Source organism: Haliotis rufescens, unplaced genomic scaffold, assembly GCF_023055435.1.
Source record: "Haliotis rufescens isolate VD_foot unplaced genomic scaffold, xgHalRufe1.0.p SCAF_8, whole genome shotgun sequence".
NCBI classification, from domain to species: Eukaryota; Metazoa; Mollusca; class Gastropoda; order Lepetellida; family Haliotidae; genus Haliotis; species Haliotis rufescens.
Window position 1 is genome coordinate 35,181,578 of NW_025964372.1, and position 72,089 is coordinate 35,253,666.

The window sequence follows — 72,089 nt, forward strand, 5'->3', positions numbered from 1 at the left end:
CCCACGGGGACGCCTCTGATGACCAGAATAGATTGCTGGGGACCTATTCTAACCTGGAATCCCCACAGAGGAGTGATCATGTACTTTTGTTAATAATAAATCCCCGAATGAGTGAGTGAGTTTCATGCTGTATTGAACAGTATTTCAGTTATATATTTCAGCTTGTGGGAGGAAAGCCCTAATTCATGCATGTCTTTGACATTTATCACTTTGCTGCAGGGGTCCGGAAACCATCATATGCGCCGGACATGTCCGATTGGGAATCTCAAATGTCCGTTTTAAAATCTTGCTTACCGGACATTTTAAAAAGTATTGTCCGGACATTCTTAAATTTTGACCGGACATGATCAACAGTTAGGACTGAGCAGTTTCTGTCTGCAGTTGCAACACAATGAAGATTAACTACACTGACAAGCTTTGTTTGTTTTGATTGCTGTAAATACATCGTACCTACATGATAGTCCAATCGGTCAATCACTGTAATAGGCAATAAACTGAGTTGACACTGATTAATCGAGGATTAATTACTGAGAACATCTTGTTAATTTGAGTGAAAGGTGTTTACAACTGTACATTAATACCTTGCATCATCGATGTACCTCATTATCCTCACAATGCTACGATACGTAACCTCAGACAAGAAGCGAAAGCGTGACGACAGCCAGTCGACCGATGCAGATCAGTCGAGCGGATCTGCCAAACCCTCAAAGTCTGGACGATCATTTTGTAAGTCGTGGCTAACAACTTTCACTTGGTTGACATACAATGAGGATTTGCAGATTTTATTGTTTTCAGTAGCTAGTCGTATATTGAATCTTGATTGACCGCCATTTTGCTTTCTCGGACGATCGATATCCAATTTTTTTATGGTCAATAAATAAGTACAGATGAAAAAAGTATTCAATAACTATTGCTATCAACGATATTTTTGTATTTGTGATTAAATTATCTGTCTTGTTTTTAAAAAAATCTTTAGTTTAAAAAAAAAAAATTCCCGTGAGGTCACGTGATAACCAAATATGGGATAATAGTCTTGATCCAAATGTTACAACGCGTACACTTGAGCAGACTCATGAATATAACTCATGAATATTAATTAGACCGTTCACTACGTTAACAGATCGTTATTATAAAAGAAACAAACGTATGTTTTCCATGTAAATCTAAAATGATATTATTTGTTATTAATTGTCCGGTGAATTAAACAATTTAAATTGAAACAATTCATAATTCATCATATTATGAATACGTAAACTTGTAATGTGTGTGAAAAGTCGTACTAAAATACGCTATTTGAAGGGGGCGTGGCCTAAATGCAAATGTCCGATTGGGATTTTAAATTTTCCGGACCCCTGCTTTGCTGAAACATTCAAGCATGGGTATGGTGCTGACAACCAGAAACATAATCAGGGCGACCCTGGATTTGAACCCATGATCATGCCTAAGGAAGGCTACTCTGCATAGTGAATTTCAGCCACCGATGACACCTATCTCCAAATTAGTGAGTTACAATGTTGTAAAATGTTTACTTATGGTAACAGAGCTTCAGATAACTTTCTGAGCAATTGAGTTTTTACTCTGGGTTATTACATTTTTCATTGGGTAACCAATATTTTTTCACTCATCAATCTATTGGGTTTTTCCCAAAATTAGTGAACATTTTAGGATTTAAAAAAAAAGTAAAATAATGTTTTAGATATATATAACTGTTCTAAATAAATAGGCTTTACACGGAAAGTAAATTAGCTCGTCATTGTGTTTCAGAAATTAGCTCCTTTGTACGCATGCTGAAAAAGCTTCATTGTGAATTTTCATGAGCTTTTTATTACATATTTGAGTTTTTCATTTAATGCATGCGTTTCTGTACGCAAGTTTATTGAAAGGTTTTGAATATTTTTGGGGGCTACGCAGATGTGCTGCTTATCTGTAGTTCTGGGAAAACAAAGTTGGTTGATGCATGTCATCATATCCCATTTGCATTGATTGATGCTCATGATGTCAATCACTGGATTGTCTGGTCCAGATTTGATTATTTACAGACCGCTGCCATATAGCTGGAATATTGCTGAGTGCAACGTTTAACAAACAAACAAACAAACAAACAAAACTCTCTACTGTGGATGTACGGGTAATAAAACATTCAATGTTTGTATATGAGACATTTTTTTGTTATTCAGGTGAGCTTCAGTATTTTTCTTGAAAGGCTATCTCGGCGAACTTCAGATCTCTTGATTCCTTTAATGAATTAAACTTCAGCCCTCTTTGTATAAATATGCATCGTTTGTACATTGGATTTGTTGATGTCTAGAACCCTTTATGAAATTAGATTTCCACATTATTGAAATTATATTAACTGTAGCATAACATGTCTGTTTGAGATTGAATTAAGACCAAGGCATCTTTTATTTGCTGGAGATAACAGCTGTAAACACGACATAATCTTTTCTGATGATGTTGTGTTTGTGATATTTCGGGCATCTTTTGATGTTAAGGGGGTCTCACATACATTCAGGCTACCAAAATAAAAAATGCCCTGTTTCAATTTTGATATGGATCTTCTAATCCTCATTCTAAACCCCAACGCCAATGACCTCACACATATTCCAAATTTGGTATCCTTTGAGAAATAGCTTGTTTGTGTTTAGTTAGCTTGGTGTTCTATCTTAAGACTTTGGTAGACGACTTGTCACGCCTTTTAGCTGTTCCGCAAACATCGATGTGACTCAGTGTCACATGACCACAGCACTAATGACGTGTGTATTTAGACAGAGGATGTCGGAATATCGGGTTCTCCATGCACTGGCCATGTGAGCTGCACTCTTAAAAGAATATCAAGAACTCTTTCCTGTTCCAGTTTTTCACAGATTTCATCAAAGTAGTGGTGTTCACATTGTTTGCATTTTCCCGGTTTCTAAACATGGATTGTGTCAGTGTTGCATGCACAATAACAGGCTTGATCTATTATGCCCTTGACACCAACTGATATATCATTCCAGACAGCATCAATGAGATTTAATTTTCTAAAAGAAAATAGAAGTTTGAGTAGCACAATGGACAGGGTGTTCACTCATCATGCACAAGTACTATGTTCATGTCCATTTGAAGCCTCAGAATGTGTACCAGATTGATTGCATATTTTGCTTAAAATTTTAAAAATGGCAACCATGTTCTTTTCACTCGCCACTTGGCTCCTTAGAAATATAATCAAGTTGTTAAATGTTGAACAAAGATCTTGTTGGAAGATAAGATGCACTGATGCCAGGTTATGTGGTGAAAATAGTCTTCAGCAGAGATTTCTTATAAATAAGGAAAGGGTTTTTGTTTCTTTTATTGCTTTTGTTTAAAAAAGCCATTCATTTTACAGATGCTGAAGTGTTACATAGATTACACAATGCCTCTTAGAAAGTTGTCGAATGTTTTGTTTGTTGTTGATTAACGCTGCACTTGCCAATATTCCAGTTATATGACGGTGGTCTCTGATAGACAAGTCTTGACCAGACAATCCAGTGATGGACATCATGAGCATCGATCCACGTAATTGGGATACGATGACATGCATCAACCATGTCAGCGAGTCTGACCACCCGATCCTGTTAGTCGCCTCTTATCACAAGCATAGTCACCTTTTACGGCAAGCATTGGTTGCTGAAGACCTATTCTACACTGGATCTCTTCATGGGTCTGTCTGATGTAACAAATTTCATATTTGGGATAACACTTTCTCAGTGAAGTACAAAGTCTAGTACTTTTTAGGCTTGATTCCCATCCAGGATTTGAACCCACACTCTCAGAGTGAGGCACCTAATCACCCGCACTCAAAGTCAGCGACCTTATAAACCTGCTCAGCCACTGAGGCTTCCACAAAATGGAGTGAGTGAGTGAGTGAGTGAGGTTTTACGCCGCTTTTAGCAATATTCCAGCAATATCACGGCGGGGGACACCAGAAATGGGCTTCACACATTGTACCCATGTCGGGAATCGAACCCGGGTCTTCAGGGTGACGAGCTAACGCTTTAACCACTAGGCTACCTGACCGCCCCTCCACAAAATGGAGGTCTGACAAATGTTGCTCTAAATCACATACTTTGTGTACCCCTCTGAGTGGTACCGGTAATTGGCACGACTCCCATTTGTGCTTTACTAAGGAAGTGTTATCCCCCAAATAATATTTGTTATATCACATAAGGCTTCTGAAAATTTCCAAACATGAGTCTGTTTATTTCCAGGCAAACTTTGATGGCATTATTCCTGCAATATCATGAGGGGGACCCCAGAAATAGGGATAACCGCATATCGCCGTCTATAAACTGACCCCACGTATAAGGAAACCACCCTGAACAAACCTTTAAAATCGATGCTAATTTATATACCCCATCTATAAAGCGAATTGGAATGGAGCATGTGACCAGTGCATACACAATCCCTACATTTGCATTAAAAATGTGTTTGTCTTCCGCAGAAAAGAATTACATCGTATCCCTTCAGCGAATTCAGGTAAACGAACAGTTCATAACAATTAAACTTGGTCAATACAAATGATGATTTACCATTTAAATTGTATTTCCTGTTCTGATAGGCATTGTTTTATATGCAGAGATTAAGATTACCATGTGTATTTTCTCGTAATCTAAACCAGATTCAGCAATCAGCTGTACACACGTTTCTTGGAATCTCCCGGTGATTCAATTAATAATTAACCAATAAATATCTTTAAAGTATGTTATGTTCCACTCTGCATGCTTGAAACAGGTTCTTTGGTGTGATAAGCTATGCCAGTGAGCTGTACCACCCTCCTTAAAGGGGAAGTGTACACGCAAAAGTTACTTTCTTTCTTTTTCTAAACAAAATGCAATTTTAGAATTAGTTAGTATCTGTGTTTGAAAATATACACTCATTTTTTCACAGTGAAAGTAGGAAGCTCACAATAGTGTGAAAATGATATGCCGTTATGAGGCCTTCGTTATTCGAGCTAAACAGGCCTGAGTTATCCCCCTTAGATTATGACGTAATTGGTGCCAATTCAACTGGGTCCCTGTCTATTCTCAACGCAAAAGATATCAAGTACCAGTTTGCGGTAAAACAACATGGCCTACGACACACTCCGGCGCAGTGGTGACTCAGCATAACACTATGCTAGCTGGCATCTGAGAAGCAAGAATCACACAACTGTACCTACACCACGTGAAGCGGCTCTAACAAAGCATGATGACGTCATAATGTTTATCAATTGGCACCAATGACGTCATATTGCAAGGGGCATAAGCCATGGTGTTTTTGTTATGGAAATAGAACACTTGGTAAATGTGAAAAATATAAATAGCTTTAATGCGAAAACTATGTTGATTAATTGTGATATTTTTATATTTTTGTCTATGACACTTCTAGGTTAACACTTTTAATGTGGAAAAAGTACAAGAAATATAGGTTCATTTCCGTGTGAACTTGCCCTTTAAGGAATAGGAAGAGGGCACAACTGGCATGGTCATCTGAGTTGCACCCCTTAGTCATGCCAGGATCTGATAATGGTGTGTTTGAATCCTACCACTGGACTAGTACAAGCAGATATTGCACAATCACACATGCACGCACGTACGCACACACACACATCAGCTCTTGTTGGTGTATACCCCTTTGTCATATGGTGGGAAGATTCCCTAAAGCAGCTTAAAAAATCCTACTCACTAACTCTGATACTATATTCACCAATCAGTCCTGAAATCAGCTATGCAAGAATGTTTAAAAGCATGTAGGTCTTAATGTGCGAGAAGTGTCATATTGAAGTAGTGTGAGTAAATATGTGGGCTTCCCATATCAAAGATTCATGATATCCCAAGATCCCCTAATAGCTAAAGAAACTGAAACCATTTAAAAGATCTAAAAAAGCAAATCCCATATAAAAATCAAGACTGGGATGATAGCACCAAATTAAGACACAGTTGAAGTTAACATTCTAAGGGAGATAACTTGTGTTGGTGGAAAAAGTTATAAGTGACAAGTCCACAAACAGTATTGGGAGAAAATTTTGAATTTAAAATCTATCATTGGAGAAAATAGTGATTAATCAAAATGAATTAGTAGAAATGAGATGAGATGTCGTGTGATTCGGAACATGTGTCCCCTGTGATGGATGCAGCCCTCAGCTGAGTAAATACTTTCATTTCCACCTTGAATTTAAACTGAAAAATCAATTATCTCCCTTTTTGTTTTTTGGTGCCCTTAACATGTTGCATTTTGTTCCAGCTGACGAGCTGAAGTCCAGTTTTTTTCTTCAGTCATGGCGCCAGTTCTGTGGATGGTTCTTCAAAATTGGTTTAATCACCTTTCAAAATTTTAAAGATCCTTTTGATGTGTGTCAAAAGATTAGTGAAGAAATTATTTCATTCTGGCTAATTGATCAAGTTCTTTTGGGGTTTGATGTGCAAGATATATTATGTAAATTGCCTTTTGTGAATTAACTGAGATATTCAAACAGACTTAGCTCCTTTGTGAGTGAGTGAGTGAGTTTGATTTTACGCCGCTTTTAGCAATATTCCAGCAATATCATGGCGGGGTCACCAGAAATGGGCTTCACACATTGTACCCATGTCGGGAATCGAACCCGGGTCTTCGGCGTGACGAGCGAACGGTTTAACCACTGGGCTACCCGACCGCTTCTAGCTCCTCTGTGGAAACCACTTCAACCTGTGATCGAAACTAAACTGTCGGCAGCAGAAAGCATACACCCATGTTTGATGGTGATATGGGTATCATAGACATCAATGAGCATCTCACAACGGGTTGTGATTTGACATTAAATTGCAGTGTTTCGGCAACTGTTTTCAGCCTAGTAACATTTTGACAATGTTTGTAAATTTTTGGTCAAATCCAATTTTCAATTGTACGCTTCCTTTAGCCCAGCAGTTTATGTCCTCAACTAATGATTATGAACCCACTGAACATTTGAATCCATAGAGGATATTATATGAGTTTTCATGTCATACTATGTTTATGATACGATGTCTAAATTCCGGTATTTCCCTTGAGAGAGCGATTCTGGAATTTATGGACGGGTATCGTAAATAACAGTGAGTGAGTGAGTGAGTATGGTTTTACGCCGCTTTTAGCAATGTTCCAGCAATATCATGGCGGGGGACACCAGAAATGGGCTTCACACATTGTACCCATATCGGGATTCAAACCCGGGTCTTCGGCGTGACCACTAGGCTACCCGACCGCCCCCGAAAATAACATAGTATGACATGAGCATGAATATAATGTTCTATTTAATATCGAAGAAGATGTCTACATACAGAGACGAATTATAGTGTTTACCTATAAGGACAGCAAGTCGCAACAGCAGCAAAACCACAATTTGTCGAAAATCTTCAGCTATGACCATGTTTCTAGTGTGACGTCATTCCGATCTCAAGTTACAAAAACATTTGAATGATGTCAACAATGCCGTCTGGATGACGGAAACAATACACTGTTGTCTCGTGACGTGATATGACCCGAGGGCACATATGATTTTTATGAACACCGATATGTTTGCCCTCGTAGGTAATAAATTGGGTTATTGAAGCCTAGAATATGAATATATGATCCTACCAGGGGTGTCATTAATAAAGGCACATTGATTTCTTGGAACTCAAAACTGCCATCACATCTTCCATTCTGGTAGTGTCATTTCAGACAGACTGTTTTATTCAGTAATTAAATTCATGCGAAAGCACGATCATGCATGTGCATTTTATATCGGATTTACAATTGGGTGTTTCTTATATAGTTACATGATATAGAAATAGACAGACATTTCTGATAATGTCAGTGATCTTCCTGACTTTTCATCAATAATCTCAGGACCCGTGAATATTTGGGGTAGAATAGGTCTTCAGCAATGCTTGCCGTAAAAGGCGACTGTGCTTGTCGTAAGAGGCGACTAACGGGATCGGGTGGTCAGGCTCGCTGACTTGGTTGATGCATGTCATTGTATCCCAATTGGATTGATGTTCATTATGTCAATCACTGGATTGCCGGTCCAAACTCGATTATTAACAGACCGCCGTCATGTAGCTGGAATATTGCTGAGTGTGGCATTAAACAGCAAATAACCTCAGGTGAGCTATGGATCCTAATGGGCCTGCCTTTTGAAGATATAAATTGAAGTTCTCAAGAATAGCAACAATATATTTATTTGAGCCAGACAATTTGACGATGATAAAATACTGATGAATCAATCTCATGACTCCACAAAAGCATTTGATGAGAGATAAAATTTAAAGACATTGACATATTTCTTAAAAGTATCTTTGGTAAATGCAAAACTGTTAAATTATCTAATAATATTTGATTTACCTTTGATAATACTTTAATCGGAAGTGATGAGTGGGATACAGTCTTTTCCTCGACACGTACAAGTTTTACATAATCATATGAGAATTATTCTTTCAGATTATTGAATGCAGTCTTCTGGTTACAGGTTCTAGTTAAATACTGTAAATCATTTATTTTCATTTTGCAGATTTTCTAAAAAAAACTCTATGTAATTACCACTATCATTTTAAATTTCAGTATCTTTGAATGTCCTATGTAATATGGTTTCAGATGACTACATTTTGACCAAAGAAAATTCAAATTTCCCTGTTGAATAAAAAGCTCACCCTGCTTCTACACTGTAACTATGGTAACATAAGCATGTCATAGTCACAAATGAATAGCACCCAAGTCAGTGTGTGACGACTAATGCATTATCTTAAAGTTCTCCTGTTTAATAAAATGTAACATTATATGATTAGACAAATCTGTATGAAAATGAAAGCTAACAATTACGTTGTAATATCATTGCTAATGTTATGCATGAGATATGCAAATAATTTTTTAGTAACTAAACCGGTAATTGTACTATGGAAATGGCCAAATTTGTGGATGGGGCCCTCTGTCATGTTCCGTGATGTGTATTAATTTTCGGTGGAAATTACAAAATATTCTGGCGAATAACAGGCTTGTTGAGTCATTAGGCAGACAATGAGTGACATTACGCTACCATAGAAACCCAAATTGCCTCCCTCTAACCCCCCTCAGCTGTCCTGACAGATGCTGAGGGGAGGGACTGGCAAATAACAGTGGGCAAGATTATTTGTTTTAATTATGCTTTGAGGGAAATTGGGTCACTTATTTTTGTTGAAATACTGACATATCAGAGAAAAAATTAGGAGCAATATGTGTGTGATTTTTTAAAATCCTTGTTAAAAACAAAGGATTGTTTATGTCAAAGTATTGTGTCATTATGTTTATGTCATGATTTTGCTTCATTGTTTATGTCGAGGTATAGCGTCATTGTTTTTTTCATGGTATTATTGCCATTGTTTATATCACGGTATTGTGTCATTGTTTATGTCATGATTTTGTGTCATTGTTTATGCCGAGATATAGCGTCATTGTTTTTTTCATGGTATTGTGTAATTGTTTATATCATGCTATTGTGTCATTGTTTATGCTATTGTGTCATTGTTTATGTTACGGTGTTGTGTCATTGTTTATGTCAAGGTATGGTTATCATTGTTTATGTCATAGTATTGTTATCACTGTTGATGTCATGCTATTGTACGTGTCATTGTTTAAGTCTTTCATTCTTTCATTCTTTATGTCCTAGCTGGTAATGTTATTGGCATTATCTGTTGTTTATCATTATTGCTTTTATCATTGTTATTCTTATCCCTGTTAGTGTTCCTTCATAGAGATTAATGAATTTGTGAATGTGCTCCTTCCGTGAAAAGTGTAAAATTGTATTGGTTTAAAAAGCTCATCAAATTTGAACAAACACAAATAAAACCAAAATTAGTTTGCTTTAAACATTTATGGGAATTTTTTTATCTCTCAATGAAAAGAAAAAAGGAAAATGTTACGAGACAAACTTTTAAGCAAATTTAATTTCCAAACATGAAACAGGTCAGCAAGTTCGTCAACGCCTCTGATAATTAGAGGATGTCATTAAGATGACATGAACTTCTTTATTTTTGTTGGAATGGCCCTGTCAGAGGCTGATGTGACAGAGAGAGGAAACTAGCCTGTCTTTTAACATAACAATACCAGCTTGAAAAATCTAAAAGATCTCTTAATTATAGGGGTGGTGAGTGGGTCTCGAGATCTAGGCTAATCAGGTCTGTGTTATTGGGTTAGAAAACATGGCTGCGAGGCAGCTGAGAAATTGGGTTTAGCAAGATGGTCACTTGGGGAGGTGGGTCGTTTGAAGATGGAAGTTGTAGATAAAGTCTGACTGCAAGGATGGGATGGATTGTTTGTGGTAATTGTACCTTGTGGGGGGACTTAGTGTCATGAGTATCAGAGTCTCAGTAATTACCAGTTGTACGTCCTCTTAGATGATTGTTAAGTTTGATTAAAGGGAGATAATTTGATTAGTTATCTTTACTGACTGCAATGTAATTCTTTTGACTTATTTTTTTTAAATTTTTATTTGCAAAAATATTTTTGTTTTTCATTTAAATATATAAATCTATTTATCATAGTTGATTGTACATGAATATGCTTGAAGAGGAGATTTTTTGTTTTACAATAAAAGTATTCTTTAGTGAACGTAAAAACAATTAAATAATTAGATATCTCCTTCAATCCAGATATATTTTTTTAATTTTAAGATAATTTTTAAAGATAATATTGGTTGATAATGTAGACGTTTGGACTTATGTAGGTAGTTCTGCCCTGAAGTGTAAATGTCTTAAAAATTTCTAAATTTAATTTTATGTTTTGTGTTGATTTTTTAATTTTGTAACTAAGATGCCTTGTGGCTTTTAGAACACACTTGTGGACACATGAATATGTCAGCATGAAATGTTATTATGGGAAGGTTTGAAGGGAAAAGAAAAATTAGTTAAAGGATTTAAGTGATAAGGCATAAGTGAATCTCTATCACTCTTGTTGTTGAAGGAGACAAGAAAATCCTCTTTGGAATATGAATGTTTGCAGTGTGACACAGTCAAAACGCTTCATTGCAACTCTGCCACAAGAGTTACAAATGTTTGTCTGACCATCAATTTAAAATTCAGACCATTTCACCCCTCTTAGGGGGTGAAAAATTTATGACAAGACTGACACAACTTTTTAATCAAATTCTCATCTAGGCAGCATAATTTACGATTTTAAAATGCAGAATCTGTCATGTACTCTTGCAGCCATCTTAACGGCAAGCCACCTGAGCCTTGAAAGATTGTGTGCGCCATGGTTGAAGGAAGTCCTTTTTTTCTACAAAGTCATGAGAATGCGCCTAATAAGCAAAATTATCTTCAACGATCCTCCCAATTTGTGATTGATGTTTTTAATCTTAAAGAATTGGGAAATTTTGTCATATTATTACAGAATCTCATAAAAACTCATTTTAAGGGTCACTTGAGTTGACATCATATCATCCTCACGACTGGGCACATTTCCCCATTTTGCGATAAACCTAAAACACACAAAGAATTTGAAAAATAACACAATAGTCTTGTCATGCAGAGGTTTATCAATTTTGAAATGTTTAATTATTTGACATTTTATGATTCTGTTTTGTCAAATTTAATCAGTTGAAAGATTTGAAAGAATCTGGAGACATTGTTCCACTCTTTGTTGTGAATGAAGAGAAGTGTAAGAAGACGACCGCCTTATGAATCAACATGAAGTCTGGATATGTTTATGCCTCTTGCTTGTTTCTAGTGTTTGTCACATTTGCCTCATATCGGATGAGATATGCATGATCGGCCTGACCAAATAATGTTAATACCTGTTTTAAAAAAAATATGTAATTCACTGTCAAAGAATTGAATCCTTCATAACAACAGTGAGTTGCGTTACATGCTGCTTATAACAGTGTTTCTGTAGTCCAGTGGTGCCATGAGGTGGCCTAGTGGTAAAAGTGCCTCACTCAACAGACCTTCAGGTCTGGGTTTGATTCCTAACATTCTATAATTTATAAACCATTCTCATGATGCCCTGTCCTTTGACAAAGTTGTTAGGCATATAATCACTCTCTTATGCAAAAGATCAAATTATCTTTTACCAAAAACCAGTTATATTCTTAATAAAGGCCAAAATGGCCATGATAGCTTTAGATAGATATTGCTGGGTAAATCAAAAGTATTAATGATTATTTTTTGCAAACTTTGATGTGGCTGTTAAATTTTCTCAAATTATGAAACTTTTGCTGCGTACGGGAGAGCTAATATTCAAGATGATGGTTCCTTGTAATGATACCGATGTCGAGCATTATCATCCAGCTCCATATAAAAGACCAAATTGTATTCACTTTACTTTTATACCAGTCCTTAATTACTTATTTTAGATGCGAACATTTATACTACTCAAAAGAAGTTAAAGAACATCTGATTTTTTTCTTACGACTATAGTTCATCTGTCATGACAGATCAACTATAGTCATGTGAAAAAAATCAGGTGTTCCTTCACTTCTTTTGTGTAGTATATGTATCCAAAATACTTCTGGCGAATGAAAGAAAATGAATCAATCACAGCTTTGTGAAATGTCTGCTTATTTCACGTATTGTCCCTGAACTTTGTACCAACGACAGCTTTTCGAAGTTGTTCTTTTCGCTTTCCGTGTTTGATAAGATTTGAGTAGAAGACTGAGGAATCGTTTGCAGGAACCGATTACTGGTATTGTATGCCCTCCCCAGCCAATTAGGATTAAAAGTTAATCTGAGAATGATGTTAGTGGTGCCAAAGTCGTTTGTTGAAAACATTTAATCCTTAGAAATTAATTCTGATCTCATTATGATTGACCAATTTTGTGGTGACAGGCAATCGCGAGATAACAAGGTACTTCTAGTAGACAAAAACAAGCTTCCTTAGTTAAGACATGAAGCGTGTTTGAGCATGCGATGTAGAGATTTTCTTCATCACAATAGACATGATGGCCGCTGCTGATCACAGCACTGTAATCTTTATAAATTGTCATTGTTATCAGCTCCGCCTGCCCGAGGTGTTTCTTGGAGACAGTCATGTGACCTTTTGCAGACAGACGTGTTTTCTGTGGAAGATGAACGTGTTTTAACAGCGGGGCTTCCTTTTGTGGCCCAGGGAGCCTTGCCTTGTCTTTGTTGTACTTAGAGTTACGTGAGACTGTGACTGCTAGCCTTGAGGTGATTCTTGTCAAGAGGCAGGAAACTGGGGCTGGGTGCCGTCTGCTCACAGCTTGCTAATGACTGAGTTGTACAGTGTATCTTTAAGTCTTTATTTCAACACATGTATCAATACAAGCAGTGAATGATTTCATGCATGGACAATTTTTGTTTCAGCTATAACACTGTTTAGCACCATTTGTGTGGCATGGATCACATCCGAAGTTTGTCAGTTAGTCATAGCCCCTTTATATAACTTCATAGGGTGACACTGGGAGCAGGACAGGGGGGTCTTGGGGAGGAAGGGTTAAGCTTCACGTAGCAGACGGTACAGAACTTAAGATAGAACTTAGAAGGTTAATTAACTGTTGTTATTTTTTGTTATATCAATATTTTGAAGAGGTTGTAAAATCATTGTTTTCTTTTAAAGTTTTTCATTCAGAACACATTATTGTAAATTTGGTGAGAGATGAGAGACATTTAGGTTTTTTTAGAAAGGAAACTGTGAACATAAATTCAATTTACTAAGCATTCATTGATTCTTGGGGATGTGTGGGGGTAGTAACCTATCTGATGATATGACACCAAACCGTCATATAGAATAGATTGATTGATTGATTGAGTTCGGTTTTACGCCGCTTTTAGCAATATTTCAGCAATATCACGGCAGGGGACACCAGAAATGGGCTTCACACATTGTACCCATGTCAGGAATCGAACCCGGGCCTTCGGCGCGACGAGCTAACGCTTTAACCACTAGGCTACCCGACCGCCCCCATATAGAATAGAGCTTTGATATTCAGATGGGGCAGTGGGATCTGTTTGTCTGGTTTGTTTCCATGGTGGTGTTGCTTGGCAGCAGTGCAGTGTCAGGCAACAAACACATAATTTCTTATGCAAATTATGTGAATTGCTGTGCTACTGGTAGGGCAGGACATGCTTACCCTTTTCGTGAGCACCTGGTGTCGTCACTGATTGTAAGTGATCCATTTGATAATTCTCACCACTTTTTTTCCTTTTACACCCAATGGATTTGTTTCGTCGGATAATCAAGACTGGATTCTCTGGCATCAACATTTTATATTCAACTTTGTTCCTGTAAATATTGGGAACATAATTTGTCCTTAAGTTTTACTCTCAAAATACTTGTGGCTGCCCAAATCTTTCTTGGTCTCAATAACTACTTGTTTCCTTTTCTCTCTATATAGGGTTGCATGTGGAAGAAATGGTAACATAAACCTTTTAGTAGCACTTCCATATTTATAATTGAGCCGTTACAGAAATAAGCTCAAACACATGTGTTCCGAAGATGAACAGACCGCCTCCGTGGTCTAGTGGTAGAGCGTCCGGGGTTCGATCCCCGACCTCGTCATACCCAAAGACGTTAAAAGATGGTACTTGTTGTTACCCTGTCTGGCGCTCGGCATTCAGGGGCTAAAGCAAGGACTTGTCGGCTGGGAGTCAGTATACTGTGTCTGAGTGGGGTATTCATGTTAAACTGCGGCATGGTATCTCAGTGTGCTAGCACTATAAATCGGCATCAGTCCAGACTAGTATAAGCAGCCACATACACACACACACACACATACACGTGCATGCACGTCGCTATATAAGTGCAATAATCTTGGACGCGACGTTAAACCCCATTTCACCTCACCTCACCCAAAGATGAACATACACGTAAGCAGAGTCACAATGGGGAAACTTATTGATAAGTTAGGTGCTAGACCACCAAGTCAGGTCATGTTTTTTATTCCATAGGGTGTAAATAACCAGCTACTGTTGGTTAAATGATCGGAAAGTTTCCTGTGTTACATATGAAAACAAAACAGATGTCCTTACTCATATGAAACATAGTAAAGAAACGTGTAAAAAGTTGCGGGTGATAATTGTTTCTGCAGAGCGACATGGCTTCCCACTGTTACCTGAGGCAGGTAACGAGGAAAGTTGCACAGACTCTTTACAGATAATGGTGCTGTTTCCCCTACAACTCCTCAGCAGGCATGGAGATGTTTTCTCTGTAAACCTGTACAGCGTAATGGGTGGCCTCTTCATGCCATCCTGTCCCATGTCAAAACCACAGTGTAGGATGGGACAAATGTGAAATCCTCAACTCTGCCAAAAGAACCAAACTGTTACATACAGAATGCCTCTGACTAAACAAGTGGTGCCATTTTTGAAGGCAAGTTTACATCTTGCTCTGTGGGTTCACAGTGGGCTTCTGGCATCCAAGTTTGATAATATATTCCAGATGGATGGCTTGGATATGTAATATCATCATCATAAAATATAACAAGATCTATAGCTTTTTTACTGACAGATTCATGGTGTGGGACAAAGAAGGAATTCTAAAAATGTATCCCTGTGATAAAGTTGTTACCCTATTCCTGTATTCATGCTGTGACATGAGGGAGTGCTTAATAGTTGTCCTACAAGTAGCATCTGGGAAATTCAACACACAAGGCAACTTTTAGTCAAAAAGTTGTAAAAAACATGCTTTATACAGTGTTATGATATGCTCCCTTTTAAATATGTAAATAAAAGCAACAAAACCATTTGAATAATCTTAAGAAATCTCTGTTAATGGCAAGAGTTCATTGTATAACTATATCATAAGCATGTGATTATGAATCACTATAAATTAGTGATGATAGCAGGTCTTTGTGAAGAGGTGAGCTTATCCTGCCCCATAGGCAGCACCTGTCACAAACACATGCAAAGGCAAGTCAACTGTTCACTTGAAAAACAACGGGACCATGTAGTTCAAGTCAAAATATGCAAATGCATCAGACCTTTCACTCTCCAGGCAGGACCATTATCCACTTGACCACAAAGGTGGTCTCATACTTCATGGGGGGCACGGGTGGCCCAGTCGTCTAAGGCGCCGCGATTCGCTGTGCAGAGTTGCGTCCCTTGGGCACGCCAGAAACCTATGATTGTGGGTTCGAATCCCGGTTCGCCCCGATTATGTTTGTAGGTTTGTCAGCGACATACCCGTGCTCGTGGGTTTCACCGAAGTGGTAAACGTCCGAGACCTGCATCACTTGGGGCTTTCCTCCCACATGAAGCTGACACGCCGCAATATAACTTGAATATTGTTAAAAGCGGTGTTAAACCCAACTCACTCACTCACTCACTCATACTTCATGTGAATCACATTCAGCAACCGTTATATTGTATGGACAGCCTTGAACAGTTTGTTTAAGAAATTATGCCTAAAAAATATAATTCATCTTGCTTCACATTTAAAAAAAAAAGTGGATGAAATGATTAATTTATCGTTGCCCTAGATATATATCACTTGAAGTAATTGCAAATAATTGTTGTAGAAAGTTACTATGTATTAAACCGTAACCATGATCAATAGGCCTGTGGCCAATATGTCCCAAAAATAAAAGATTGATTGGCAACTAAAGCAGGATCACCAGCCAAAGTATTTGATGAATATTGATAGTACCTAGATGTGCCGGCATCGCAAGTGAAGCCCACCATCATCTGTGACTGCTGATTGGGTGTCATTTCGATAGTTTTTTGGCTTCTCTATTGACCACAGGTTTGTCTGGTGTGGTCAAATTACACCTGTGGCTGCCATGACGCAGCTATAAAACTAATGACTACAGAGTAAAAGTCAATTCACTCAACCGCTATTATTCAGTACAGACTAATAGGATCGAAAACATCGGTTTTACGGCGTCAGACCACGCTTCAAAATAGCTGCCTGCACGTTACCTATGTTAAGTTACGTGGACCCAAATCCCATCTGTCTAGTAGCTTTCTTTAGATAGTTTTTCACATATCTGTGAACTTTGACATTTGAGGGACTGTACCAGAAGGCGAGGACAGGTTAGAATTGTAAAGTTGTGAATGTTTTCTGAAAACTCATGTTCCTGCAGGTAATAATCTGAAATGGCCACCTGTTCTTGCACCATCCAGACTTCACAGGATTCAAAATTCCATTATGGAGTGCCAGTGATACGGTTAAAATCATAATTGCATGGTTAAAATGAGTTCCCAATGCAGAGCTCCAGATAAGTTTTTGGTGTTGTGGGTATTTTACCCATGCATTTTAAAATCATTGAGTATCAGTAATTCTATCTGGGTATTCAAATTTCTGTAACCCACTAGTTTTTACACATGTGGGTATTTAAGTTAAATATTTAACAACACTATTCATTTAGTCCCTGCAAACTGGTGTCATGTGGGTTAGAGAGCTTTATAGGACTCGCAAATACCACGATACTTCCACAAGAAAGTGTGATGGCAAATGATCTTGATGTAACTGTCATCGTGGAGTTTGGCAAGGTTGACGGAATGACCGTTTATAATTTCAAAATAAGTTGCTGATTCGCTGTTGGAATACGCAGGGTTACTTCATAATATTTTGATGATACGCACAAGTTTTATTTTTGTAGCGTATCTGTAATGTTTAATAACCATTTTTTTTATTGACTGGACCATGGAGGAAGCGGGCATTTATCGACTGGACCCTGGAAATGCAGGCAGACAGTTTATTGACTGGACCATGGAGGAAGTGGGCAGACATTTTATCAACTGGACCCTGGAGGAAGTGGGCAGACATTTTATCGACTGGACCAATGAGGAAGCGGGCAGACATTTTATCGACTGGACCATGGAGGAAGCAGGCAGACATTTTATCGACTGGACCCTGGAAATGCAGGCAGACAGTTTATTGACTGGACCATGGAGGAAGTGGGCAGACATTTTATCAACTGGACCCTTGAAGAAGTGGGCAGACATTTTATCGACTGGACCAATGAGGAAGCGGGCAGACATTTTATCGATTGGACCAATGAGGAGGCGGGCAGACATTTTATCGACTGGACCAATGAGGAAGCGGGCAGACATTTTATCGACTGGACCAATGAGGAAGCGGGCAGACATTTTATCGACTGGACCATGGAGGAAGCGGGCTGACATTTTATCGACTGGACCAATGAGGAAGCGGGCAGACATTTTATCGACTGGACCAATGAGGAAGCGGGCAGACATTTTATCGACTGGACCAATGAGGAAGCGGGCAGACATTTTATCGACTGGACCAATGAGGAAGCGGGCAGACAAATTTATCGACTGGACCAATGAGGAAGCGGGCAGACATTTTATCGACTGGACCAATGAGGAAGCGGGCAGACATTTTATCGACTGGACCAATGAGGAAGCGGGCAGACATTTTATCGACTGGACCATGGAGGATGGGGCTGACATTTTATCGACTGGACCATGGAGGAAGCGGGCTGACATTTTATCGACTGGACCATGGAGGAAGTGGGCAGACATTTTATCGACTGGACCCTGGAGGAAGCAGGCAGACATTTTACTGACTGGACCCTGGAGGAAGCAGGAAGACATTTTATCAACTGGACCAATGAGGAAGCGGGCAGACATTTTACTGACTGGACCAATGAGGAAGCGGGCAGACATTTTATCGACTGGACCATGGAGGAAGTGGGCAGACATTTTATCGACTGGACCCTGGAGGAAGTGGGCAGACATTTTATCGACTGGACCCTGGAGGAAGTGGGCAGACATTTTACCGACTGGACCAATGAGGAAGCGGGCAGACATTTTATCGACTGGACCATGGAGGAAGTGGGCAGACATTTTATCGACTGGACCCTGGAGGAAGTGGGCAGACATTTTATCGACTGGACCCTGGAGGAAGTGGGCAGACATTTTATCAACTGGACCAATGAGGAAGCGGGCAGACATTTTACTGACTGGACCAATGAGGAAGCGGGCAGACATTTTATCGACTGGACCAATGAGGAAGCGGGCAGACATTTTATCGACTGGACCAATGAGGAAGCGGCATACATTTTATCGACTGGACCAATGAGGAAGCGGGCAGACATTTTATCGACTGGACCAATGAGGAAGCGGGCAGACATTTTATCGACTGGACCATCGAGGATGGGGCTGACATTTTATCGACTGGACCATGGAGGAAGCGGGCTGACATTTTATCGACTGGACCATGGAGGAAGTGGGCAGACATTTTATCGACTGGACCCTGGAGGAAGCAGGCAGACATTTTACTGACTGGACCCTGGAGGAAGCAGGAAGACATTTTATCAACTGGACCAATGAGGAAGCGGACAGACATTTTACTGATTGGACCAATGAGGAAGCGGGCAGACATTTTATCGACTGGACCATGGAGGAAGTGGGCAGACATTTTATCGACTGGACCCTGGAGGAAGTGGGCAGACATTTTATCGACTGGACCCTGGAGGAAGTGGGCAGACATTTTACCGACTGGACCAATGAGGAAGCGGGCAGACATTTTATCGACTGGACCATGGAGGAAGTGGGCAGACATTTTATCGACTGGACCCTGGAGGAAGTGGGCAGACATTTTATCAACTGGACCAATGAGGAAGTGGGCAGACATTTTACTGACTGGACCAATGAGGAAGCGGGCAGACATTTTATGGACTGGACCATGGAGGAAGTGGGCAGACATTTTATGGACTCGACCCTGGAGGAAGCAGGCAGACATTTTATCGACTGGACCCTGGAGGAAGCAGGCAGACATTTTATCGACTGGACCATGGAGGAAGTGGGCAGACATTTTATGGACTCGACCCTGGAGGAAGCGGGCTGACATTTTATCGACTGGACCAATGAGGAAGCGGGCAGACATTTTATTGACTGGACCAATGAGGAAGCGGACAGACATTTTATCGACTGGACCAATGAGGAAGCGGGCAGACATTTTATCGACTGGACCAATGAGGAAGCGGGCAGACATTTTATCGACTGGACCAATGAGGAAGCGGGCAGACATTTTATCGACTGGACCAATGAGGAAGCGGGCAGACATTTTATCGACTGGACCAATGAGGAAGCGGGCAGACATTTTATCGACTGGACCATGGAGGATGGGGCTGACATTTTATCGACTGGACCATGGAGGAAGCGGGCTGACATTTTATCGACTGGACCATGGAGGAAGTGGGCAGACATTTTATCGACTGGACCCTGGAGGAAGCAGGCAGACATTTTACTGACTGGACCCTGGAGGAAGCAGGAAGACATTTTATCAACTGGACCAATGAGGAAGCGGGCAGACATTTTACTGACTGGACCAATGAGGAAGCGGGCAGACATTTTATCGACTGGACCATGGAGGAAGTGGGCAGACATTTTATCGACTGGACCCTGGAGGAAGTGGGCAGACATTTTATCGACTGGACCCTGGAGGAAGTGGGCAGACATTTTATCAACTGGACCAATGAGGAAGCGGGCAGACATTTTACTGACTGGACCAATGAGGAAGCGGGCAGACATTTTATCGACTGGACCAATGAGGAAGTGGGCAGACATTTTATCGACTGGACCAATGAGGAAGCGGCATACATTTTATCGACTGGACCAATGAGGAAGCGGGCAGACATTTTATCGACTGGACCAATGAGGAAGCGGGCAGACATTTTATCGACTGGACCATCGAGGATGGGGCTGACATTTTATCGACTGGACCATGGAGGAAGCGGGCTGACATTTTATCGACTGGACCATGGAGGAAGTGGGCAGACATTTTATCGACTGGACCCTGGAGGAAGCAGGCAGACATTTTACTGACTGGACCCTGGAGGAAGCAGGAAGACATTTTATCAACTGGACCAATGAGGAAGCGGGCAGACATTTTACTGACTGGACCAATGAGGAAGCGGGCAGACATTTTATCGACTGGACCATGGAGGAAGTGGGCAGACATTTTATCGACTGGACCCTGGAGGAAGTGGGCAGACATTTTATCGACTGGACCCTGGAGGAAGTGGGCAGACATTTTACCGACTGGACCAATGAGGAAGCGGGCAGACATTTTATCGACTGGACCATCGAGAATGGGGCTGACATTTTATCGACTGGACCATGGAGGAAGCGGGCTGACATTTTATCGACTGGACCATGGAGGAAGTGGGCAGACATTTTATCGACTGGACCCTGGAGGAAGCGGGCAGACATTTTACTGACTGGACCCTGGAGGAAGCAGGAAGACATTTTATCAACTGGACCAATGAGGAAGCGGGCAGACATTTTACTGACTGGACCAATGAGGAAGCGGGCAGACATTTTATCGACTGGACCATGGAGGAAGTGGGCAGACATTTTATCGACTGGACCCTGGAGGAAGTGGGCAGACATTTTATCGACTGGACCCTGGAGGAAGTGGGCAGACATTTTACCGACTGGACCAATGAGGAAGCGGGCAGACATTTTATCGACTGGACCATGGAGGAAGTGGGCAGACATTTTATCGACTGGACCCTTGAGGAAGTGGGCAGACATTTTATCGACTGGACCCTGGAGGAAGTGGGCAGACATTTTATCAACTGGACCAATGAGGAAGTGGGCAGACATTTTACTGACTGGACCAATGAGGAAGCGGGCAGACATTTTATCGACTGGACCATGGAGGAAGTGGGCAGACATTTTATGGACTCGACCCTGGAGGAAGCAGGCAGACATTTTATCGACTGGACCCTGGAGGAAGCAGGCAGACATTTTATCGACTGGACCATGGAGGAAGTGGGCAGACATTTTATGGACTCGACCCTGGAGGAAGTGGGCAGACATTTTATTAATTGGACCCTGGAGGAAGTGGGCAGATATTTTATCGAATGGACCCTGGAGGAAGCGGGCAGACATTTTATCGACTGGACCATGGAGGAAGCGGGCAGACATTTTATCGACTGGACCATGGCGGAAGCAGGCTGACATTTTATGGACTGGACCCTGGAGGAAGAGACAGACATTTTAATTAATTGGACCCTGGAGGAAGCGGGCAGACATTTTATCGAATGGACCCTGGAGGAAGCGGGCAAACATTTTATCGAATGGACCCTGGAGGAAGCGGGCAGACATTTTATCAACTGGACCCTGGAGGAAGCGGGCAGACATTTTATCAACTGAACCACTGAGGAAGCGGGCAGACATTTTATCGACTTGACTCTGGCAGAAGTGCAATAGAATGAAGGTCATGCTTCATCCACTTTGGTGAAAGGATTATGATCGTTGATTGTTTCCAATGCTCATTTCTAGTCAGGCTTACCTATTATTTGTTATCAAGACATGGTCAGACGGAGCACCTTTAGAATACAGTACCACAACTATTTGTGAGGACAATCTCTGCTGTAGATCACATGTCTGTTTTTGTGAGAATCCGTTGGACATGCAACTTGCAGATTGTTAGCCTGACAGCTAACTGACAGAGCTATGTCCACACTGTGAAACTAAGTGCAAATTTACCTAGCCATGCCTATGACGTTATGGAACTGAAGGATAAGGGCTGAATAGGTGACACACTTATGAAGGTCAAGGGTTGGCATGGTGTCTCGTGACTTTAGTCTTCGGACGCTTATGAGTGATTCTGATGCCATTTGGCACACTCGTCCCATTCCATAATCTATAAGATACCGAGTGGTGAGGAATGAGCCGATATGGTGCGAAAAGAAAACAGTCCCAGGCATCAGGCACCAGATGTCGACTTGTGGGTAAGCATGAATGACCCTGATTATCGTAAAGCTAGGTTTGATTGATCATAAAGGGGATCCAAGGGCTAAGAATAGTGAGTGAGTGAGTATGGTTTTATGCCGCTTTTAGCAATATTCCAGCAATATCACCGCAGGGGACAGCAGAAATGGGCTTCACACATTGTACCCATGACAAGCGAACACTTTAACAGCTAGGCTACCCCACTAAGGTTAGAGTTCAGTGTAACCTACCAAAACGCCGGCGACATTTGGATGTGTTCAGCGCCAATATAATATACCTTCTAAACTGCATTCCTGTACATAATAATGAAAATTAATGAATCGAAAAAATAATATACGTATATTAGTTCCCATTTATAATCATTTTAGCAATTTGAAATAGAAAAAAATGAAATAAAAAACATATTAAAAATATTAGTATTTTCATAAACTAGGGCTTGCTATTAATTGTTCTGCCACAGGCAATATTTAGTAAACAAATATTAAAAACTGTCAACATCGCTGGGCTAATTCAACGACATTGCGTGTGGAGATGATGGATCACTTAGAGGAGCTTATCCACACTCAATGATTCCTGATGTCACAGGGCATTGTTTCTCTGGTGTGACTGGCAACAAAATGCTACAAATTAAGTCATAGGGTATTGTGACCTGTGTGAAAAGTTTGTGGTACTGTATTCTAAAGATAGGCCGGTCAGACATTCCATGTCATGGTGTCAGAACACCATGGTTTAATATTTTCTGTAGGAGGAATCTGTGCAAGGAAATGATAGATATTGACCATTCACTTCTGATATGTTACTACCTCCGTGGTGTAGTGGATACAGCATCTGACCAGACGGCTATGTCGGTGGTTCGTTCCCCGGCCACATCATGCCAAAAGACATTGAAATATGGTACTTGTTCTTTCTCTGCCTGGCACTTGACATTAAGGGGATAAAACAAGATTTAAGTGTCGATGTACAAACGATCTTTGCGAGGAGATGATCGAAACTCTCATACCTTAACAAAAACTTACGACCTCTTTGGGACCCCCGTGAAGATCCGGGGTAGAATAGGTCTTCAGCAACCCATGCTTGCCGTAAAAGGTGACTACGCTTGTCGTAAGAGGTGACTAACAGGATTGGGTGGTCAGGCTCGCTGACTTGGTTGATAAATGTCATCGATCCCAATTGCGTGGATCGATGCTCATGATATCAATCACTGGATTATCTGGTCCAGACTCGATGACCGCTGTCATATAGCTTCAATATTGCTGAGTGTGGCGTTAAACAACAAACCAACCAACCAACCAACCAACGACCTCTTTGGTCATGTGGACAAGGCATCTGACCTCTGATCAGAAGGTCTGTGGTTCGAATCTCATCACGGGAATTGGAAATGTTATGGCTGCTACAGTAGCACTGTTTTGTACAACGGCACCCTGATCTACAGAAAGTAAACTGTGTCTCAGTGGGGTATCTATGTTAAACTGCAGCTCGCACGTGCGCACCCACGCACACACTGACTCTTGATTTCCACACATTTCTGATTTGTACATTTTGAATGACAATCCGTTGTCATACTCAGACAAGAAAATCCCTTTTGCTTATGTGCAGCACATAGCAAGCTTCTCTTGTATTAGTACAGTCAATAGTGTCAGCTCTTGAGAGTTGCTGATCTACTGTATCTGGACATGCCATGAAGTTTGTTAACCAGGATAAGGCTCCAGAGGGGCTGATGGCTCCTTGCGGTCTGAGGCTGCTGGAAGATGCCAGAAATGAAGACTTCTGTCAATGTATATTCGGTTTTATCCTCTATAATTCTCAGTATCTCGGGACACTGGAAAAGAATGGGTTTGATTGAAGAGGGCGTAAGTTGGCTGGAATCATGGATGTGTTATAACCAAATGAAAATTTGAGGGTATATTAAGGATGTTGAGATGGTAATCAAATATAACGAATGGGTTCTCAGTGGTGGAAGCTCCCTCTGGTCATGTGGTTGCGTGTTATCCTAACATGTTTAGATTTACACAAATACTAAATTAAAATCTGGATTGATATGTTGATCTTGAAATGTTTAGACACGACTAACCACCTCACATCAAATAAAGTGAAAGTTATTTTTCCAAGTTCCATGTTCTCTTGCCTATTATCGACAATGAGTGCAGTGTCAAGTGAAGATGGGAATGAATCCTTAGACATGAGACAACTATGTGGACTTACAAATACTTTTGTCATTGTTAGCCCTAGTTCAGTTAAACATGATGCTTCGTGCAGAACATGTGATCATACACACACAGGGTTTATCTAGGATTCCAGGCCTTTTTGAGAGGCATTTAGAAGTTGGTATACTAAGTAAGGATTAGTTTATGGATGAATAACATTTTTATTACATTGAGGAACAATGTGTCGGTGTAGGTTCTAACACAGATCACTTGCTTGATAACGGTGTTAGAACCTACACCGAAACATCACTCCTAATTGTAATAAAGAAGTTGTTCATCCATCTAATCCTTACTTAAACCGGTAAAGACCTTCGAATTTTGTAAAAGTGTTTTTTCTCTCAAATTAGGAGGTACTTTAACATTGCTTTCAACTTCTTTTAAGTGATATATATAGAATGAGTTATTGGGTTTGTTGTAGCAGTGTTCCAGTTATATCACAGTATGTCAGCTTGATGTAGGTGGAAAGCCCGAAGTGATGCAGGTCTTAGACATGTACCACTTTGGTGAAACATACGGTGCTGGCAAGTTTAGATTTCAGAACCCCTCCCCAGTCCCACATACGTAGTAGGAGCTGACAGACATGGGGATCAGCTGGTCACAATGGGGGACGGAGCTGATGTGTCATCCTACCCCGACATCATGGATAAATTGCTCGTGCTGTTAAAGAAATAAACAATGAGTGGGAGTTGTTTATAAACCATGAGGGGTGCGATAAAACACTGCAGGGAGAATAAACCATGAGGGGTGCAATAAAACACTGCAGGGATAATAAACCATGAGGGGTGCAATAAAACACTGCAGGGAGAATAAACTATGAGGGGTGCAGCCCTTTATGGTTTATTCTCCTTGCAGTGTTTTATTGCGAAATAAACAACGACCACTTGTTTTTTATGTGCGATATCAACAATTTGTACAGCCTCTTTAAGGATGACGATAAAATGTACAAGCTAAAAACATTTACCTGTATTTTAATGATGATGACTCCCTCAATCGAATCCAACCCAGTCTCATTTTTTCACAGACCACTGTGACATACCTGGAATATTGTTGAATGCTGCTTAATACAACTTGCACTTAAACCTACTTCTCCAAAACCTGTGTCTTCATATAATGCTAGTCATGTAAATATTTTGGGAGAGGGATACAAAAGGTGTGAAAACTAGGGCCCTTTCCTTTTCCTAGTGAATGAAATGGGTATAAATCAAACCTGGGGCATGGGTGGCCCAGTTGCTGCAAGTTGCATGTTTTGGGCATGCAAGAAACTATGAGTTCGAATCCTGTTTTGCTGTGGTTATGTTCCTTGATTTGTCATCACTACAATCGTGCTTAAAGGTTCACGTCTGAGATCTGCATCACTTCAGGTTTTCCTCCTACAAGCTGACATGCAGTGATATAACTGGAATAATGTTCAAAGCGACGTCAAAACCAAACTCACTCACTCTAAAACCTACTTCCAATGTATGACATTGTACTTTGGGGCAGATTGGCAGTTCCTAATTCTCACAAACAGTCATCTATATAATTATCTTGAAATAACTTCCTCAATTTGATATTGGGGAGCGAAATACTTTTGTCAGCTGTCAAGATATTTTTAGATTTAAAAATATTTCATTTGCTTGCAATAAACGCTGACATCAGCAGTCTGAATGACTGCTGTGTATGAACTTAAAAAATAGCAGCATGAAGACATGTTTATTCATTTCACAGATAAAACACTCTGAATGACTTCATGAAAAATGAATTTTGATAATATTTATATTTTTCAAAATAATGTCATTTGTTTGGAATGATGTCTATATATTAATGTGTCGTCCAAGTCCCCACAGGCAGAAGTGCCGGGGGGATTGCCAAGGAGCACGTCGAGGTAAGAAACTGATTATTGGACTCCCGTCACCAGAACGTGACATGCATTATTCAGATAATCGTATCTTCTTTTATCTATTAGCCATTACCCTGTAGTTCACAACTTCTTTTAATGATAAATAGATTTTAAATAGATTTTAAATTTAGAGATTTAAAATAAATGAGAATCTAATTTACATGTGAACTCGTGAGAAGTTTAAATTCAGTTGTGTCATAGGGTAATCAATGGACAACAGGATCGGGGGGGAAATGGTGACATTTTTGCTGAGCATTCGAAAAATGGTGATTCATCTTAAACATGTTGAATGGACAATTTTCACTGATCACTGGTTTTTCATGATCACATCAAAGCTACTCACAGGGTGATGATAAAATAACAAGTAGAATTAAGGAAAAATATTTTGTTTTTCTTTCCTAACTCTTAATTATAATCAATGCATTTGTGAAGAGTTGGGGGCTTGTTTTGATAAATAACAGTAGAGCTAATGATTTCTTGATAAGGCTGTACTTCTGAAGCCTTCAGTGTTCTCTTTCATCAAGCTTTGATCGCAACTTTCAAGATGCCTTCATTGGATTAAATTTCTAAATACCAACAATTCAAAGATCTCATCCTGACAGAATTACCTCCAGAACCATTTCTTGTTCACAGAATGGTGGCAGATTAACTCGTAAAGTGGCCTTGTGAAATTAAAAATCATGCTTCAATCTCAACCTTGGCTGTTTGCATAATGCATTGAGGGACAGATGCTTGGCAACTGGACTTCGGTTATGAATGAATCCGATTTGTCAGGTTTTTTACAATGGCAAATACAGGGACATGGTGCAGGTCAGAATGACCCTGGGAGATGTCAGTCAGAACAACCCAACCGAAGTCATTCCAGTGAGTGAAGTGGTTGCTTGGAATGGGAGGCAAATGGGCATGAAAAGAACAGGTTCTCTTTCCAATCATTAACAGGCCGTTCTTGACTCTAGTTTCACCGTGTTAATTTGAAGACTGAATACAGATGATTCAGGATACCAAGTCAGTCTGTAATTACGATGTTTTTTTTAGTTCAAGTGACCTGCCGTGGGCTTATTTAATACTGATGCAGGCGTTACGTTGTGGACTTTGATGTAACCATTTACACATGCTATGGGGCTGTTGTTTAGAAAATTCAACAGGGTCTTCAGTGAAGCTTTTTCAGACAGTCATATTGCCTAATTTTACCCTTAGGTTAGAAACTTTCTGATATTTTGACATGTTAGCGATTCTCAACGATACATTATGACATGATCCACATTATATGCCGGGGGGGATATAGTCATCATCTGGTCTGTCTGCTCGTCCGCCTGTCCATCGGTATTTCATTTCCAGAACATAACTTGAAATCCTTGAAAGATTTTTCATCCAAACTTTGTACATGTATTAAACAGTGCTGCCTTTTGCTATGTAGGATTTTTTAAAGTTTAATTTTTTGGGTTTGAATCTGTTCATATTGGTGTGTACCTGACATTGGAATACAAAATGACGAATCCCAATTTCCCTGGTATTGTTTTGATAGCTCTATAAGTTCTTTTGTATTTAGATAGTATTCAGGCTATTTAGATAGAAATTCTCTCATCAAGTTGGACTTCAAGTAACAGTCAAATGTTTTGTTCTTTCGAATTTGTGGGGGCTGGAGGGATTTGTCATCTTCTGATGATTCTTGTTCATAAGGAGCCGTGTGGGGATTCTGTATTAGAATTGGTCCCAGAAACCTATGCTTGACGTAAGAGGGGACTTAATGGATCATGTGGCTCAACTTGGTTTTGTTTGTTTGTTGTTTAACGCCGCACTAAGCAATACTCCAGCTATATGACGGCGGTCTGTAAATAATGGATTCTTGACCAGACAATCCAGTGATTGACATCATGAGCATCGATCCACACAATTGGGATACGATGACATGCATCAACTAAGTCAGCGAACCTGACCACCCAATCCTATTAGTCACCTCTTACGACAAGCATAGTCGCCTTTTACGGCAAGCATGGGTTGCTGAAGACCTATTCTACCCTGGATTTCATAGGTCTGTCCAGCTTTGTTGATAGCATGTCACCATACCCTGACAGTGTGGATTGTTACTCGTTGTATCAATCATTAGATTGCTTGGTCCAGACTTCATTAATTACAGGTCACCACCATATGATTCGGATTTTGCTGAGTGCATGTTGAACAACAAACAAACACTTATACTCTTCAGAAGGGTGATTTGATGTTTTTCTTCATGTTATTTCTGGGACAATGGAAAATGTACCATAGCAGATTCTGATGACTGATGGAAACAGTTTTGTTTGATGTATCCCCAAGATACTGTAGTTATCTCCCCTTGCATCCATAAGTTTTCTTTTCTTTTAAAGTTAAAAGACTGGACAACTCAAAGCAGTTGCAGTTACCTTCATGAATCATGGCACACCATTTCACTTGAGGATAAAGTACCTCTTGGCATTTAGAATTTCATATGTTATATGTTATAGATTATGGATAATATGACAATGACATTCTTTAAGAACTTGTTTGATACAATATCAATGACATTTTTAACATTTTGACTGGTGTGGTGCTAGGGGATGTTAGATGACATTCTCTGATGCATGGAGGGGAAACTTCTTCCCATCAGATAAGGTGATGGATGAACCGATTATCCACGAACATTTCACAAACGGACTGGTGATGCAGCAAAGCGATGACTCTCTAACCTTGTGATAACCTTTTCACTAACTCTATAACACCCAGGTTTTGTCAGCACCAGGAATAATGGCGGTAACTCCCAGGTTTTGTCTGCACCAAGAATAATGTCGGTAACACCCAGGGTTTGTCTGCACCAAGAATAATGGCGGTAACACCCAGGTTTTGTCGGCACCAGGAATAATGGCGGTAACACCCAGTGTTTGACTGCACCAGGTATAATGGCGGTAAAACCCAGGGTTTGTCTGCACCAAGAATAATGTCTATAACACCCAGGGTTTGTCTGCACCAAGAATAATGTCTATACCACTCCGGTTTTGTCTGCACCAGGAATAATGGTGGTAACACCCAGCGTTTGACTGCACCAGGAATAATGTCAGTAACACCCAGGGTTTGACTGCACCATGAATAATGTCGGTAACACCCAGGGTTTGTCTGCACCAAGAATAATGTCTATAACACCCAGGTTTTGTCTGCACCAGGAATAATATCGGTAACACCCAGGTTTTGACTGCAACAGGAATAATGTTGGTAACACCCAGGGTTTGTCTGCACCAAGAATAATGTCTTTAACACCCAGGTTTTGTCTGCACCAGGAATAATGGCGGTAACACCCAGGGTTTGTCTGCACCAAGAATAATGTCTTTAACACCCAGGTTTTGTCTGCACCAAGAATAATGTCTATAACACCCAGGTTTTGTCTGCACCAAGAATAATGTCTATAACACCCAGGTTTTGTCTGCACCAGGAGTAATGTCTATACCACTCAGGTTTTGTCTGCAACAGTAATAATATAAAATTAAATCCAGGTTTGTCTCAACAAGAATAATGTCTATAACACCCAGGTTTTGTCTGCACCAGGAGTAATATTTATACCACTCAGGTTTTGTCTGCAACAGTAATAATATAAAATTAAATCCAGGTTTGTCTGCACCAGGAATAATGTCAATGACACCTAGGGTGTGTCTGCAGCAAGAATAATGTCTATAAAACACTGGTGTGTCTGCACCAGGAATAATGTCTATACCACCCAGGTTTGTCTGCACCAGGAATAATATCCATTAAATCCAGGTTTGTCTGCACCAGGAATAATGTCTATAAAACACAGGTGGACCTGCACCAGGAATAATGTCTATAAACACCCAGGGTTTGTCTGCACCAGGAATAATGTCTATGACACACAGTGTTTGTCTGCAGCAAGAATAATGTCTATAAAACACAAGTGTTGTCTGTCATATAGCTGTGTGATGAAGGACGATATAACTGAGTGGCTGATATATTGGGATATTGGTTTTATGCTTAATAATCCAAGTGGATGTGTAAATTGCAATTACAATGATTTTTTCCTGAGATTGTCACAGGATTAGTGTCATGTTTTGTGCAAATGCTTCCATTTATGGTGCTTCAAGTATTTCCTCCCCCATTCTACCACTCCTTATTAATGGCTGTATGACTAAATCTTGATCAGGAAACATCACAACTTGGAAACCAAGCTGATGTTTAAACAAATGAACCTGATGCTCCAGGGTAATAGCCATCAGTTGCAGCCTCACTGTGTCCAAAAAATGGTAGTAAATAAAAATTGAGATGCAGTGATTTATATGTCATTAACAAGCCTGTCTTGGTTTTATTTCACTCTGCTTTCACTGGCAACACGAGCTGAAAATTCTTTACTGTTAAATTGATATTTGAATTGAAATTCAATCTCAAATCTTCATGTCAAATCACACTGGGTTGAGCAACGGAAAACGCATCTCACTATAAATTGTCTCCTGTATCGACAAAAACAAGGACAATCCAAGCCAGCCCTCTTTTGTTTATTTTTTTTGCTTTTCTAAGCTTGTTTTTCTAACAATTGCAATCCTGAAAAACAGCATTTTGAATCAACATTTCATTAACGGGGATTGACTAGCGATCACCTTAATGACCTGCCAAGACCTGGCTTTTCCATCGTAAATGATGCTCTTCGATGCATGGAGGGGCAAAAGTCTCCCAGCGCCAGATCGGAGCCTCTGTCTGGTGTGCTCAGCGGATAAACAAGACTTTGTAAGTGCTAAATGGAAAATGCAGATTCATGCCTGATATATACAGAATTTAATCACTTTCTTCCTTCAAGAAAAACACAGTATTCTGTATCTTTCTATGACTCCCTGTGTTGCCAAGAAGACCATTGCCGCCATTACTTCTGGCTTTTGCCATTTCGATCTACTTACTGTGTACAACTTGTCAAAGGGGCTTCAATGGGAATGTTTTGACGGCCATGGTGGAAGGGGGATTAATTAACCCTTGAACTTTCATGTTGTGTATATCAGCCAATTATTTCAATACTTTTTCCGTTCTATGAGCTTTAAAGAGTTAATTCCATATGTTCACTCCATAATGTCCTCTTGTGGCCAACATCATAAAGAAAATATTTAAATTTGGAATTCTTTTTATGATTATATTTTTGGCTAAAATATTTTAAAGAGATCAACATGATTTCATTTAGAGACAGCATTGTGTTCATCTTGGCCACAAAGTTCTGCCATTTACTGTGACATGTTCAAGAAAACACTAATAACCTATGCTTCTCATAAGAGTGAGTGAGTGGGTTTAACTACGCTTTTAAGAGTATTCCCGTTGTATTGTGATGTGTCAGCTTAATGTGGGAGGAATAAGAGGTCTAAATGGTTGTCTTTTTTTTGGTGTCACATTCACTTATCATGAACAATGAGGTGTGAGTGTGTGTGTGGGTTAAGCCTCTCCCTCAAGAGTGGAAGGTTGGGGGTTTGATCCCCGGCTGTGTCATACCAAAAGACGTTAAAAGATGGTACTTGTTGTTACCCTGCCTGGCACTCAGAATTAAGGGGTTAAACAAGGACTGGTCAGCTCAGTCCATATACTGTGTCTGAGTGGTGTATTCATGTTAACCTGCGGCATGGTACCTCAGTGGGCTAGCACTTTAAAATCAGCATTAGTTTGAACTAGTACAAGCAGCCACACACACACCCATGCACGTCACTATAATCTTGGACACGACATTAAGCTACATTTCACCGATGTGTGTGTGTTTGTGTGAGTGTTTGTGTGTGTACTCAGTAAACTGACTCCAAGGCGACCAGACCTTGTTTTTATCCCAGGCAGGGTAACAACTAGTAAAGTCTTTTAGTACGATCTGCCTGAGGATTGAACAACCAATCTTCACTCTTCAGGTGGTCCATTTACAATGAAGTCCACTGTCCCATAGATATATTTGAGTAATTGTTGAGTCAGCAATAATCCAACTACATCATAGGCAAATCAGTGGTTGATAGCAAGAGCTGTGATTCATACCCCAACCCCAACCCCAACCCCAACCCCACCCACACCCATCCCACATCCCCTTAAATCAGTGCAACAAAATCATCCAGGTCACTAACTATTAGTTGACAACTCTTGGTCATGCTTGTGCAATTCATTAAAAACACGACCCGTGAAGATCCAGGATAGAATAGGTCTTCAGCAACCCATGCTTGCCGTAAAAGGCGACTATGCTTGTCGTAAGAGGCGACCAACAGGATCGGGTGGTCAGGCTCGCTGACTTGGTTCATGCATGTCATCGAACTCAATTGTGTAGATCAATGCTCATGATGTCAATCACTGGATTGTCTGGTCAAGACTCGATTATTTACAGACCGCTGTCATATAGCTGGAATATTGCTGTGTGCGGGGTTAAACAACAAACAAACATTAAAAACACGTGTTGCAACCTTTGTCACTCTGAGACTTCCTCCTACATGAAGTAAACACTCACTCACTCACTCTAGTGGATAGAGCGTTTGCCTGGAGAAAAGAAGGTCAGTGGTTCAATCCCAACAAAAAGACATTAAAAGAAACATGTTATGACCCTGACTGGCATAAGGGGATGAAACAAGGACTCGTCAGCTCCATATACACTGAGTGAGTGAGTGAGTGAGTTGGCTTTAACGCCACATTTAACCGTATTCCAGTTATATCACGGCATGTCAGCTCAATGTGGGAGGAAAGCCCCAAGTGATGCAGGTCTCAGAAGTTTACAACTTTGGTGGAACCCACGAGCACGGGTATGGTGCTGACAAACCTAGAAACAAAATTTGAACACACAATCTAAGTTTTTTGGCGTGTCCAAGGGACGCAACTCTGCACAGCAAAACCGTGCCCCCCCCGTGCCCCCCGTATACAGACTGAGCGGGATATTCATGTTAAACTGAACAGCATTAAATTTTGTCTCGCTCTGTCATTGTGAAACAATGGTATACATAGGGTTAAATAGATTAACAGTTCAAGATTTCTAAGATGAAAACAATATTAAACTATGGTGCCTTTGTAAAGAGTTAACACTGATGAAAATAAAAAGTGAGACTTGTTATGGATTGTTTTAGGAGGTAGTGGGTCGTTACAAGGATGCCGTTAATGGTTTATGAATGAATTCATAAGTTTTATTGCTAAGGGTGGTCAATTTATCACGCTAAAAGACGTGGATGTCTCTTCTAGCTGAAGTGCTTGGTAATAATTCAGAGGCAAACAATGATCATTGCCATCCATCTTTAAGGCATTTCCCATTCAATTTTCTTCTCAGTTAAAAGACTTAATAAAGTTTTGTGTTCTTATACATGTTATTAATCTTTGGGTTTGATGACCCTTTAGATATGTAAAGAAATAATGGCTTTTGTTTCGAGACAAAAGAGATATTATGACCAATGTATTTCTATTGTTTTGAACTTTTAAATTGAATTTTCGGCAATTCGATGTTGTCGATGTTTAGAGGATGGTGTCAAGTGAAAGTGAATTTCACCAAAGAAAAATTATTTTTTCAAATAGATAAAGAGACAAATTTTGTTTTGTTTAGTACTTGTTAATTTAGTAAAGAGTCGTGATCATGTTGGTAAAGTTAGGTGAGGGGAGACAAAGAATGTTTGGAGTGGAGTGAGTAATTGTTGAGTCAGCAATAATCCAACTTCATCATAGGCAAATCAGTAGTTGATAGCAAGAGCTGTGATTCATACCCCAACCCAAACCAACCCAACCCAACCCAACCCACACCCACCCCCACCCCCACCCCACATCCCCTTAAATCTGCGCAACAATCATCCAGGTCACATACTATAACCATCCAATTAAAAGAGGTCTTCAGCAACCTATGCTCAGATCATAAGCGACATCTAATTGGATCGGATGGTCTGACTTGGTTGGTAGCATGTGATTTTACCCAGATGAAGTGGATTATTATCAATCACTGGATTGTCTGGTCCAGGCTTGATTATTTACAAACTACTGTCATATAACCGAAATATTGCTGAGTGCAGCATTAAACAAAACGCACACATGTGCACAAATATTATGAAGGTTTCTCATGTTTGATATTTATGATACAGAACCATAATAAAGGTTGCAATAAAGTCCATGATAAGCTGCATGAAAACTCAACAATTGTCGTGGTATGAACTGGAGTGTGGCGCCAATCAACAAACAAGCAAATCTTTTGAAAAGCATGGAGCTGGGTAGTTATTCTGCATTGGAATTTCCATGTGATATTCAGAAAATACTAACACATCAATATTAGAAACTCACCATAAACTGGGATGAGCTTTCTTTTCAGGAAGTACCACTGACCTTTGTAAAATTGGAGACAATTTAACAGGATTAACTCTTTAATTACTGTAAGTTAACCCCCCATCAGTAGGTTAAAACTGTCAAATTATTGAAGTATTGAATTTCACTCAGGGTATTTACAGCATGATTTGGAAAGGGTTATGCCTTTTATTTGGCAGGTAATAAAAGAGTAAAATGTCAACCAGAGCAGTGTGATATATCTTATTTACCACACCTCGCTTGCACCCCTGGTTGGAAACACTGGTTTGATGGTTGGGAGTTTCTGTTTGGGATTGTTTTAGCAATTGGCCACCAGGGGGCTACAGGATGCGCCTACTTATCCATGTGGTCATCAAAGCATCAAATTAGCTACTCGGATTCTTGTGGTCCCGTTAGGTCAAAGGTTAACGTGGATTTACTGAGGAAACTGCGACTGAAATATTGAATGAGAATATACTGAAAATCTAGGACCTGTTCGAGTGCATTTTTGTGTCAAACAAGTGCAGTTAATGGTTGCTCTGATAATAAATTTGAGATGAGAATATACATAGTGTCTAAATGACTTTGTCAGTATTTTAGTACCTCTTTTAATGTGATTTCCTGCTGGAGTTGGCAGAAGTATTTACTCATAGAGTAACCCCTTGTGGTCATGCTGCATACTGGGTTATATCATTTTCTTTCATATTTCAATGGTCAAGTTAATACCTCGGCTTATCTACGGGGTCTTCTTATCTGCGGTCATATACGGTAATAGTTTGAACATCAGTTTATGAAATGTTATTTAACATCCACACCTGGCTTCCTTAGGAGATATATCCTTGGGTGAGAGCAGATATTGCCACAATGAGTTTACATCACAATGCTTTGCAGACATATATATTGTGATGTCATTGGTGACCATGATGTCACAATCAACTGACATCACTAAATGCTGCCACTGACGCTGGTTAGCAGTGCTTTTTACCCTCAATACACTGCTTATTACTGTTTAGAAACTGAAAAAGTTGGAAGAATTATTTTGGATGATAAATAGAATCTGACCCTCATGTCTTTTGAAGTCACATATGTCAACACTCGTTGATAAAAGTTCCCAAGCCTTGGAGTGTTGATATGTTTGAGATTTAAACACACTAGTCAGATTCTCTCTATGTACAGAAGTGATGCAGTCCATGATTCTGGAGTCAACATCAGTTGGTAATTGCATGGATCGATGCTCATGATGTCAATCACTTGATTGTCTGTGACTCTGGTCCAGACTCAATTATTTACAGACCGCCGTCATATAGCTGGAATATTGCTGAGTGCGGTGTTAAACACCAAACAAACAAGATTGGGTTTAGTGTTGCTTGAACAATATTCAACTTATATCTCAGTTACATGCAAGCACAGGTTATACAATCTCTTGGATCATAATCAAGTCAAAACTTGGGGACTCAAACACATCATAAATGGCTGCTGGTACCACTAAGGGTTCCTATATTCACTGACCATGCTATATCCACGCGCCACTTCATGGCAGGGATAATAACCACCTCTTATGGAAACAGATTATTTGAAGCAAAAAATTCTAAGACAGGTACTAGGTAAACAGCAGAAATAAAGTACTGTCGGAAATGCTAAAAAAATTGCTTTTTTGGCTTCATTTTTTATATATACAAATCAGAGGGCTATGAAAATAGCATATATCAAAATACTGCAAACCTACCTAATCTAGCCTATCCTAACTGACACTGTGATTAGCCTAAAAAGGTACTTTTACATGTAAAATGATGATTTTTGTGTTGTCATACTAGTCATGTTCATGCTTTGTACTCTGCCCCCTGTGGGTGTTTATGTACAATAAATCTTCTTCTTCTTCTCCTTTCCTTCTACTTCTCCTTCTTTCCTTCTCTTCCTTCTCCTTTTCTTCTACTTCTCCTTTATTTCTTCTCCGCATCCTTCACCTTTCCTTCTACTTCTCCTTCTTTCCTTCTCCTTTTCTTCTACTTCTCCTTTATTTCTTCTCCTCATCCTTCACCTTTTCTTCTACTTCTCCTTCTTTCCTTCTCTTCCTTCTCCTTTTCTTCTACTTCTCCTTTATTTCTTCTCCTCATCCTTCACCTTTTCTTCTACTTCTCCTTAATTTCTTCTCCTTCTCCTCCTTTTCATCTACTTCTTAATTTCTTCTTTTTCTTCTCCTTTTTCTTCTTCTTCTCCTCCTCCTTCTTCTACATGTATGAAAAGGCCTACAGCCTGAGGTAATCACCTCATACCCTACACAACTCTAACCAATTTGCTTGTTTGTTGTTTGGAGTGTAAGATTTGACTTGCTTCTTAATATACCTCATGATCACTCCCACCACCTGTAGATGCATTTACCGAGTAGGAGAAAACTTTGCAGCAAACATTCCTGAAAGCAAAGCATCGTTTCTACATTGCAATAATGAGATATTTTTTTTTTATTCTTAGTGTAATATAATTAGGTTCTTAGGACTTGTATAATGTTACATTCCTTTAATTGAATGAAGCAAATGACTTCGTGACTCACTGGGAGTGTGAACTTGACTCTGCAATCCATGGTTGTTTATGGGTAGGCGATGATGATCGTTAAAGAGACATTCCATGCCAGAAGTGGTTGTGACTAACACATTAATTCATCCAGTGGAACAAAAAAGAGTAATGACAAGTAATTCTAAGCTTTTGAATCAATAAATTGCTATACAGGATTTCGTGTACTGGCTGTATTGTGAAGAAGAACCTTAAAGGTTTTAGTAGCACTGTACGTCTTAAGACTCTTTTTTCAGTTTTCCGGTTTTTTTTATGGAGATTGCTTTACATACTGTTTAGGGTTTAAACTGATACTTAGACTGCCTCTATGGTCTATCGGATAGAGTGTCTGTCTGGAGAGAGGAAGGTTGGTGGTTCAAGCCCTGGTCATGTCATAGCAGAAGATGGTACTTGTTGTTTACCCTGCCTTGCACTCGGGATTTAGGGGATAAAATGAGGACTGGATGGCTCGGAGTAAGTATTATGTGTCTGTGTGGTGTATCCAAACTGCGGCTTGGTGTCTCGGTTGACTAGCACTATAAAAAAGGGCATTGGTCCAGACTGGTGCAAGTAGACAAAGACAGACAGACAGACAGACAGGACAGAACGACACGCACGCACGCACGCAGACCACGCACGCATGCATGGACACTCCTCACCGTAAACTCATACTGCTAAAGAAGAATGGATCAGACTTGGTGTTAATGCAGATAAATAGTGATCAGACCAATTTATAAAAATCTAGGTGTCACAAAAACACTCACAACCCACATTGGTACAGAGTTGTGTCCCATAAAAACCAAGATTGATTTAAGTGGTAAACATCTACGCTCTTTAGTTTCCGCCCCCTCAAGTCCACTCAACGATATAACTGAACTATTGTTCCAAGCTGCAAAATCCCGAACCTCACACCCACACTCGCTACCTTTTGAGTAATGTTAACCTTCGTGTACAGATGGCACATTACTGTAATAATCGGGAACAGCTTACAATATCCAATATCCTATACAAGGGTTGTTTATATCTGCCACAGTGCCTTTAAGACCGATTTGGTTTCAGCTGTTGTGACAGGCACAACCTCCCACAAATGTGTCTTATAAAAAAGTGATCAGCCCTGATTTATACAGCCATGTTCTTGAGGGTCAAACCCCTGACTCAGCATACCGTCTCCAGGGAATCCAACGACCAACCAATCTAATCCTCCCTTAAATTACATTTCCAAAATTGTGAAAAACGGAAAGTTAAACAGGACTGTTGAGCCTATATCAATAACACAAGGCACTTTTACCAATTTCTGGGATGTGAGGGAAAGCAACTTGTTGGAATTAAGGCTGAAAAACAAAATCTGTGAGTCTTAGATTCAAATTTAGGGGTCAATACCACAGCCCTAAGGTATATAAATAAAGATTAGCGGGAGACGACGGGCGAAAAAGATTCTTTTGAATGTGAATTTTCTTTTTTGTGCAGTAGGAACGAATAGCTGTTCTTGCCTACCACTAGCATTCATGAATCTATTTAATGACAAAATGTGCACCTTAATTTTGATAGATTGTGAAAAAAGAAAATTTAGGAGAAAAATTTATTGGTGTGTATCCCATTCTGTGTGCAGTTAATGGCTTTATCACTACAGCGATGTTATTTCAAATCATGCACGGCCGGTGACATCAATACACAGAGGAGGCACCGTGCCCATGAAATTGATGAATTGCAACCAAATCGTCATACAAATATCGCTTCACTGCTATATCTGGTACGTTTAATTTGAGTGCGTCAAAGGAACGGTGCCAGGCGAAGACGCTTGATGGAGAATTTATACCTTGATCAATGATTCCATGTCGAGCTTTTCACCATTCTTATTTTTCAAGAGCAATGAGCGGGAAATAGTCCTACAAGGAATATCATTTGTATATTTCGTCTGGCACCATTGTGCATGATCTTGACACAATTCTCACCCCTAAGGGACCTTCCTCAAATTAAATTTGAATTACCCTTAACCATACTTTGGAATGGTGTTTCCAGTGAAGAGAAAGAGGTAAATCAAGCAGGATGGACCATTCCCTGGGCAGAGCAAACAGGTTGCAGTAGCCCTGATCTTGACACAACACAAGCTGACATCTACAGGAGACACGCAAACAGGCACTCAAAATGAGGGGAATGATTGATGTCAAATAGTTTAGTGGACTTAGATGGACTTTCGAGATCAAATTAAATATGGTTTGTTTACGCTAATTACTCTACCACTGAAATATCCAGATTTAAATGTCTTTTGACCTGATGCATTTCTCAGTGGGGCCAGGACCCTGTTCCACAAAACAAGTGTAGCACTGTGACTTTTGTATGTCTATGTTAAAGTATGAGAGTTACGATATTTTTTCTGTTATGATTGTTGTATGTCTGTGTTTAAGTATGGGAGTTAAGATCTTTTTAGTGCTACGATTGAGGTAAGTCTATTTCAAAGTATGGGAGTTACAATCTTTTTAGTGCTACGATTGTGGTAAGTCTATTTTGAAGTGGGGTAGTTATGATCTTTTTAATGCTATGATTGTTGTAAGTCTATTTTAAAGTATGGGAGTTTACGGTCGCTGAAGTGCAAAGATTGCTTTGTGGAACAGGGCCTGGCACAAACAGGTAAGACTGATATTTTGATTTTAAATGATAAAATAAAATGAGACTTGTGCTATGGACTGAAGAACTGTTCATGGATTGTTGGTTGTGTAGTCCAAACACAAGAACAATGTCATATACTTTGAACTGTACGGTGCACGTGAGTTCAGTGTGTATCGGAAGAATGTTTAGGTTAAGTGTTTAATGACTGTTTGTTTATATATTCATTTTCAGGAAATGAACTGTCGCAAACACATTCAGCTTTGCAGAAAGAACATTAAAATGCACATGCTTTTCCTGAATGTTTGTCATATATTAGCATGCTGGTTGATCTTTAAAGGATTCTAGCTTCAACCATAGTGGTGACTAGCTATTAGAATGTATTGTTAGACAGACGGTGATCATCATAGTCGGCATGATATCATTGTTTATAGTTTAACCTTCAGTCATATTCAGACTGATTTCGTAAAGGAAATACTACTATTTCAATTAGTTTGTCCATAAAAATGTAATTGTGTGGTATTAAAAGGTGAATAGTAAACTTCAGCATTTAATTTCATTCTACTGCGAAACATACATTACGATCCTAACAAAAATATTATACTAAGTAATGTCACTATGGTGTATTATGTAGAGGCATTTCTCATTTCAAACACCCTGTGTAACATGCTGTTATAGATGGTCTTTTTGACAAAGGGTTAAACTATACTACTCAACAAATGATAGGATTGTCGGGCGAGAAGGGAAATCTTCATGCAACAAAGATCTTAACCATTCAGTCTCTCAACAAAAACACCAGCTTAGAATAGGTCTTCAGCAACCCATGCTTGTTATAAGAGGCGACTAATGGGATTGGGTGGTCAGGCTCGCAGACTTGGTTGATGCATGTTATTGTATCCCAATTGCGTGGACTGATGCTCATGATATGAATCACTGGATTGCACGTACCAGAGTTGATTATTTACAGACTGCCGTAAAAAAGCTGGACTATTTCTGAGTGTGGCGTTAAACAACAAACAACAACAAATATAAAATTATGATAACATATTTTACAATCCATTTTCATACCTTGGAAAGAGTATACTACAAAAAATAATTTAAAGAGCAAGACAGATTACTGAAGTAATATGAAGAAATCAGGTATTCTTTAAGTTCTTTTGAGCAGGATATATTTTAGGTGTAGAGAGTTCCATGAGGAAGAGAGAGAAACAGAACAGGCAATGCAAGCCTGAATTGGTTTCTTGACAACAAATGACAGCAAGCCTTATGACTAATATGATTATGATTAATATGGCTTCTGACCTCCCACAATGCAGCAGTAGAATACATGAATAAGAATCTCTTCATATGTATTTTATCAAATAGCGATAACCATAAAGCACACGCAATGTGTTTCCATATATACATTTTTAAGCAATAGAATGAGGTGAAATGTAAATATGATACATTCCATTTAGGTCATGTTGGTGTATGATACTTTGGCATACTCTGTTTATGTAAATGTTTGTTATTTATACAGTAATCCTGTTTATTTTGTCTATCTTGCTACTGGGGCAGTGGGGAAGCCTAGTGGTTAAATAGTTAACTTGTCACGCTGAAGGCCCAGGTTTGAATTCCCACCTAGGTGCTATGTGTGTAGCCCATTTCTGTTGTGCCTTGCCCTAATTTTTGATAAAGGCAACGTACAATCACTATTCACTCTCTCTCGATATTGCTGCTGTTCATCTTGCCTTATGTTGTGTCATGTTCTCCTTATATAGACATTGACTGCCTCCATGTTCTAGTGGATTCAGCATCTGTCTGGAGAGCGGAGAGTCGGTGGTTCCTTCCCCGTTCTTGTCACAGTGAAAGATGTTGAAGGATGGTACTTATTATTTCTCTGCCTAATGCTTTGTACTATGTGTATAAAACAAGACTGGTACCAATGTCAAAGTAGGGTATCCATGTCAAGCTGCAACATGGCATCTCAGGGTAAGCACTAGAAAACACACACACACACACACATAACAGACCCGTGAAGATTAGGGGTAGAATAGGTCTTCAGCAACCCATGCTTCTCGTAAGAGGCGACTAACGGGATCGGGTGGTCAGGCTCCCTGACTTGGTTGATGCATGTCATCGATCCCAATTGTGTGGATCGATGCTCATGATATTAAGCACTGGATTGTCTTGTCCAGACTCGATTATTTACAGACCGCAGTCACATAGCTGGAATATTCCTGAGTGCAGCGTAAAACAATAAATAAACAAACAAGCAAACTATAAAACACACACTCACACTCACACACACACACACACTCACACTCACACTCACACACTCACAACACTCACACACACACTCACAACACACACTCACACACACACACCACTCACACACACACACACCTCACACTCACACACTTACACACACACACACACACACACTCACCACACATTCAAGTTTACTGATCTTAAATGTGATGTTATACCCCATTTCACCTCACCAAAAGAGACAATGTTTTTAATCATAGCTCATTAGACAGTCTAGTTGTGAGGGAAGTGACTATCTTATTGAAACCCATTCAAACTGTGATGACAGTTTCGTCGTTATGATGTCCTAATGATTGATGTGATGTGATTTAATCAGCACTTCATTCGACGCTTGTTTTACAAGGTACCTGAGTCTGTGCTAGTTAGTTGAACATAATATAATTATCACATAAAAACAAATCTTGTCAACTTGTGAGTCATTAATATTTTTTTGTGTCAATAGCGCGGTGTACTGGATTTTACAGAAACTTTCAGGTGTTAATTACCTCAGTGGCAGGGTCATAGTTGGTAACCAAGAAAAAGAAAGTCTGAGTTACGTACACTCTTCTATTTATGAGTTGTATGCAGCTAAAACACCTTTCAGTGCAATAAAGATTCCAGTGTTATGTGTTCCTTGAACACCTTTCAGGGCAATAAAGGTTCCAGTGTTATGTGTTCCTGAAACACTTTTCAGTGCAATAAAGGTTACAGTGTTATGTCTTCCTTGAACGCCTTTCAGTGCATTAAAGGTTACAGTGTTATGTCTTCCTTGATCACCTTTCAGTGCAATAAAGGTTACAGTGTTATGTGTTCCTGAAACACCTTTCAGTGCAATAAAGGTTACAGTGTTATGTCTTCCTTGATCACCTTTCAGTGCAATAAAGGTTACAGTGTTATGTGTTCCTGAAACACCTTTCAGTGCAATAAAGGTTACAGTGTAATGTGTTCCTGAAACACCTTTCAGTGCAATAAAGGTTTCAGTGTTATGTGTTCCTTGAACACCTTTCAGTGCAATAAAGGTTACAGTGTTATGTCTTCCATGACCACCTTTCAGTGCATTACAGCTTACAGTGTTATTTGTTCCTGAAACACCTTTCAGTGCAATCAAGGTTACAGTGTTATGCCTTCTTTGAACGCCTTTCAGTGCAATAAAGCTGTGAGTCCCATTGTTGTCATTGTTTGTCGATATCTATGGGATGTCATTGAAGAAGATGTCATCCGTTGTTCATAACGTCACAAATGATGTGAAGTGATCCTTGACTGATGCCTCATCTTGATGTTATCTATATGTATTTTCTCTGAAAAAGAGACTATGAGTAATATTAAGAATAACTTACTAGCCACCTGGACTTACAGATTATCTGCCCCTTGTGAATTACTGTTGAAAGTTCAAACGCTCAGAGCTTACAAACTTATTTCCTCAGGACAATGGTAAGCATGAAACAGTTGAAATTGTTCCATTATCCTTGCACCAAGGCTATACTGAAAGGTAAGTCCATGGATGTGTAGTAATTCTATTCTCCTAATCGGCAAGACTAGATATGTGGATGTACTCCAGTCTCTATTTGGGACAACTTGTTCTTATTATTTACATTATCTAGAAATTATGATTTAAACTAATATTTATTGCCTTAGAAACTTGTGCAAGTCTATTGTTCCTTGTGAACCAACACTTGCAGTATGTCAAATTTAATTTGCTTTACAGCTCTGGCAGGCTATCAAAGATTCTTATCAACCTAATTCAATTTTAGAGAATCCAGTCACTGAACATCCTCGAAGTTTTGCCCATAATGGTAAGATTTTCCCTTTATAGCTTCTATTTCAGAGTTCATTTAAAGAATTTTAATTGTATACACACCTGTGGAATATCCTATGTGAGTTTGATTGGTCTGATGCTTGCCTGCCGATTTGTGAGTTCGTCTATGTCGGTGTCAAACTGAGACATCTGTTTACAAGATTGCAGACTCGGAGGCAGCGTTTTGTCAGTGCCAACTTAACAAGCATGTGGTTTTACAGGCATCTGCTTTAATTGACCCCACAGACCTGCTACAGTGTTTACATGAACGTTTCAATTAAGTTGTTAAGTTCTGACAAAACTCTGACATGTGATTTCTGAATCACACCTTATTTATTTTGATAGAACTTTTCGTGTGAAAATGGAAGCACAAGAAATGACATTTTGATAAAAAATAAAACATGTATTTTTGGGGTCCATTTTTGTTGTTTCAGACAGAAAGGAAGTTCATTGATATTGAGAGTGAATGTAGAACTTGTTCTTGAGGGCTGTTAATGTAAATAAGGAAAAAAATGATGGATAACACATAAACAGGAGATATTCAAAAGCTGTTTAAGTGAAAACTGGTGAAAATGATAAATAAAAGGGGAACTAACCAAAGATTCCAGGTCTGACAAGACCCAATTTCCCATGGCTTGTTGAAGACAAACCGTCCAAATACACTTACAATAGTCAATAGTTATAGTTATATTTGTCTTCTAGAAAGGTCATGATTAGCTGGTCTCATATCTGCCCTTGAAAAAAAGTTGAGCACCCCCTCTTCTTTTCTGTCATATATCCCACACTTCCATCTTTCCTTTGGAAGCATCTAGGAATGATGCTGATCTCATTTTGGTACATCTTGGTACAAGAACATTATGTATCTCTAGATGTTCGCAAGCACTGCATCCCATTAGATATTAGATGTATTTATTGCAAAAAACATGCCATAACGGAACAGGGGCCCCTTTTTTCTAGACATAGAGTACCCTGCCTGGTGCACAGCATTCAGCAAGTATGATGACACTCGGTCAAATCACCAAGCTGATCCATTTGATAACATCTTACAACCAGCATCAGTTGCTGGGGATCTATTCTATCTAACCCTATGGGTAATAAATTGTGATAGACTAACATCTAGTCCCTGAAATGACCATATCGTACAGAATAAAAATAGTTGTTAAATTATATTATTAAAAATGTAATAAAAAAGAGCCCAGAGACTCTCTTCTTTTTCAGACTAACATCTAGTCTCTGAAATGACCATATCGAACAGAAAAAAAATAGTTGTTAAATTATCTTAATAAACATTTAATAAAAAATTAATAAAAAGGAGCCCAGAGAGTCTCTTCATCCTGATACTGCAGAAATCTATAGACTTGCCAAACATTATAGACTTGCATGGGCTGTAATTGATATATTTGTATCAGTGTCTGTATGATAGACTATAAATTGTGACTACAAGGTATAAATTCAGCCCTGACTACCATAAGTAATGGTCAACCACAAGACTTAATGGTCATTGGTAGTTTTGACAAATAATTTTCTAAGGCAATATATCAATAATATGATCACTTTCTATCACTCCTTATTAATGTTATGGGGATGTTGATAAATGTTGATGATTAAAAAGTGACTTGAATTGAATATAATTGGCATGCTTACTGCGTAAATCTGCTGCGGGGCAAAGTGTCCACCATTTATTTACGTTTATAACCCCATAAATGCAATAATAATGAAGTCAATTCTTACAAATAAATACCTCAACAATATTACCTTTATAGACTGCTTATGTAATCATTAACACACAAAAAACACTCATATGAAACCAGCAACATTGTTCAGTGCAATAATAAATGTAATAATAAAATACAGTAGAACCGGGATATAACGAACAAGGATATTACATTAGGATTGATTATTATGAACTATTTCCAGAGTTCTGATTGCTTTACTACATATTATTATATAAAATACATGCAAGTAACAAATACTGTAAAACAAATGAATGGCTATCTTTTACAGAATTTTCACCCCAAGGAGACATTAAACTTGTGTGTGGGGGCGGTTGGGTAGCCTCGTGGTTAAAGCGTTCACTCGTCACGCCAAAGACCCGGTTCGATTCCTGACATAGGTACATTGTGTGATGCCCATTACTGATGTCCCCCGCCGTGATATTGCTGGAATATTGCTAAAAGTGGCGTAAAACCATACTCACTCACTCACTCACTCACTCACTCTTACGTGAGTGACAAACTGGTCACTGTCAGAGAGCGTCAGCCACCATCAGTTGTGAATCAATCAATGGATATAACTTTGCCATTGTCACTTCAGTACACGTACAGATTAGTGAACCTCAATACGTAGAAGTTACAGTCAGTAGTGAATCAACACTCTCACCAATCAGCGGCGTATCAACATTGTTGCAGTGTTCTGTGGCAACACTCGTGTATGTTGCTAAAAGTAATCACTGTTCAATCTTGATCACTAGAACTATTTCCGAATTATCAACTGTCATCTCGCCTGTGGGCTTTCATGCCACGTCAAGCTGACACGCCATGATATTAGTGGAATACTGTTCAAATTGGCATTAAACCCAACTCACTCACTCCCTCATCTCACTTGCACAATTTTGAAAAAGCAATATTAAAAGAGATCATTTCGCAAGCAGACTAATAAATTCTGTAAAAGGAGGAACTGAGAAAATCAGAAGGTGACGTCACCTGTCTCAATGCTCGGACCATTTCTAGCTCTGCAGTATGTTTTTCTAAGATTGTCAAATTTTATTCTTAACTGTTTATGAGAATATATTGATGTGAACTTTATTACCCAAAATGTCCACAATCTCTACCACATTGAATGGTTCTTTTAAAAAAACATGATTTATATTCAATCCAAGATTTTTCAAGCTAGACCTTGAATGATGTGTATAGGAATAGGATGGCGAATCCAAAATGGCTGACAAGGTAACGAGAGTAAGGAAGTTGATATATTGTCCATTGGAGCTTGTTCTAAGAATTTCATACTGTGTCTGGTGCAGTATGAGGTGGTCCAGTTCGTAGCAATATCTCAACATTTGGATAACTAAACTCATCTCAAGCTTGTGGAGGTCTGCTCTTCCCCAGAATCCCAACAAGGTGTTTTCAAGGAATCTGCCAAAACCACAATATAGCATACACAAGTTCCTAAATCGTCACACATTAAACTAGTAGCAGTGAAAAGGTTTTTTTTATTACTTCGATCAGATCTGCCTAATCATGATTTTGAAAAATCAAAGAGAGTTAACAGGGTTTTTTAGGCCACAGTGAACAACAGTTTAAATATTGTACTGTAATGAAACAGAAAATGATAAAATCCACTACCACTAAGGCATTGTATAAAAATACTCTTGAGTGCTTGAAGTAAAACAAGATCTGCAATATCATGTAACGTGTTCTGTATGGTATAAGTTTTATACTTCATAGGCCCTGCAATAGATGCTGATATGACCTTTTATGGCGTGGAATAACAAATCAATATTGACCTAGCCCACATGGCCATTGTTGTGGACATCTGTCCCTTGTCCCCAGGGAAGTGACCAGTGTGCAGTCATCTCAGACATTGTGTCCATGGGGACTGACCAGTCTATTAGCCCAAAGAGACACTTGTCAGTAAGCCATCGCGATTTGGTCGATAATCCATTCGTGATCATCTGGTCTTTGTGCCTTGAGCCAGTGTCTGTCACTGAGCAGCTTCTAGGGCTGTATATAGTTCTCTGGGGTCTAGCAAGGTCAGTGCAGATGCTTTATGGGAAATGTCACCTCCTCCATTGTGCTTCATCAAGGTGCCATAAAACATTTGTTCAGACCTCAAGAAAATTGTTATATGGTTTTCTAAATTATTGTCAAGTTATTTGCATTTTAACATTTTTATATGGTATGGACAGACCAATTTGTTTTGTTGTTTTGCAGGCGCTGTAGGCCAAAATGTCAAGATGCAGGAGATCAATTACAAAAAAAATCATTCTCGTTTAGTTTGTTCAGCTGAAGAATTCAAAATGGTTATTGATTGTCATTAGAGCTGTTTGTTTATTTTTGTGAAACTAGTTTTTGAATTAAAAGTAAAAAAAACACAACTGACATGAAGGATCTTAAGATGAATATACGCTTTACTGAACACAGCACAGTGAGCTCTAAAACCTAATGCACACTATATTTGGATGTATTAATTAATCTGACATTTGAACAATGTTTTGGTTTGAAGTTATGTGGTTTTTTCAAAATTGTTCTGATTGTAGTGTAGGTGGTGCATGGTGATGGTGGTGGTGGGGACGATTCGGTAGAATGGTGGTGGTGGTGATTGGTTAAAGTGGTGGTGGAGGCGATTCGATAGATTGGTGGTGGTGGAGGTGCTTGGGTAGAGTAGTGGTGGTGGGGACGATTCAATAGATTGGTGGTGGTGGAGGTGCTTGGTATGAGTAGTAGTGGTGGTGGAGGTGCTTGGGTAGAGTAGTGGTGGAGGTGCTTGGGTAGAGTAGTGGTGGTGGTGGGGGTGATTGGGTAGAGTAGTGGTGGAGGTGCTTGGGTAGAGTAGTGGTGGAGGTGCTTGGGTAGAGTAGTGGAGGTGCTTGGGTAGAGTAGTGGTGGTGGTGGAGGTGCTTGGGTAGAGTAGTGGTGGAGGTGTTTGGGTAGAGTAGTGGTGGAGGTGCTTGGGTAGAGTAGTGGTGGTGGTGGAGGTGCTTGGGTAGAGTAGTGGTGGAGGTGGAGGTGCTTGGGTAGAGTAGTGGAGGTGCTTGGGTAGAGTAGTGGTGGTGGTGGAGGTGCTTGGGTAGAGTAGTGGTGGAGGTGGAGGTGCTTGGGTAGAGTAGTGGTGGAGGTGTTTGGGTAGAGTAGTGGTGGAGGTGGAGGTGCTTGGTATGAGTAGTGGTGGTGGTGGGGGTGCTTGGGTAGAGTAGTGGTGGAGGTGTTTAGGTAGAGTAGTGGTGGAGGTGTTTGGGTAGAGTAGTGGTGGGGGTGAGTGGGTAGAATAGTGGTGGAGGTGTTTGGGTAGAGTAGTGGTGGAGGTGTTTGGGTAGAGTAGTGGTGGAGGTGCTTGGTATGAGTAGTGGTGGTGGTGGTGGTGCTTGGGTAGAGTAGTGGTGGTGGTGGGGGTGCTTGGGTAGAGTAGTGGTGGAGGTGTTTGGGTAGAGTAGTAGTGGAGGTAGAGGTGCTTGTAATGAGTAGTGGTGGTGGTGGGGGTGCTTGGGTAGAGTAGTGGTGGAGGTGCTTGGGTAGAGTAGTGGTGGTGGAGGTGCTTGGTATGAGTGGTGGAGGTGCTTGGTATGAGTAGTGGTGGTGGTGCTTGGGTACAATAGTGGTGGTGGTTGGGGTGAGTGGGTAGAGTAGTGGTGGTGGTGCTTGGGTAGAGTAGTGGTGGTGGTGGAGGTGTTTGGGTAGAGTAGTGGTGGTGGTGGGGGTGATTGGGTAGAGTAGTTGTGGAGGTGGAGGTGCTTGGGTAGAGTAGTGGTGGTGGTGGAGGTGCTTGGGTAGAGTAGTGGTGGAGGTGCTTGGGTAGAGTTGTGGTGGTGGAGGTGTTTGGGTAGAGTATTGGTGGTGGAGGTGGAGGTGCTTGGGTAGAGTAGTGGTGGTGGTGGACGTGATTGGGTAGAGTAGTGGTGGAGGTGCTTGGGTAGTGGTGTTGGAGGTGCTTGGGTAGAGTAGTGGTGGAGGTGCTTGGGTAGAGTAGTGGTGTTGGAGATGCTTGGGTAGAGTAGTGGTGGTGGTGGGGGTGCTTGGGTAGAGTAGTGGTGGTGGTGGAGGTGCTTGGTATGAGTAGTGGTGGTGGTGGAGGTGCTTGGTATGAGTAGTAGTGGTGGTGGAGGTGCTTGGGTAGAGTAGTGGTGGTGGACGTGATTGGGTAAAGTAGTGGTGGAGGTGCTTGGGTAGTGGTGGTGGAGGTGCTTGGGTAGAGTAGTGGTGGGGGTGCTTGGGTAGTGGTGGTGGAGGTGCTTGGGTAGAGTAGTGGTGGGGGTGCTTGGGTAGTGGTGGTGGAGGTGCTTGGTATGAGTAGTGGTGGTGGTGGTGGTGCTTGGGTAGAGTAGTGGTGGTGGTGGGGGTGCTTGGGTAGAGTAGTGGTGGAGGTGTTTGGGTAGAGTAGTAGTGGAGGTAGAGGTGCTTGGTATGAGTAGTGGTGGTGGTGGGGGTGCTTGGGTAGAGTAGTGGTGGAGGTGCTTGGGTAGAGTAGTGGTGGTGGAGGTGCTTGGTATGAGTGGTGGAGGTGGAGGTGCTTGGTATGAGTAGTGGTGGTGGTGCTTGGGTACAATAGTGGTGGTGGTTGGGGTGAGTGGGTAGAGTAGTGGTGGTGGTGCTTGGGTAGAGTAGTGGTGGCGGTGGAGGTGTTTGGGTAGAGTAGTGGTGGTGGTGGAGGTGCTTGGGTAGAGAAGTGGTGGAGATGTTTGGGTAGAATAGTGGTGGTGGTGGAGGTGCTTGGGTAGAGAGGTGATGGAGGTGCTTGGGTAGAGTAGTGGTGGTGGTTGGGGTGAGTGGGTAGAGTAGTGGTGGTGGTGCTTGGGTAGAGTAGTGGAGGTGCTTGGGTAGAGTAGTGGTGGTGGTTGGGGTGAGTGGGTAGAGTAGTGGTGGTGGTGCTTGGGTAGAGTAGTGGTGGTGGTTGGGATGAGTGGGTAGAGTAGTGGTGGTGGTGCTTGGGTAGAGTAGTGGAGGTGCTTGGGTAGAGTAGTGGTGGTGGTTGGGGTGAGTGGGTAGAGTAGTGGTGGTGGTGCTTGGGTAGAGTAGTGGAGGTGCTTGGGTAGAGTAGTGGTGGTGGTGGGGGTGATTGGGTAGAGTAGTTGTGGAGGTGGAGGTGCTTGGGTAGAGTAGTGGTGGTGGTGGAGGTGCTTGGGTAGAGTAGTGGTGGAGGTGCTTGGGTAGAGTAGTGGTGGAGGTGCTTGGGTAGAGTAGTGGTGGTGGAGGTGCTTGGTATGAGTGGTGGAGGTGGAGGTGCTTGGTATGAGTAGTGGTGGTGGTGCTTGGGTACAATAGTGGTGGTGGTTGGGGTGAGTGGGTAGAGTAGTGGTGGTGGTGCTTGGGTAGAGTAGTGGTGGCGGTGGAGGTGTTTGGGTAGAGTAGTGGTGGTGGTGGAGGTGCTTGGGTAGAGAAGTGGTGGAGATGTTTGGGTAGAATAGTGGTGGTGGTGGAGGTGCTTGGGTAGAGAGGTGATGGAGGTGCTTGGGTAGAGTAGTGGTGGTGGTTGGGGTGAGTGGGTAGAGTAGTGGTGGTGGTGCTTGGGTAGAGTAGTGGAGGTGCTTGGGTAGAGTAGTGGTGGTGGTTGGGGTGAGTGGGTAGAGTAGTGGTGGTGGTGCTTGGGTAGAGTAGTGGTGGTGGTTGGGATGAGTGGGTAGAGTAGTGGTGGTGGTGCTTGGGTAGAGTAGTGGAGGTGCTTGGGTAGAGTAGTGGTGGTGGTTGGGGTGAGTGGGTAGAGTAGTGGTGGTGGTGCTTGGGTAGAGTAGTGGAGGTGCTTGGGTAGAGTAGTGGTGGTGGTGGGGGTGATTGGGTAGAGTAGTTGTGGAGGTGCTTGGGTAGAGTAGTGGTGGTGGTGGAGGTGCTTGGGTAGAGTAGTGGTGGAGGTGCTTGGGTAGAGTTGTGGTGGTGGAGGTGTTTGGGTAGAGTAGTGGTGGTGGAGGTGCTTGGGTAGAGTAGTAGTGGTGGTGGAGGTGCTTGGGTAGAGTAGTGGTGGTGGAGGTGGAGGTGCTTGGGTAGAGTAGTGGTGGTGGTGGACGTGATTGGGTAGAGTAGTGGTGGAGGTGCTTGGGTAGAGTAGTGGTGGAGGTGCTTGGGTAGAGTAGTGGTGGTGGAGATGCTTGGGTAGAGTAGTGGTGGTGGTGGGGGTGCTTGGGTAGAGTAGTGGTGGTGGTGGAGGTGCTTGGTATGAGTAGTGGTGGTGGTGGAGGTGCTTGGTATGAGTAGTAGTGGTGGTGGAGGTGCTTGGGTAGAGTAGTGGTGGTGGAGGTGCTTGGGTAGAGTAGTGGTGGTGGTGGACGTGATTGGGTAGAGTAGTGGTGGAGGTGCTTGGGTAGTGGTGGTGGAGGTGCTTGGGTAGAGTAGTGGTGGGGGTGCTTGGGTAGTGGTGGTGGAGGTGCTTGGGTAGAGTAGTGGTGGAGGTGCTTGGGTAGTGGTGGTGGAGGTGTTTGGGTAGAGAAGTGGTGGGGGTGCTTGGGTAGTGGAGTTGGAGGTGCTTGGGTAGAGTAGTGGTGGAGGTGCTTGGGTAGTGGTGGTGGAGGTGTTTGGGTAGAGAAGTGGTGGGGGTGCTTGGGTAGAGTAGTGGTGGAGGTGGAGGTGCTTGGTATGAGTAGTGGTGGTGGTGGAGGTGCTTGGGTAGAGTAGTAGTGGTGGTGGAGGTGCTTTGGTAGAGTAGTGGTGGTGGAGGTGCTTGGGTAGAGTAGTGGTGGTGCTGGACGTGATTGGGTAGAGTAGTGGTGGAGGTGCTTGGGTAGTGGTGGTGGAGGTGCTTGGGTAGAGTAGTGGTGGTGGAGGTGCTTGGGTAGAGTAGTGGTGGTGGTGGGGGTGCTTGGGTAGAGTAGTGGTGGAGGTGCTTGGGTAGAACAGTGGTGGAGGTGTTTGGGTAGAGTGGTAGTGGTGCCACATGGAGCATTGTAGTGAGAGTCTGTTTGGATGATGGTGGTGCCGGTGTTTGTTGGTGAATCATGGTGGTTGTTTGTAGTAGTGGTGGTTTTGGTGATGGTTTCAGAGGTTCATGGTGGTGGTGGTGATGGTTTTACAGGTTCGTGGTGGTCGTGATGATGGTGATGTGCTTAGTCATCCTAATGGTGTTATGTTACTATCACACTCACAGTTCCCTGATTGCCTTTTTTCATTGCCATCCAGCATGCATGCCCACTTCTGATTCCCCAGTGTCACTGTCAGGCCAAATTAAGAAGTGAGCAAGCCATGCTCATCAAGTGTTGTGGACAATCAGAGCCAAGGTTGGTCAATATTTTCTCTCATTATATGGACTATTTTTTTATCCCTTCGGCTTCTGTCCTTCAACTGTGTTTTGCCCTGACCGCTGCCCACTTCACTTGACCACCCTCTTTGTCTTGCTGCCACCCGATCTGGGAGGGACAGTCTCATTATAATCTCACTGTGACATTCGGGAATTGATATTTTGTCAAAGAAAATGCCCTTGATGATAATAAACACTTGAACTGGATGCAGCGATGTTGGAAATTGTCCAGAGAAAATAAATCACTGTGACAAAGAAAAATATTAGTTGTGTACCAATTAGTTCGCTGCATGGGGACAAGTTGGGCATCATTACTAATGGAAATATCTTACAAAATGCCCCTTTGATAAAATGATATGGTAGCTAAGTATTGAATGAGTCAGACGAAATGTCACTTTAATAAAATAATACTGTAGGTTACGTATTGAATAAGTCATACAAAATGTTGCTTTAATAAAATAATACTGCAGGTTACGTATTGAATAAGTCATACAAAATGTTGCTTTAATAAAATAATACTGTAGGTTAAGTATTGAATAAGTCATACAATATGTTGCTTTAATAAAATAATACTGTAGGTTAAGTATTGAATAAGTCATGTGAGATGTCACTTTGATAATACTGTAGGTAAGTTATTGAATAAGTCATACAAAATGCTGCTTTAATAAAGTGATGCTTGCTTCAGGTCAGAAGTTGGTTGTAAACAGGATTTACAAGCTGGATCAGTAACTTGAAAGGAAATGAATGTTTGCTTTGAAAACTAAACACCGGCAGTGCACACATACACCCAGGGTTACATCATGCTTAATTCCTGCATATTTAATGCAATTATTTCCTTACATACTCGCAAACGTTTTTGACACCAGTCCTAACAGATGCAGTAAATTCACTAAGGAAATCTTAATTCAGATTGAGTATTTACAATATTGAAAAAAAAAGTACTGACTGCTACTCCGCAAGTTGTTTAAGATACAACAAATCCACAAACTTATGGAATAAAATAAGACTGAAATAACTCAGTAGGAACTAGGAAAATAGTAGGAACTCAGCTGTATGAATGTAAAGGCAATTTAGAAAATGACACCCCCCTAAATAAATGTGGTGAGTCATGATGACTCCCATTTTTCAAGGCTGTGCAAAACCCTGCATACACACCTATATGCAATTCCAACAAATGCAAATTAATGTGTAATTTATATTCCTATCTCCATGTTTTTTGCTTTGTTCATGAACGTTTGATTAATTGTTATGCTGGCCAATAACATGTACCTTTCTTGTAACTGCCTTTGTTTATTGAAACTGGTGATGTAATTTGTAAACTAATGACAACTGGCAACATTATTTATAGAGTCTGGACTGCCCCAACAACTGAAAGATGTTTTGTTACCTGTGATTAACGATGTTGTCAGGTGTAATTGCCAGGTAGTTTCCTGCATGGTGCACAGGTAGAAGGTGTTAAGTTTCACGCAGTCATCACTCACTACGGCTGAAGTCATGTAGTGCCACCATGGGGGAGATGTTCAGCTCACTGTCTGTTGTTGTGACGTGGAAAAAGGGGAAAATTGACCTGAAATACAAACAAACTATCAACAATTGCACATGTTAGACAGATGAGATGTTTGTATATTGAAATAGATTTCATGGCGAACCCCTGTGAACAAAGGCCTAGAAAACAAAGTCCACAAAGACAAAGCCCCACACCCACCCATAGGATAATGGTCCTATAAGACAAAGGCCCCATAAGATAAAACCACATAGGACAATGGTCACAATAAGACAAAGGCCCCATAAGATAAAACCACATAAGACAATGGTCCTTATAAGACAATGGTCACAATAGGACAAAGGCCCCATAAGATAAAACCACATAAGACAATGGTCACAATAAGACAAAACCACATAAGACAATGGTCTCAATAAGACAAAGGCCCCATAAGATAAAACCACAAGACAATGGTCACAATAAGACAAAACCACATGAGACAATGGTTACAATAAGACAAAGGCCCTATAAGATAAAACCACATAAGACAATGGTCACAATAAGACAAAACCACATAAGACAATGGTCTCAATAAGACAAAGACAATGGCATCCACAGGACAAGCCACATAAGACAGTGGACCTTGTATGACCCTGTAAAACAATGGTCCCTATAAGACAAAGCCCAATCAGACAATGGCCCCCTTAAGACAAAGCCACATAAGACAACATCCCATAAAATTATAGGGGCCACATAAGACAATTGGCCCAATAAGCCAAAATCCCACATGACAAAGGCCCCATAAAACAATGGTTAATATGAAAATGGTCCTAATAAGACAAAACCCTATAAATCAAAGGCCCCAGGAGATTAAATCCCTTTGGACTAAGAAATTAAATGACAAAACCCTTTTGTACAAAGACCAAAAGGGATGAACTCCTAAACACAAAGGCCCATTTCAATGACCCACAACATTGTATAAACTGGTAATTATGTATAATTCTTTATATGTCCTCTTTTCCAACAAATAATAAAGTGAATTTCTGGCTCTTTAACACAGTGTTCAACATAATTTGAATTGAAAAGAAAACAATGTCAGATGCCTGAAATATTTCAGCAAGTCAACCAATAAATAATTAACAGTGACCTTCTGTCAAATACATGATTAATTATGATGATGATGATGATGGATTTTCACAATTATGCACCTATTTACAACTCCATGTTTCAAGCCCTTGAGTAAATGAAAGTGCTCATGTAGAGTTATTTCCCTTTGTACACCATCAGAGTTTGAATATATAGACCGACCGCTTGGCGATTATGTTACAATATTATACTGTCAGTGTCAGTATCTTTTTATACACTTCCTGGCTGTAATGGTTTCTATATGCACCCTTTCTGACTTGAAGTTAAGCTCTGTAAGGTTATTCTGTTGCTAATATTCTTTTTTTAAGTTAAATAGAACCTCATTCCATTTATCGGAAAAAATATTAATCAATGTGAAATCCTGTTTACATTGTATTCAATTATGAAACAGGTAATCTATCAAGAAGAAATCTAGTAAGTGACAGACATAATTTACCAGTGGAAAGGAAATTGTATTCTTGACAGCCAGTTTAAACCAGTTGCAGGGGAATAGTATGAGAGATGCCTTCAGGAGGGACAGACTGCATGCATTTGGAAAATTTGAATTTGATCAATAATTTGACAGATTAATGAAGGAAGGTGTGGGTCGTGGTGCGAGGACATATAGACAATCCACTGCCTTACAGCAGTGAAGGGAGTCGCTTCAGGGCTAGGGGCCAACTCATTAACTAAATACTCAATTTTGCTTCAGTCATTTCCCAATTTTCATACTTGAAGAGTAATACTTGAATAATAATTCATACTTATCTGGAAAAAAAATCACCGATCACCGATGAGCCATGCACCAAGAGACACCATGCAAATGGTATCACGCGATAAATTTTCATTTTTAAGGAGACCCACCTGAATATGGGATTTGTGTAAAATTTAACCTATAAAGACATGGGAAGAGGATATTGTCCAAACAAATTAATGTCTGTTTTTTCGTGATTTAAAAACTGGGTCAAACAGGATATTGATGTTGGGGACTGTTGTAGGGAAACATCTTGAGTGTTCTACAGCCCAATCCTACCGAAGATGAGTAGTTTATAGACCAGCTCTGTTCACAGACACCTCACCATGTCAATATTAGCATAGTTAGTGTGACAGTGCATTGACATCCATATAAGGGCAGGACAGGAATTCCAATAGACGTCTGGTCGTTATAGAGTCATCAGACAAAATGTTATAACCCATCAGTATCTGGTAGTACCCAATCAGATGTAACCTTACCAGTTATGTTGCTGACTATTTCTGTCATAACCCATTTCAGGTTTTAGTTTTGGCCATCCTTGTGTCTCCCCCATTATGGCACAATGGCTGTGTGAGTAAAATGAGTGAGTGAGTATAGTTTTGGGTTACAGCAATGGGCTTCACATCTTGTACCCATGTCTTGAATCGAACCCGGGTTTTCCAACGCTTTGACCGCTTTAACCACTAGGCTACCTGACCACCCCTCTATGGCTGTATGAATATAGTGAGTGAGTGAGTATGGTCTTAGGGTCGCCTTAAGCAATATTCCGGCAATTTCATGGTCGGGGACACCAGAAATAGGCTTCACACATTGTAGCCATGTGTGGAATAGAGCCCGTGTAGAATCCTAGGTGAGATAGTCTCTGTGTTCTGTCTATTAGCATTAATGTTGGTCGGACAATTGTTTTAAAATGAGTGAGTGAGCTGCTTTTTTTGCAGCATTTACAATTATTTCAGCAATGTCATGTCTGGAGACACCAGAAATGGACTTTACATGTAGGCAACGAAACCCGGGTCGTCGATCTGGCCTGCAAACGTGAAACCACTTAAGCCTACTCCACCTAGTTTCTCTGTTGCCAATCAATCAAGTCTATTGTCATACAGGTGCCCCAGTCGAAAATACCACAGTTTGCTGTGCAGGGTTGCATCCCTTCGGTGTGCCAGGAACCTATGATTGTGGTTTGAATCCCGGATTAGCTCTGAGTATGGTACTTGATTTGTCACCACCATACCCTTGCTCAAAGGTTTCACCAAAGTGGTACATGCCATCACTTCATGCTTTCTTCCCACATTATGCAGAAATGCCCAGATATAGGTGAAATACTCACTCACTCACTCACTCACTCACTCACTCACTCACACCACCCTACCCACCCAAAGAAATCCACCCAACCCGCGGACCGCCTCAGTGGTCTAGTGGTAGAGCGTCTGCCTGGAGAGCGGAAGGTCCGGGGTTCGATCCCCGGCCGCGTCATACCAAAAGACGTTAAAAGATGGTACTTGTTGTCACCCTGTCTGACGCTCGGCATTAAGGGGCTAAAACAAGGACTGGTCGGCTCGGAGTCAGTATACTGTGTCTGAGTGGGGTATTCATGTTAAACTGCGGCATGGTATCTCAGTGAGCTAGCACTATAAATCGGAATCAGTCCGGACTAGTACAAGCAGCCACACAAACACACACACGTACATGCACGTCGCTATAGAAGTGCAATAATCTTGGACACAACATTAAACCCCATTTCACCTCACACCACCCACCCCGCCTGTCCACTCACTCTCCGACATACTCACAATGGTATAAGGCTATTCACTCACTTCAAATGATGTTTTCAATCCCTGGTTTATCTGATGTATCCCACCCAGTGATATAACATTGGCTACAAAGTCCACATAAATCAGCGCCATGTCACAGCCCTATCTCTAAGCTCATCTTATTCCCCGTGTTGACTGATGCATAAATGCTTGTGTCATCACCTTCATCAAGCCTATCAAGTTTATCATCACTTTTATGTTTTATACATATTCATAGGATTCTTTTTTGGGTAATTTCGGCTGAATTGACAAATAAAATTGGAAAAAACATGAAATCTTCCTCCACTAAATCATGTTTATTGAATGTCTAATGTGCATAGTTTGATTGGTGGTTTGTCGATAAAATGCATTTTCAAACTAGTGAGATTGATTTTTTTGTTTAAAATTTCTATCTGATGAACTGAATTCGATCAATTTTGGGTGTAATTATTTTATTAAATCATCCCTGCATGACGTTTGAATGTATTTTGTACAAACTGACTGTTACACTGACTTGTTAATTTTTTGTAAGTGACAAAGAAGGATCTCTAATTCCAACCAGGAGTGACAAGGTGTTATCGTGTGACAAAGACTTGACACAATAACCTCATGGACACCAGGGGTTGCATGTGGGACCTATTCTCCCTGACACTGTCCAACATTGTCATACTAATGTTCCAAATTGTAATAACTGTCTTTTATGGGCATTGTATTACAATGTGTTGTCCTGGTGGCTGGCTGTTATAGTTGTTATTGGCAGGGTACCGGACTGGTTCTGGACTCTCTCTGGACTGCAGCAATAACGTTAGGCAAGAGGGTAACGCAATTGTGGCAGCACCAGGGGACACAAGTGTGACCGGAGCAGGCTCTGTCTAGGTGGCCTGGAGCCGGAGCCATCTGTCTGTGAGTCCAGCAGGTCGTCAGAGTCTTCACGTGTTTCATAATGTATGTCGAGTTGAAGAAATGGTAATAATGTGTCTAACACAATAAGGTGTTGGGTTATCTTGATCATATTAGTCCACATACACGCCAGGCATATTGAGAATTTGTGTGTGTCAGTGTGTGTGTGTGTGTGTGTGTGTGAGAGAGAAAGAGAGATTTGAACACATGTAATGAAATGATGACCATTGCCATTTACAAGTTTTTGAAACTTTCATTTTGTTATTTCATTGGAGACAAATTTGGTCAATGTTTTAATCTTCCATCCATCCATTGTCATGACCATCTGTCCATCTACTTGTTCAAGTAATCTGTCCACTTTAATCATCCAGCCATCTGTCATCCATCCACCCTAACCAGAAATCAATCTACCATCCATGCAGCCATTCATCTACCATCCACCCATTCATCCATCCATCCATCCATCAACCTTAACCATCAACCTTAACCATCAATCAATCTACCATCCATCCAGCCATTCATCTACCATCCATCCATCCATCAACCTTAACCATCAATCAATCTACCATCCATCCAGCCATTCATCTACCATCCAGCCATCCAGCCATCCATCAACCTTAACTATCAATCTACCATCCATCAAGCCATTCATCTACCATACATCAATCTATCCATCCATCCATCAACCCCAGCCATCAATCCCCCCTAACCATCAATCAATCTACCATCCATCAACCCTAACCATCAATCAATCTACCATCTATCCAGCCATTCATCTACCATCCATCCATCCATCCATCCATCAACCCCAGCCATCAATCCACCCTAACCATCAATCAATCTACCATCCATCAACCCTAACCATCAACCAATCTACCATCTATCCAGCCATTCATCTACCATCCATCCATCCATCCATCAACCCCAGTCATCAATCAATCTACCATCCATCAACCCTAACCATCAACCAATCTACCATCTATCTAGCCATTCATCTACCATCCATCCATCCATCCATCCATCCATCAACCCCAGCCATCAATCCACCCTAACCATAAATCAATCTACCATCAATCAACCCTAACAATCAATCAATCTACCATCTATCTAGCCATTCATCTACCATCCATCCATCCATCCATCAACCCCAGCCATCAATCCACCCTAACCATCAATCAATCTACCATCCATCAACCCTAAGCATCAACCAATCTACTATCTATCCAGCCATTCATCTACCATCCATCAATCCATCCATCAACCCCAGCCATCAATCAATCTACCATCCATCTACCCTAACCATCAATCAATCTACCATCTATCTAGCCATTCATCTACCATCCATCCGTCCATCCATCCATCCATCCCCAGCCATCAATCCACCCTAACCATCAATCAATCTACCATCCATCTACCCTTACCATCAATCAATCTACCATCCATCCAGCCATTCATCTACCATCCATCCATCCATCCAGCCATCAACTCCAGCCATCAATCCACACTAACCATCAATCAATCTACCATCCATCTACCCTAACCATCAATCAATCTACCATCCATCCAGCCATTCATCTACCATACATCAAACCTAACTATCAATCAATCTACCATCAATCCACCCTAACCATTAATCAATCTACCATCAATCAAACCTAACCATCAATCAATCTACCATCTATCCAGCCATTCATCTACCATCCATCCATCCATCCATCCATCAACCCCAGCCATCAATCCATCCTAACCATCAATCGATCTACCATCCATCTACCCTAACCATCAATCAATCTACCATCCATCCAGCCATTCATCTACCATCAATCCACCCTAACCATCAATCAATCTACCATCAATCCACCCTAACCATCAATCAATCTACCATCCATCAACCCTAACCATCAATCAATCTACCATCCATCCAGCCATTCGTCTACCATCAATCCACCCTAACCATCAATCAATCTACCATCAATCCACCCTAACCATCAATCAATCTACCATCCATCAACCCTAACCATCAATCAATCTACCATCTATCCAGCCATTCATCTACCATCCATCCATCCATCCATCCAACAACCCCAGCCATCAATCAATCTACATCCACACCGTCCATCATCTACCATCAATCATCCCCCCTTACCATACATCTACCATCCACTCCATCAATCAGTCATCTACCATCCACTCCACCAATCAGTCATCTACCATCCTCTCCATCAATCAGTCATCTACCATCCACTCTAATGATCAGTCATCTACCATCCACTCCATCAATCAGTCATCTACCATCTACTCCCATCAATCAGTCATCTATCATCCACTCCATCAATCAGTCATCCACCATCCACTCCATCAATCAGTCATCTACCATCCACTCCATCAATCAGTCATCTACCATCCACTCAATCAATCAGTCATCTAACATCCACTCTATCAATCAGTCATCTACCATCCATCCACCCTATCCATAATACATCTCCATCCATCCACCATCCATCCTTCCTGACATTCCATCCATGTACCATCCACCCTAACCATTATCCACCCATCTATCCACCTTAACCGTCCATCCTTCCTAATCATCCACTCATCCATCCAACCTAACCATTATCCGTCCATCCATCCATCCACCCTAACCATTATCCACCCATCCATCCACCCTAACCATCCATCCTTCCTAATCATCCACCCATCCATCCACCCTAACCATTATCCACCCATCTATCCACCCTAACCATTATCCACCCATCCATCCACCCTAACCATTATCCACCCATCTATCCAGCCTAACCATTATCCACCCATCCATCAACCTTAACCATCCACCTTAACCATCCATCCTTCCTAATCATCCACCCAAACCATTATCCACCCATCCATCCACCTTAACCATCCACCTTAACCATCCATCCTTCCTAATCATCCACCAATCCATCCACCCTAACCATTATCCATCCATCTACCATCCACCCTAACCATCATCCAACCATCTATCTGCCCTAACCATCTATCCTTCCTAAACATCCATCCATCTACCCTAACCATTATCCATCTATTCATCCTCCCTAACCATCAATCCGTCATCCAACTACCATCCACCCTAACCACCAACCTACTACAACACCAATCCATCATCCAACTTACCATCCATCCTACCATCCATCCTACCATCTAGCCTACCATCCATCCTACCATCTAGCCTACCATCCAACCTACAATTCAACCTACCATCCAGCCTACCATCCAGCCTACCACCCAGCCTACCACCCATCCTAACATCCATCCTAACATCCAACCTACCATCCAGCCTACCACCCAGCCTACCACCCAGCCTACCATCCATCCAACCTACCATCCAGCCTACCATCCAACCTACCATCCAGCCTACCATCCAGCCTTCCTACCACCCAGCCTGCCATCCAGCCTACCATCCAGCCTACCATCCAGCCTACCATCCAGCCTTCCATCCAGCCTACCACCCAGCCTACCACCCAGCCTACCATCCAATATACCATGCAACCTACCATCCAACCTACCATCCAACCTACCATCCAGCCTAACATCCAGCCTAACATCCAACCTACCATCCGGCCTAACATCCAGCCTAACATCCAACCTACCACCATCTAACCTACCATCCAGCTTACCATCCAGCCTACCATCCTGCCTAACATCCAGCCTAACATCCAGCCATCCATCCATCTACATCAATCCACCTGAATTAGGCCACAGTTTGGCCTTCCATCCGCCCCAAACACCTCCACCAATTTATTCCACCTTCATCTCACGTAGCATCGCTTGCCACCTCCATCTCACGCAACATCGCTTGCCACTGTCATCTCAGCAAGCAACCGGGATGAATTTTTGTGGATGCTCGAAGAAGGGACTGCCACCAATTTCACAGAAATCTGTGTCCATCGCTTTTAGAAAATGTAATTGTCCATGTTTGCCGGCAGCTAGTCCCCGACAAATAGTTAATATTAGTCGAGCAAAGCCCCATTACAACCGATGGTAATGACTTCACAGACGACAATACCCAACTTAACCTACATATGTGAAGTCTGATGGCTGACATGGAGCAATACAGGTTTGTCACAGGTATTCTCCTATTTCTGTCAAGGCATCTACACCAGTTAATGAGTTTTATTGTGCTGGAATTCAAACTGGATGGCCTGGTACCATTTATCAACTTTGAATGTCAATCTAGCTAGACAAAGCCGCCGAAAGCTGTAGACAAGTTGTAGTGGACGCACAATGGTGCAGCAGACGCACGAAGAATGAAGCAGACGGACCAAGCTTTGCTGCAATTGATTGCACTAAGTATGTCCGATCAGACTGGTTGATACCGATGGCAACAAGAATTAATGTTGAGTGGACTTTGAGTGGTTGTGAAACAAGAGGATTGTCTTCCCGGTCAATATCATACGTCTGCTGTCCTCTGGTTTCCAATACAATTAACATCAATGCTTGTTTGACCAAAATCAGTTCTTGCATATTTACTTACTGAAGGTTAGATAGAGGTCATAGGGATGGTATTGGCAGTGTCAGGTAAAATGGACATATTGTGGTTCGTGAGATGGTAATAGAGAAACTGTCTTGTCGGAAGACATCAATGCAGCATTTCGCAATTGGATCGACCATTAACAGGTTTTGATGAAGCATAGTCTCAGATGTATTGTATTGCTTCTTAAACATGAAATTTAATCCCAAACAGTGGCAAGTTCATAGATTTGCTTTATCACTCCAGGGCAAGATCTTAGTCTTCATTCAAAAAATAATAGACATTCTTACTTTTATGGAATACAATTTGAAATGTTGTAACTGTAGAAACAAAGATCTGGTCAGACAGAAAATACACCTTGCTTCCTTTGATAAAAATGAACAGCATTTGTATGTGAGGACTGGGTCATTTTGTTGGAAAGGATACATTTTAGATTTGTGTTTTTAATCATAGTGAAGGTACTTACTTGTTCATAGCAGAACAGTTTTAGCTCACCTGACATCATGTCGCCTTTTTGTCCATCATCTGTTGTGCTTAATTTGTCATAAACATTGTCTCCCCCCAAAATCACTGGACCAGTGAAACTGAAACTTTCATACTTCCTCCCATCATACCAGTGATGGTGAATGATGACAAACCCAATGTTTGAAACTGATTTTCAATATGGCTGTTAATTTTGAAAAACCTATTTTTGGTCATATACTCGGCCACTTTTGTTCAAAATGTAATGACATTTGGTATGTGTTTAGTTAGTTGGTTGTTTGTTTGTTGTTTTATGCTGCACTCAGCAATATTCCAGCTATATGATGGTGGTCTGTAAATAATCCAGTCCAGACCAGACAATCCAGTGATTAACATCATGAGCATCGATCCATGCAATTGGGATACGATGACATGTATCAACCATGTCAGCGAGCCTGACAACCCGATCCAGTTAGTCGCCTCTTTCGATAAGCATAGTCACCTTTTACGGCAAGCAACCCGATCCAGTTAGTCGCCTCTTTCGATAAGCATAGTCACCTTTTACGGCAAGCATGGGTTGCTGAAGACCTATTCTACCCCGGATCTTCATGGGTCTGTTTAGTCAGTAGTGGGACTCAGCATATATGTTCTGTTTCAACAATACTTTCATTTTGACCTTATTTTAACCTTTGTGTTTAGACCACATAATGCATACATGTATTGGGATTTATAAACATCTTTGACTTCGGAAACTAAACTTTGGCATGTATGTTTCTTCTAATGTTGACATTGTATCTTGTTCAGATGATTACACTTTTTGAGTATTTGTTTGGAGTTTATACAGGAAATATTTGAATATCAATTTGATAACACCATTTGTTAAGTGGCAGTCTTTGTTGACATACAAATACAGGCAACCCATGCTTGCCATAAAAGGCAGCTATGCTTGTCGTAAGGGTCGGGGTGTCATGGACTTGGCCTTGGTTGATGCATGTCATCTTATCCCATTTGTGTGGATTGATGCTCATGATGTGAATCACTGGATTGTATGGTCCAGACTTGATTATTTACAGACCGCCGTCATATAGCTGGAATATTGCTGAATGCGGTGTTAAACAACAAACAAATGAATACAAACATATACAGATGATCGGCCATGCTGTGGCATTATTGTTTTGCAAGGGACAAAAAATGCTCTTTGTATCTCCTAGATATGTTTGTTAGTATTTATAGAACATTATTTTAAGATTGGTTAAAGAAAATAATCATGTCATGTTATGATCAACAGCTATTATTAAGCAATAAGTCCGATACTTCAATTATTGATTTTATTTTTATTTGCTTCTCTGCAAACATAAAATGTCAATGCCAGTCATTAACCAGTCTCGATTATTCACCAAAACAACCTTTAAGACCCTCAAGTCGTCTCTGACAATGGTTGTTTGGTCATCTCAGTATATTGACCTGAAACTTTCAAAGTCATTGCTAGCTTGTACCCATTTCTGTCCCAGTCCAATCCTTCATTCAGTACCAATTCTGGCCCAATTCAGTGCTAACTGAGTTCCAATTCTGTTCCAATTCTGACTTGAATCTGTCCCCATTCAGTGCCAATTCAGCCCCACCAGTCCCTCAGTTGTGTGTCTTGCTTCATTGTCAGCAGCACAATGACACATCTTTTAATGAATGTATCCTCGGAGTTGCATGATGAAACCAATAAAAATATATTGATGTCTTCATTTGAGACCGAAGAAAGACGCGAAATGTCATATTTTTTATAATTGCCTAGATATTTGGTCCTTTTTTCCATTCATCATTGTTCCAGAATAATTGGTTATGCAGATCTGGAAATAGTGTTAGCGTATTCACTTCATCCTGGAATATCGTGTTGAACAAATGACTAAAGCAACATATGTGTTATATCATGTCGCCGTCAGACACATTTGATTTCTTTGACAAAAAAAATCTCAAAGGAATATTTCCCTAATTAGGAGTTATGAGTTGTTGAAAAAGATGCTATAATTTGTATGATTATTGGCAATCCTTTAAAGGAGGTAGAAGAAATAGCCATTTGAAGGCTCATAAAAGACATTTTCCCTCCATAATGTTACGTACAGTAAACGCTGGTGGACATGTTATAATCAATATCATCCCGGCTAGCTGTGGGATATGTCTGTGAATGACCTGTCACTCGGAGTGGGTTTTTCATAACACTTGTTGCTGTAATCTCCCAGTGGGACAAATGTGTCATTCCATTGGTTTGTCCTGGCTATTTGTGAGATGGCTTTAATGGCACTGATGTATTGGCAAATCATTACGGATTCTTGGGATAGTTGTACAAGACAAATAAACGGAAAGGGGATGATAAAGAGATTCAAAGGCTCTTGAATTATGTTATGACCGGAGTAGGTTGTAGTGTCATTAAAGATAGTTATTGCTTCTAATCTAGGGTTTTATTTTCTTTTTGGCAAACTTCTTCTAATTGACACTTGATGATTCATAATCGTTAATGGCAACAGCTTGATTTGGGAAAAAATACCAGGTCTGAATTTTATTGTTTGAAGGTGAATCTCAGTTCAAATGGATTTTTTTCCAGAAAATAAGCCATTGTGTGCTTAATATTTAGTTTAATAATATGTTTGTTTTTGAGCACAAGGTAATGTTTGGATTGACAAAAGAAAATAATTGTTTCAGAATTATATGTGGTATGAATAGGAAGGGTGCTGAGTTTGGGCATATTCCGTTTCAGAAAGGACCAGTATTTGTGAGGCTGAATGATGCTGTATCATCTAGCAGCATGTTCAGATGAATATATTCACCATCTTATGTGATAGTAGAGCATTTAAGGTACAAATATGCAAAACTCTATTGTGCCACTTGATGTTAAGTGATTGCATCTGGGTGAGTGGTTTTATGCTGCTTTTAGCAATATTCCAGCAATATCATGACAAGGGACACCAGAAATGGACTTCACACATTGTACCCATGTCAGGAATCGAACTTGGGTCTTCGGCGTGACGAACAAACGCTTTAACCACTGGGCTACCCAACCGCCCCGATTGCATCTGGCGATACCTTGAAAACTATGAACTTGCCAAAGGAAGGCACAACATTGCTGATTTTATCAATCAAAAGAATTTTAGCCATATGATGGCGGCTTCTTAATGATCAAGTTTGGACCAGACAATCCAGTGATTGATAATATCAGCAACAATCCACGATTCTGGGGCATGATGACACGCATACAACAAAGTCATTCGATCCATTAAGTCGCCTCTTTCGACCAGCATATGTTGCTGGGACCTCTTCTCACCTGGACCCGTGAAGATCCGGGGCAGAATAGGTCTTCCGCAACCCATGCTTGCTGTAAAAGGTGACTAGGCTTGTCGTAAAAGGCGTCTAACGGGATCGGGTGGTCAGGCTCGCTGACTTGGTTGATACATGTCATCGATTCCAATTGTGTGGATCGATGCTCATGATATCAATCACTGGATTGTCTGGTCCAGACTCGATTATTTACAGACCGCCATCATATGGCTGGAATACTGCTGAGTGTGGCGTTAAACAACAAACCAACCAACCAATCTCACCTGGAATGCCCAGGTTAGAAACCATTCCTGTTGTTGTGAATGACTACATGCCAGAGCAAAGAACAGAGTACTGTTTCAATGGTGACCAGCAACTCCTCTGTTAACCAACACTGACCAACCGTTTGATTACATTACTTAGAAGAGAACAGATGACAAAGTAGACACAATTTAATGATAACTACTTCTTTATATACTGTAACGGCGATGTTTCAGTATAGATCCTTATACTTTACAAGCAAGGCCTATCTATACCGAAACGTCGCCTTTACGGTAAATAAAGAAGTTGTTATCCATACTTTGCAACACTGACCCACTGAACACTTAATGAACTAGCACTGACATCCAGGGTGTCCAATTATTTCATGGATACAAGTCTGAATATACTTTTCAGTTGACCAACATTTATGTTCACTTGCCAACTGACCTAACTATATACATAACTGAAATATTGTTAAAAGCAGTGTTAAACCTAACCCTCTTAACTTTAAGCTCATATATCAATATTGAAATAATGGAATTTCATCTCTTCCATGTCTGTGTTGGTTTTAGGTTCTGTCTCAGATGGACTATACGTCACTCCGTGATAAAAAATGTTATTCCAGTGCAAACGAAAAATTAATCTTTATATATGTAACATTTGGGTAAATTTGAACATCATGTCAATAATTTAGCTGGTTTGAAATTCCAAATTAAACACAACCAGGAGATTAACCTCCAAATATGTTTCTCAAAATGAAGTACAACCTGACAGAAAGATTGGTAGACCGCTGTGCCGGAGAAGACGAGGCACATCAAATACCCCTCCATTACCCTATCTGGGGACGGTAATGAAAAGTTAAACCTCACATCTTGACCGCCCTCCAGACTAATAGACTAAACTCGGTTACCGACCACCTCTCTAGACTGGCCATTACACGTAAATTGTAATTTTGTGTTGATCACCCCGCAATCACGTCATCGCATTTTGACATTACTTGTTCCATCCTCTGATTATTTCATTTACAATGTCTGTGGAGCACATTTTCAATCTATCTCTGTGATAAATATTCTCATTAGCTCCAAAGTTCTCTGAACGTAAACAGTGATATAAAGGACGGACAGATATAAGTATCTGTTCGGTAATTGATGGGATATATTTTCCAGACAACTAATTGATATTCTATTTTCTGTAGTTCGCGAATGAAATCAATCCCTGATTTCTAAGTAGTAATTCATGACGCAAATCCGAATCTACTCCGCCTTCGGGTCAAGGCTATATCATTTTCAAATCAGTTACTGAAGGTCAGTGAATTATTACTGCAACAGTCTGATATAGTTCAACCATTTTTTTATATCATTGCAACCAAAAACATGATCTTGGAATCACATTACCCACCCATCAAGTTAATTTCTAATACAAACAGAATAAAACTGTTTCCGAACTTGTGATGAAGCTATTAATGTCTGTCTTGGTAGTTGAAAATGGATGTTTTTTCATGCCTAAAGCAATATTTCAACAGATGACACAGCTTCCGTTAAGTTTCCCCCATCAATTCATCTGATTAAATACCATAATTACACAATGGTGTCTTTCATGCACGCCATGATGTCATTCACAGATAATTAGCACCAACTCATCACATTCATTTGTCATGGGGAAACAGGGTAGATTTCAATGTTGGTATGTTAACGTTGAAGCAACTGTTGCCTATAGTGTTCTTTTCTAATGGATAAGTGTGTGAGTTGGATTTAACACCACTTTGAATGTGTTTCACATGTGTTATATGTCAGGTTAATGTGTGAGTGAGTATGGTTTTACGCCGCTTTTAGCAATATTCCAGCAATATCATGGCGGGGGACACCAGAAATGGGCTTCTCACATTGTACCCATGTCGGGAATCGATCCCGGGTCTTCAGTGTGACGAGCGAACGCTTTAACCACTAGTGTACCCACCGCCCCAGGTTAATGTGTGACAAGGAACTGAAGTGAAGCATGTCTTGAATGTTTATCTCCTGAAACCCATGAAGATTTAAATGTGCTAACAAACCAAGAATCACGATTTGGGATTCAAACCCACATTCATAGGATTCTGGATGCCTAAGGGAAGCAACTCTGCAAAGTAAATTCTGACACTGGGCCACTGTGTGATGTAGATATCGTGTAGATAGACACACCTGATGAGGAGACAACTTGACATGGAGCAGCCATGTGTGATGTAGATATTGTGTAGATAGACACACCTGATGAGGAGACAACTTGACATGGAGCAGCAGTGTGTGATGTAGATATTGTGTAGACAGACACACCTGATGAGGAGACAACTTGACATGGAGCAGCAGTGTGTGATGTAGATATTGTGTAGACAGACACACCTGATGAGGAGACAACTTGACATGGAGCAGCCATGTGTGATGTAGATATTGTGTAGACAGACCCACCTGATGAGGAGACAACTTGACATGGAGCAGCCATGCGTGATGTAGATATTGTGTAGACAGACACACCTGATGAGGAGACAACTTGACATGGAACAGCCATGTGTGATGTAGATATTGTGTAGACAGACACACCTGATGGGGAGACAACTTGACATGGAGCAGCCATGTGTGATGTAGATATTGTGTAGACAGACACACCTGATGAGGAGACAACTTGACATGGAACAGCCATGTGTGATGTAGATATTGTGTAGACAGACACACCTGATGAGGAGACAACTTGACATGGAACAGCCATGTGTGATGTAGATATTGTGTAGACAGACACACCTGATGGGGAGACAACTTGACATGGAGCAGCCATGTGTGATGTAGATATTGTGTAGATAGACACACCTGATGAGGAGACAACTTGACATGGAGCAGCCATGTGTGATGTAGATATTGTGTAGACAGACACACCTGATGAGGAGACAACTTGACATGGAGCAGCCATGTGTGATGTAGATATTGTGTAGATAGACACACCTGATGAGGAGACAACTTGACATGGAGCAGCAGTGTGTGATGTAGATATTGTGTAGACAGACACACCTGATGAGGAGACAACTTGACATGGAGCAGCCATGTGTGATGTAGATATTGTGTAGATAGACCCACCTGATGAGGAGACAACTTGACATGGAGCAGCTGTGTGTGATGTAGATATTGTGTAGACAGACACACCTGATGAGGAGACAACTTGACATGGAGCAGCCATGCGTGATGTAGATATTGTGTAGACAGACACACCTGATGAGGAGACAACTTGACATGGAGCAGCCATGTGTGATGTAGATATTGTGTAGACAGACACACCTGATGAGGAGACAACTTGACATGGAACAGCCATGTGTGATGTAGATATTGTGTAGACAGACCCACCTGATGAGGAGACAACTTGACATGGAGCAGCCATGCGTGATGTAGATATTGTGTAGACAGACACACCTGATGAGGAGACAACTTGACATGGAGCAGCCATGTGTGATGTAGATATTGTGTAGATAGACACACCCACCTGATGAGGAGACAACTTGACATGGAGCAGCAGTGTGTGATGTAGATATTGTGTAGACAGACACACCTGATGAGGAGACAACTTGACATGGAGCAGCTGTGTGTGATGTAGATATTGTGTAGACAGACACACCTGATGAGGAGACAACTTGACATGGAGCAGCCATGTGTGATGTAGATATTGTGTAGACAGACACACCTGATGAGGAGACAACTTGACATGGAACAGCCATGTGTGATGTAGATATTGTGTAGACAGACCCACCTGATGAGGAGACAACTTGACATGGAGCAGCCATGTGTGATGTAGATATTGTGTAGACAGACACACCTGATGAGGAGACAACTTGACATGGAGCAGCCATGTGTGATGTAGATATTGTGTAGACAGACACACCTGATGAGGAGACAACTTGACATGGAGCAGCCATGTGTGATGTAGATATTGTGTAGACAGACCCACCTGATGAGGAGACAACTTGACATGGAGCAGCCGTGTGTGATGTAGATATTGTGTAGACAGACCCACCTGATGAGGAGACAACTTGACATGGAGCAGCCGTGTGTGATGTAGATATTGTGTAGACAGACCCACCTGATGAGGAGACAACTTGACATGGAGCAGCCGTGTGTGATGTAGATATTGTGTAGACAGACACACCTGATGAGGAGACAACTTGACATGGAGCAGCCATGTGTGATGTAGATATCGTGTAGACAGACCCACCTGATGAGGAGGACCCGTGAAGATTCCGGGTTAGAATAGGTCTTTAGCAACCCATACTTGCCGTAAAAGGCGACTATGCTTGTCGTAAAAGGCGACTAACGGGATCGGGTGGTCAGGCTCGCTGACTTGGTTGATGCA

The 72,089-nt window shown here is 40.9% G+C and overlaps 1 protein-coding gene across 1 annotated transcript; it reads left to right on the forward strand.

The window, feature by feature from the left end:
* The first annotated feature begins 19,101 nt into the window (after positions 1–19,101).
* On the forward strand, positions 19,102–19,731 carry LOC125377014. Its single transcript, XM_048389796.1, has one exon. The coding sequence runs from the start codon at positions 19,102–19,104 to the stop codon at positions 19,729–19,731; it is 630 nt and encodes a 209-aa protein (XP_048245753.1).
* Positions 19,732–72,089: the final 52,358 nt, after the last annotated feature.

Coding starts and splice junctions, on each gene's coding strand:
- LOC125377014 (XM_048389796.1), top strand. CDS start 19,102: ATGGAGGAAGTGGGCAGACATTTTATCGACTGGACCCTGGAGGAAGCA.